Source organism: Aplidium turbinatum, chromosome 16 (assembly GCF_918807975.1).
Source record: "Aplidium turbinatum chromosome 16, kaAplTurb1.1, whole genome shotgun sequence".
NCBI classification, from domain to species: Eukaryota; Metazoa; Chordata; class Ascidiacea; order Aplousobranchia; family Polyclinidae; genus Aplidium; species Aplidium turbinatum.
In genome coordinates this window covers 21,106,679-21,178,767 of record NC_137487.1, presented here as the reverse complement: position 1 = coordinate 21,178,767, position 72,089 = coordinate 21,106,679, and the positions used below count along the sequence as shown (strand labels likewise).

The following is a 72,089-nucleotide window of genomic DNA, read 5'->3' as shown; positions in this document are numbered from 1 at the left end:
TTCCACTTTTACAAAGCTAGATTACAGTGTTGTACGTTGACGGCGTCAACTTTTTGTTGACGCTGAGGCTAGTGCCGTCATTTTTCTTTTTAATTGACGGAAGTGATAGTGCCGTCAACTATATTTTGCCAATTTTAAGCGTCAAGCGCTATGCGTCATTTTTTGTTATCTCCTTTCACAATGAGAGTTTCACAATGTATTTTGGTCAGCGCGACTCAACAAAATTACCGTCTTTCGCGTTGGTAGGAATGGCTATCTGAAATACAAGCGGGAGAAGTTCGCCAAATGGTGATCACTCATATCGTGAGCAGTAGCCTATCGAGAACGAGGGATCAGAAAGAGAAAGCGAAAAATCAATGAATGTTATCGCGGAGGTTGAAGATACTTTATTTCAAGAGCTCTATGCCCCTGAAAAGAGCGAGTTTGTTACAGTGGATCTCGTTAAAAGATTTATTATGCTAAGCCATCAACTGGAAACTTTTTCAGGCTAATGACGACAATCAGAAGCAGAATTTCATACGAACGACGACGACAACGACAGCACGCTTGGAACAGTGATGCATTTCCGAGTGAACCTTTTCAAGGCTTGTTTTTGAAATACAACACACCAATACCATTCCAGCGCTGCTGTGGAACTCATGTTTTCACTTGGAAAGGACATTATGCGTCCCAAACGCAGCAGATTGTCAGAGAAACGTTTTGAAATGCTTGTGTTTCTATACAAAGAAATAACTAATAGGCTAAGCAGCTAATTACAATACAATCTCAAAACATAATACCAGCTCTTTATTCATAGCTATTATTAGCCTAAAATTGGTTGAAATACTTCCGTTTTGTGAGACCCTGGTTAAAATAGCGCTAGAAGTTAGCGCTGACGCTGACAATTTCTTTGAGAGCTGACGCAGTAGGCTACTTTACGCCGTAAAGTTTTTAGGCAATTCGCGCTGACGCTGTCAATTTATTTCATTGACGCATACAACACTGCTAGATTACCACATTTGTCCTCAGATTACCACATTTTTTACTGTAATTTTCTTTCCGATTTTAACCGTATTTAGACTTACTATTTACATTAACAAAGTGGCTATTTTTACCCACTTCGGCCACTTGTTGCCATAGTTGTAATCAGGTGTTGCCAGAGTTAGGATTAAAGTTAGAAAGGGTTAGACTTAGGAATAAGGTTAGGGTTTTGATCTTTACCCAGAACTAAAAAAAAATTCCAAAATGCAAGTTTTTGTTTTCAGCAGCTTTAAACTTTTTTTGATTTAGGACAGAATTCCTTATCTGGCAACGCTATTATTTGGTTATATTTACACTATATAGGGTAAAATAAGGTCTAAAACAACTACAGTTCATTAACAGTAGCCTACCGTACCGGTTATTAATAGTTATTAAAACGTCCCAAATAAGTAAGCAAAGTACGGTACTGTAGCCTACTTGACACTGCAGCAGTGTTGCCAGATTATTTGAAAAAAAAGAGCCCAAAAATGCGCCAAAGCGATTTAAAAGTAGCCCAATTTGCCGTCGCGACGTCGACGATCAAGCGACAAAGGCGCAAGCTTTCTAGGGGGGTTTTGGGGCATGCCCCCAAGAGTCATAGACAAAGCAACATCTTTGTCCATCATGCTGATTGTGTAGATACAAAATGCATACACTGTTACAACATACAAGAAGTAGAATGTTCAATATTGAATCAAGCATTGTTCAATAGAAAAAAAACTTGGACGGGACAATGCCATACAGACTTCCTACAAATTCCTATTTTCAAATTCAAGATACAAATAGTTCCATAGTAGATGCTAACGCATAGCATAAGCCCGCCAACTCAGATGAACTACTAAGAACCAAGACCCGACAAAATTCTATCATCAACTGCTGAAGCTTCATTTTCATAAATAGAGCTGTCATACTTCAGCACTGATGACCGGGGATCAAACAGCATTTTTCCAATTGTTGCAGCAGAGTTCTGATCCTCAAAATCGCTGACAAAAGTTGAAGCCCGATACGATTTCGCAGTTTGGTTTTGATTGCAGAAACTCTCGAAAAGGCTCGCTCAACCAATGCATTCCTGATTGGTATACATTGTTAGTGCCAATTGAGCAACTTCTCTAAATTTATACTCCCCTGCACTGCAGCATTTCTAAACTCGTACACCTTGGTACAAAAAGTAGCCTACAACAATCTATCACTGTTTTTTCATCATACAAGGAAGACCTGTTTACATTCAATAAATTTCTCCACTGACATTCAATTTTTCCAACTTTAATTTATAGCTTAAACACCAATAAAAGCTTCGAAAATTATGGCACTAAACCAAGATCATAACTATAATTTCCGATATTCGATACAAGTGCAATTTCGCTTTCGCCACTCGCCAGTCAGCCCTTCCGTTTTCCCGGATGAAAATGAATACAGCATTAATGTAACAACAGTTAAAGCTGCTCATGGTCAGCGGTAAAATCAATCCTCATGCCGAATCATAAAAATAATGTCATTTTTTTCGTAATAAACCGAAACTTTACCAACATTTTCAAAGGCTTGTCGGATTCTACCAATTATTCAATTCTGCCAACTCAAAACTCACTGCCAAACAACTTAAAATTCTGCCAAATTTAAGCGCCGTATCGCGCCAAATAAGAGACTGAAAGTAGCCCAAAAAAGCGCAAGTCGCAAACCAACATTTTTTGGCGCCAAGCCCAACTAAAAGTAGCCCAATTGCAGATAAATCGCCCAATCTGACAACACTGCACTGCAGCTAGAACCTGAAAGGCATCTTGACTATGATCACATGGTCACCCTACGTTCAAAGTGAAAAGTCAGGACGCATTCCAAAATCAAACCGAAAACAGCGGAACATGCTAGTCGCATGCTGTTATAAGTAGCTTTTTGCATATCTGTTCGATTTCGGAAGACAACAGTTTAAATGCTCTTATTCACTGATAGTAGCCTATTTTATGTCAAATTTTCAAAATTTATAATTTCCACATTTTGGAAACATTTCCACACAAAATTTCCATATTATCACAAATTTTTCATTACCACATTTTTACCACAAGCATGATGAAAATTCCACAATTGTGGTAATTACCACCAAAGTGGAAGTGCTGCTTTCAACCATGGACGCAAATTACCAAAGCTTTGTGGCCTATTATGACTCATTGCTGGTTTGTAACTTAACAGGTGCAAGTTATGAATGAAACGGAAGCAACCTTCAGACTCTATCAAGATAACGAGGAAGATGATGCGGATCGCTCTCCTTGCGCCATTATGGGTGATAACATTCTTGTGCACCACTCAGTGGATGAAAATATTGTTGCACTCTCCCGTAACATGGGGGTAGAGAGCTTTCCATCAGCCACCACAGTTTGTAGGTTTTCCCTCGTTCCGACAGAACCACCTGACTTGATAACCTTCACTGGGACAAGTCACTCCGGCTGCCATCCCGACTGCTCATGGGTGAACAACAATTGCGGGTTCAAATGCCAGCAAAGACACCGCCTTTCCTCCACATCGACAATCTTCAATTGTTCTTATCGGCCTCTCAGTTGTTGTCATGAAAATGACAATCAAGCGGACGGGGTCTTTCATTGTCGTCATCACCCCCGCATCGCGGCTGGCAACTTCGGAGCCTCTAACGAGCACCTCGTCGAACTTCCGCCTCCGAACGCGCCCCGGAAGCAATGCATCGATTTCTTGAGACCATGTGAGTTTAACGAGGGCACATCCAACGAACGATCTGACACGGAGACAGCGAGTTCGCGCGACAGCGATGACGCTCTGCTTCCGTCAGAATGGAACAACTTGACTGCATCTGGTGACGTCAGTGACTACGTCACAGAGATCGGAGCGACCAGAATTCCTTTCATGACGTTAGTTTAGCGAGCGCAATAAACCGAAGTGACATCACGACCAAACAAACAGAGCCAAGCAATCTAACTATGCTTGAATGCTCCACGTGGTTATAATGCACTTTTTTCACATCGTAATAAATAAATATCTTAAATTATTCTCGTTGTGAGTCTCTCTGAAGTCCTCATGAGTCTGACGTTAAAGCAGCTACAGGGTGCAAGATGGTGTGCTTCTAACCACCGGGCAATGCTAACAGAATATGAAGCCGTGCACTGCAAGGGCGCCACGCGTGGTGCAATAGCTAGTTATGAAAGAACGTTTGTTTGAAAGAAACCGACTCGGCACTTCTGGCGCCACCACAACAAGTCTTTGCCATTCACAAGTTTATTTCCCAAAACCGTAACAAGCCACCGGATGACGATTGACCAATACGAGTTGTACCAATGCGAAAAAACTCCCCTAAAATGTATGACAAAAACAAAGTGTATCTCGGCAGTCGAGACACATATTGTATTTATTAGAATTGAACTACATAAATTAATTATAAGTCTCCAGCAAGCAATAACAATTGAAGCAAGGGTCTACTCACGCAACAAAGTCTTCGAGTGCAATTGCCGAAGTAATCGCACAACTATGTTATGTTGACACGGGATTAATAACTACTGTAGTTGATTACAATGTCATACGAATCGCCGAATATGCAATAAATAAAAGTGAAAAGTTGGTTTCAGTAATAACATTACGCGCTCCAGCGATGTGCACGCGGTCTCAGTAACACACCACGCAGCAAAATCCGTCATTTTTACATTGATTCAACGTCTACAGGCGTTGAATCAATGTAAAAGTGACGGGTTTATGCTGTCTGAAACATTTGAAAAACGTTCAGATACAAGGCAGAGGTAATAATTAAGTCACGGTCAAGTAGACAACAATCGGAATGCAACGAAGCAGCTGCAACTAGATGACGTGGTTTCCCGACAAGCCGCGCTGTGGGAAGGCGAAAACTCCAAGTACATGGGCGTCCTACTATTACATCATAGACTGGGCGGATGAGGTGACGGTAAATCGTAGTCACTCAGGCGGTTAAATTTCAACTAAAAATAGCACAATGCAAAGAGGAATTCAAATCCACTAAAATGTGAACAACAAAGGCAGTGTGGCATATCTGAGTGGACGTCATAAAAGCGGATAAATTTCAGTTGCTGTAGAGTTTGAAAGTAGAAATGTACTGTTATGAAAAATTATAAATACGTTTGATGTGTCATAAAAATGTTTGTGACAGCAAACGAAGTGCTTCGTTGTGACGCAACCCCACGATAGCAGACAATACGTACACAAATAAAAAACAAGCATTGACCAACAATTCTTTTTACTTGTCGAGCTTTCTGAATGCGATTGATATTCCAAGACTGACACATTTCTTCTGGATCAGAATTGTACACTGAAAGGTCCCACTCTCTGTATTAGGTGGTAAGTTGGCACCGTCCTGGTTGGCAGAACACAAAAAGATTGTCGACTATCTGTGGTTCGGGCCACAGAAACATGTGATTGGGCCAATGGGCCTTATACACCATTTCGCTATTGCAGACAAATCCTTGGACAACCATTATTATTTATATAAAGTAGAATCGCTCAGCGACTGAAAACACGGCACCCCTTTGTGCCAGCTGCTTTTGAGGTGATGCAAATTATTCCAAAAACGCAAAAAATTATATGTAAGACACTTGGAATTCAGCAATGGTGTGGGTGGCACGCTCCCCTGGTATGGACGTGCCCAAGCCGACTTTGGTTAACCAACAAGCTCAACAGAATTCGAACAGGAGATGTCCAGTTGGCCACTTCCATTTTAATATGCACCAGTGGGGTTTGGCTCTCATCGGCTTGCGAATGCGGGCGCGGAGGAATAAACTGCTGACCATTTCGTTTTTGAATGCCTCATTTACAAGGCACCCAATGGAATGCATGGTATAGCAATACTGGACGAAACTACAATAACCTGGCTCTCGATCACCTGCCTTAAAATCTGAACAATCCTGTCCCACACAAAAGAATAACTAAGTGAAAGTACAGTAGATTGGTTCCTGTGTCCCGTCAGAGAATGATCCTAGTGGCCCAACTTAAAGAAACCTCACTCTTTCACTTTGGCGTCATCATCAAATCTCCCAAAATATCTTAAAATTTCAGCTAAAAATATAAAAGTCATTCCCAGCCCAAGAGCGACGTGGTATACGCTGTTATGGTTGAATGAATCTGGCAATGGGCAGCCAAGCGTGGCAAAAGCATTAGGCGAGCTACACTTGGAGGTGAGAGTGACTTGAAGGGACCCCCCTGCCAGTATGGACCATCCCCCAATGCACCGGAGGCTCCAAATTGTGAGAGTAGATATTTGACATAGATGGTCACAGAAATTCTTCAGCCTGCTTGTACTGGACTCGACATCCACAGAGCAGTCTGCTGTGATCTCAACAGCTAAGTTTAGTTTTTCTTCCTCACTCTCACCAATCATCTGGTTATTGCTCAAGCGATTCCTGCATAAAGACCTTTCGTCTTTTGAGCTTGTTGTTGTCAAAGTTTTTGCTGAAGAAGACACCTCTTCGTAAACCATTACAGACGTTTTTAACTTATTCATTTTCACATCTCTTTGAAAGTACTTTTTCATCTCTGCAACTGCAAAAAATGTTGAAAAAAATGTATATAAGAGCACAGACGAGTACAATGTGATCATTGCGAAGCCAGAAGTCCAAAGTTTTTTTATGTCCAAGTGTTCAAAATTAGAAAACGCTAAGTGGTGTTTCTCCAAATGAGACTCAACACTTATGCGAATTTTGCTTTCCTCTATGGACTCGATCGTATTTAGTGTCTCTAAGATGTCATTGTCGGATTGAATATTTACCTTATAAAGATAAAGATTCAACAAATGATTTCCAATTGCTGAGAATACAAAAATAACAGCAATCATTTGGAACAAGCGCATGAATATGACTTTGCAGTGTGACGAAGCTTTGTGACTATTGCTTGCTTGCGGAGTTAGATCCTGTGATGGCGTGATAACCAATCTTGACTCAGGACCAACTGACTTTATGCTTTGACTTCTCACCTTGTTGACTTCAGTTGCAAATAAATACGATATTGAGAGCATCAAACATGATGCCATCAAGGAGCCAGAGAAGTTTGCTGCTTCCCATACAACGTACCATGGCTGAAGGGTTTCCAATGAAGTAACTGTCTTGGAGACCAAATCTCTCATCTCTGTAAGACTATAAGTTGTCTGTGGGAACTGAACGGAATCATAAACATCATCCAACACTTCCACGTAGTGGTGCGCATACCCACCAAGAATATTCATCACTGCTCCAGACACAAAAAATATAACTACAACAGTGTTTAGAGAGGTTAGCGCATCTCGATGCTGTTTGATGACATCTTCTTCACTCTGCTCCTGAAACAAAACATATGTTATTTTATACAGCCTCTATAGCACAGATATGTAATAGAGCTAGTTCAAGACTTTGTGCATCTTGAAGTTCAGCAAGATCATGTGACGCTGGTTCGACTCTTGAGAAGTGCGCTTGAGAAATGCAGTTCAAGGACAGCTCTCCATTCAGCGTCACCTAGTGGGTGTAAGAAGTCAGAGAAAACAAGAATTTCTTTTGGCAGTAGGTCTGCTTCGAAAAGTTTTACAAATATGTAAACTGCCAAGGTTAAGATGAAGATTTCCATACAAATAACACAAAATCTTAAGCATCGGTTTAACAGTAGCATAACATAACAATTAACAATTGAGTGAGGCTGTTCACCAGGCATTTAGATAAATAACATCATAACATGATACAGCTTATAAAAAGCAGATTGTCACCTTGCATCTTGTGGTACTTCATCTTAGTTTGCACCAGAAGAACGTATTTCATGTTAAATCATAACATACCATTAAAACAAGAAAATCACATTTCTGGGCATTGTAGCAATTTAGAATATACTCTGGTTTTTGTGCCAAATACTTTCCTTCCAAGCGATACCTTAGATTTTGATCTTCTTTGCATCTTGTCTCTAATAGCCAAAACAACAAATATCCCAGCATAGATGAAGAAGAGAATCCCATTGATATAATCAGTTACATACGTTGAGTATGCGTTGTCAAGACCACGATGATATAGAAGTCGTCGCAATATCATGATCTTCTATATTCAAACCTCTAACAAACCTAGTTCAACTTTTTTCCTACAAAGTTTCACAAACAAACAAATTAAAATTGCTAAGACTTTTCTTATGTAACAAAATAATGGCATCTCATATTTCAATACAGATGAACTATTATTGATAAGCGGGGAAAACTTGACTTAGACAACCGCATGGTTGCAGGCCTCGAAACTCGTTTTTGTTGACGGCGGACAAACGTGTCCGGTCTGAGCAGCTATCTCGGCGAACAAATTAAGTTTCACGGCGAACACACCAGTTTTAGCGTCGATAGTCATGCTTAATCACTTTATCTTGATACTTCTTCGTCATTTGAGAACTATAGCTATGGTTTAGAAGGCTTTTTAATAATTCAGCGAAGTCACTCTCAAAGGCTTTCATCAGACCAGCGGTGTGCACTTAAAGTCAAAGCGTCGTGTAGCTGCTTACGCCGCATAACTGATTAACTTCCACCAAACGAGGTCGTGTGGCTTCTTGCGTCATAATGCTCTGGGCACGAGTCGAAAAAGTTCTACATTAATGCTATATACTTATTTTCTGCTGTGCAAAGTTTCACTAGGCTTTTTTCTTTAGGTATATTTTTGCGTGTAATGTGAGCGAAAGTGAATTTTTCCTTGGCCTTTTCTTTGTTACTGTAATACAATACCAAAACTTAACAAATTTAGCTGCATCTTGCTGTACTAGCCTACTCGTATAATCTAATTTTGTAACCAATCTTGCCTGATCAATATTACTCGGAGATCAAAGCCAGACATTGTGATGTAAGACTTGAACTAAGTTGCGCGTGATCAGTGTAGAAATACCATACTACCATCGTTTTTTTTTAAAAGAAATCACCTTTGTTACACCGATTCAATGTCATCAGTCGTTGAAGCAACGTAAAAATTGAAAGTTTTTTGATTGAATGGAAGATAAAGGATACAGTATTTACATTGTCTAGATGCGCGGGAAATCATATTCTCGCAACAATTGTTTGTGCTATGCAGAGATGGGCAAGATCACCAGTATTGGTGATCTTGAAGATCAAGATCACCAAAAATAGGTGATCTTGAAGATCAAGATCACCAAACTATGTGATCTTGAAGATCAAGATCGTGATCTTGAAGATCAAGATCACTTTCAAGATCACTTTTTATGTACTTGAAAAAAAATGAAGTTTTTGATCAATGCTGTTGCAAAAAATAATTACTATAAGCAACCTGGGTAAAGGTATATAGTTGGTATTGCTAACTTTAACTTTCAACTACTCGATCGCTGGCCTAAGAATTGTAATAAGTTAGTGACTGTTTCTATTAGGCCTCAGGCCCGGATTTAGGGGGGCAGAAGGTGCAGGTGCCCCGGGCTCCCCGACTTTTGAAGGGCCCCCCTACTTGGAAAAAATGTAATTTTGTGCTATTTTTTTTCCTTTCAGCTTTTAAAGTTTTCTGCAAAATGCTGTGCAGTGCTGGAGTAATGCTACTGTAGACGTAGAGGTGGTTTTTCGAAACCACAGGCGCGAAAAATTGTTTTGCACGGGGGCTCCCCGATCTAAAAGTGCCCCGGGCCCCCCATCAGCTAAATCCGGCCATGTTAGGTCTATCAATTGTTGACGTAGCTTGCGTAGAATCGCAACGTCACACCCAAGGCCGAGGTTAATTACAGTAGTACTAAAAAAGTCGCAAAATTTGCTATTAGTTTTATACTTTATATTTATAATAAATAAATAAACATAAACTTTGAACTGCATCATTTTTTACCAAATTTTTGTCTGGTTCATGTGGGAGTTTTGATTCGTGTTACTAAGTAGTTTTAACTTTCACTGTATTATGTCAAAGTTTATTGCACCATTTCTCCATCTGGCAACCTTTATACTGTTGTCTGCTATCAAAAAAGTTCAGAGGTTTGCGGTCAGACAAACTCCTCCATACTCAGACCGTAAACAAGTCTTGGTCTAGTTGATTTGCTGCAATAAACCACTTTACATGACCAAAGTCGGCTAGAGTCCAGATTTTTTAACACCGCCATTCTAGACTTTTGAAACATCTAAAACTGGGTCAAAGAAAGCAAACATTTCTTTAAAATAAACACATGGAAATTGTGAACAAAGTTAAATCATTTTTATTATACGTCAACATGAAGTACACGGAAGTTGGCTTCTTTATTATGACCAACACAGAATTTTTTTTCAATTTTGAAATGGCAATACTGACCAGATCAGATGGAGACTTTAAATCGTCTTTTGTTGGACACATATCATATCAACAGTGGTTTAATGTTAGTAGTTGCCACTAATTACTTTGTACAGTGCGAGTTCTAAAAAAATGCCTCTATCTTGTAAGTAAACTTCAATTTTAAAGTGATCTTGATCTTATTGTTCTTCAAGATCAAGATCACACAAAAAAAAGTGATCTTAGATCAAGATCAAGATCACCAAAAAAAAAGTGATCTTCAAGATCAAGATCAAGATCACGATCTTGATCTTCAAGATCACTTGTGATCTTCAAGATCAAGATCACGCCCATCTCTGGTGCTATGCAATGACGATTTGTATCGCTAGTTTTGGTGCTATTTCTCGGTGAACAAATATGGGTGCAACCTAATTCGTACCATGAAAAGATAGAGAGAAAAAAGCCGAAGTCGCTGATCGCAGTTTCCGCAAACATTTTAAAAGGGTTAGGGTATCGGTTAGGTATCGGTATCCGCAAACAAACAAAAAAAGATTGAGAGAAAAAATAGAACATCGCTGATCGCAGTTTCCGCAAACATATTAAAAGGGTTAGGGTGTTTCTGCAAATAAACAAACTGAAAAGATCGAGAGAAAAAAATAGAACATTGCTGATCGCAGTTTCCGTTTTTCTGCAGTTTCCGCAAACATTTTAAAATTTTTGGTTATGATCCTGAGAGTTTTCCGAAGTCGCTAATCGCAGTTTCCGCAAACATTTTAAAAGGGTTAGGGTTGATCGGAGTTTCCGCAAACATTTTAAAATTTCTGGTAATGGTCCTAAGAGTTTTTGTTTGTGGAAAATGTTAAAATGTTCGCGGAAACTGCGATCAGCAACTTCGGCTTTTTTTAATTTTTTCTCTTGATCTTTTCAAGGTACAAACTGACGGTACCAATTGTTCATGGTACAAATTAGGTTGCATCCGGCAAATATGACCGATCTAGATGGTACTTCCTGCGGACATCACCTGATGTGACGGCGGACATGTCCACTAGGGTGTACCAAAAAAACCTTACTTTCACCAATCTTGCTGTTGGCTGGCAAAAAGTTGTGTTTGGGGTCAAAACTAATGCTAATATAAAAAATTTTAAATTTCATTGTTGTTTGACGCCTATTTTCTTTGCGTTTCCATGGAAACAACCCAAATTTTAAAAAAATGGCGTAACTTGAAAACCACTATAGTTAGAAAGCTCTAATAAACACCAAACGTTCCAAAACACCAATATTCCTATGAGTGTTTAATACATTTTATGGGTCTAGATAATGTAGTTTTTTAGATATTTCCTAAAATAGCGTTTTTGTAAAAAATCTAGTTAATTTACTCTAAAAATTATTTTATATAAATTTTTGCTATGGCTGGCTAAAGTGGCAATGTAACAATCACACAATAGTCTGGCAATGTAAACAAAAAATTAAAGTACTTGACTAAAACCTTAAATTACCAGTATATTTACAGTATATACATATATATATATAATCAGTTAACATGCAGTAAGCAATACTATTTTACTTCCTTTGACAATGCTCAAGACAAAAGGTGTACCAGTGGTCCGGTACCTGTGTAGCCGCAATACGATATGCAATGTTTTACGCATCATATCAATGGAAATCCATGTTGCTTGATTTGTAGTTTTTACAAGTACAGTTTCTTTCCTTTTTTAGTAACTCTTTCTAATGATGGAGCAACTGTGGCTTGTTTTTCTCTCAATCCTCTGATAATCTTTAAAATGTTTTGTTTTGCTGTAGAATTTTGGGTGAGTTTGTCATAAAATTCAGTAAGAAGACCCAATGCTCGTTCAGATGCATTGACAACTGGGATTGCTTTGATTATATTTTTTACCTTTAAGTATCAGTAGATTTTTGTGCCAAAACTTGGGATTAGCTGTGAAAAAACTTTTATCTAATTTGAGCAAATTGAACTACAGTAAGTCCATGAGTCTTTTCCTATAAAGTTGTTTATGTTTATATATTGTTTTTTCTTTGTGATGGTCAGAACTAAAAACAAACTAAACGGCAACAAAAATGCGTAGCCTAACGATTGAGTCACTTCAGGTTCGAATTTAGTTTAAAAAAAGAAACACCTCTACCTCTTGGTGGTATCGAACTCGTATCCTTGTGAGTACGAGCCAGACAAAGATCGCACGCGCCACAGATTCACTTGGCAAAAGCAGTTGAATTTAGAAGTTATATAAGCACTTTTTTTCATTTGTTCTTTCGAGAAAGAAGAAAAAGTACGCACCAGCGCAGTAAAAGCGACGTAAAGGTTAAAAAAAAGGCATGGAACGGCTGTATTTACGGCGCCGTAAATGTAGGGTCACTTCCTAAAAAAATCTCTCTACTTATCTTTGAAACCACTCAATTTGTGTAAGCACAAGTTTTTTTTAACAAAATTTCAAATCTCCAGGCAGTGCATCCCATGGATCTGTAAGTGGGCTTCTCTCTAGCACCAGCTTGCTAGGCGTGCAGTTGTTCTCATACATTATTTATATTGCCTACCGCTACCGGTACCTCATTATTTTTGCAAACCTTCGAATCTTGTTTTCTGAAGTTGTTCTTCGCTTCTGCTATGTTTGGTATATATTGTTTTTTTTCGTTGTGATGGTCAGAAATAAACACATTACTGAACTCAAACTGAGGCTGAGACCCTGGCCCTTGGGAAATACTTTGCGATCAGGTTGGGGTTGGTGGCAGGGTTGCCAACCTTTGAAAATATTTCCCGCCCAAACTGATCACTGAACCCGCCCAAAACCAGCCCAAACGCTTTTTTGACGTCATAATGCAATTAAACTTCCAAAATATTTTTGATAGACTCAATTCAATCATATATACTAATGTCTAACATATCTAGATCTTATAATTTACGCTGAAATTAGCATGTACCTGTAAAGTATCAGGTTTGGTGGCCGTGCTTAACTATATTTATTGATGCATATACCGCAATATTAGATCCTTTCATGCACGTCTTAAACCATTAAGGTTTTGCCACCTTTTCCTTTTGTTAGTTTTGTTACTGTATTTCTTTTTCACAATATCATTTCTTGTGCATTCTGACAAAGAAAAATAAATTGAATTGAATTGAAAAAAAAAAGGAAACAATCAATGTGTAAGAATTAAGATAATTACAGTGCAAACAAAATAACAATTAACCAATATGTAAATTTACTAAACACAGGTCAGCACAGCAGGCACAGTATGTCCAATTTTGACCAATTACACATTACCTACACGTTTATGATCATACATATTCACGTCAGACTTATCTAACAATTTCAGAGATGGCCTTACTTTGCCCACTTTCCCATGGTAAACAATGCTTTGCTATGAACACAACAGCGTTTAGTAAAGCTTTGTAGGCCTACTGAACTTTTATGTGAACTTTCTTAATGAAAGTAGAAAATAATAAAACATTAATTTATGCATCTCACACGCACAAAATAAACTTGCCTTCTTTATGAGACCAATTTAATGGCTGACATGACAGCACTAGAGCAGCAACTTACAGCATTCTATACAACCTACCTCAACCTAACTGCAGTACATTTGAACTTCGACTACATTCTCTCCTTTTAATTAGTTTTAGCAATCTCACGTTGTTTTGAGACACATTACTCAAACCAGCTCAAAAAACCGCAATCCGCTACCTTCAAAAAAATCCCGCAACTCAGGACGAAAACCAGCCCAATTGGGCGTGAAAAACGCAAGGTTGGCAACCCTGGTTGGTGGTGACTGTTTCTGCTTGATTGGTTCTATGTTTGAAATGAATCACCGTGTTGCCAGACTCCGCTAAATGAATTCCACCGCAATATCGAGCAAATTTCACAAACGCAACTATTCTACAGCAACACCCATTTTACGTTTCTTCCAAGCTGAACGTGAACTCCACACAAAAAAACTTTAAATGTTTTTAAACAGTTTTTTTTCCGTCGTCATAGGATCTTCAACTTTCTTTAAGGAAGGTCTTTTTACCCGTTCTAGCTTCAAGGAAGTTCAGTTCAGTTGTTTTTATTTCTGACCATCACAGCGAAAAAATATACACGTCAAAATAGCAAAGATCTAGAAAAAGGTAGAATCGACAAAACGCGAACGTTATATCGTGCTTGAGACCGAAGCAAGTAATTCCGATACCGAAGTCACCCGCATGCCATCTAGACCATTTTCATAATTATCATCTTCACTACATTTTTCATCATTCATGATCATCAGTGTAATATCATGCTCAAATAATAAGTTAATTAATCTAAATTCCTGTACCCATCAGTTATCAATTCCTATTCAATATCACACCACTGTCGTTGCTGCGAACACTCCATTTTACTTAAAACGATGTACTGTACATAGTATTTTGTATATGTAATATGTTTAATATGTAAATAATATGTTTAATATGTAATAATATGCCGTATGTTCATTGTTTATTCTTGAATGCTCGTGTTGTTGATTTTTCTTTTTTATATTGGTTGTAAGGTTCAGTCGTCCCCGCATGGTTTCATCAACTGGCACACCTCCAGTTGCTTTAGGTATGTGGAGCCAACTGGTTCTTCCAACTAATTCATCTACTTTAAACTGTTAGGTTTGGTGGCCGTGCTTAATTTACTTTCGTGTACATAACCTTTAAATTTGCATCGCATGCACGTTTTAAACTTTGTAGTTTTGCCATCTTTTCCTTTTGTTGGTTTTGTTCCCGTTCATTATTTGTAACTTTATCATTGCTGTTGTTTTCCGACAAAAAAAAAAAAATAAATTGAATTAAATTGAAATTGAATAAAATTGAATTAAGTTAAAAGAAAATTGCCACGGTCGCACCACCTTAAAAAAATTTAAAACTAGTAATAATATTGTGGTCAAATAAAAGGCTAATAATAATAAAAAGGAAAATTAAAAACATAAAAACATATCACAAAAAAACAAACATATTTCCTGGCTATAGCTTTATCAGTCTGTAGCGCTAGAGAGCTCTGTCGTCTCTGACGTCACACGTACACGTCACTAGAATTGTCCAGAAGGCTCCGCCTTGAGCGCATAACTGCACGTCTCGGGAATTCAATTCAGTAATCGGGAATTCAACTTCAGTAGTCAACTTCACTATGCCGAATTCCTACCTTGGTTCATCGTTATGTAGATTTGCAGTCGTGTTGCGTTGTGTGACCGTATGTAAAACTCGCAATCCCACACTAGTACCTTCTTAAAGAAGTTTAGCTCATGATTTCAAATCAATCAGTCGTTTGCTATGTGAAAATCAGTCGTTTGCTATGTGAAAATCAGTCGTTTGCTATGTGAAGCTCAGTCTTTTGTTATGTGAAAATTAGTCTCTTGTAGAGTTTTACAATATGTAAAATCAGTTTGTTGAGTTTTTGTTCAATGTGAAAAGTCGGTTCTTTCAGTTGAATGCAATATCTAAAATCAGAACTTAAAACCAGTATCAAGAAATCAGTCTTGGTAATTCTAAAGCAATATATCAGTTTTGTTGTTGCTACTGTTTCTATATTTTTTGGCACTGCCAGGATGGCGTTTGGATCAAGTTATTGTTAATAATGTAGCAGCGACAACATTTCGTATCCAGTTGTTGGTGATGGAGCTTTGATGATTCTGGTGTTTTCCTTTACTTTCTGTGTTGCTGTATCGAAGATTAAAAACTATAAACAATTACGTTGTGAGCAAGCATTGATCTTCTGAGTTGAGTTAGTAAACGATACAGCAGCGTAATCGACCTCGTGTCCTATCATTCCTTGTCGACTTTGCCCAGGAATGTTGCCATCCCACTGATGGCTGTGTATGGGTGGATATGCTGAAAGCAGCGTCCGCTACAAGTCAATATAGCTTTTAGCAGGTATTTTCAAAATTAGCATAAATAGATAGCCTATATACTTGCTATGAAGATCGGCCAAGTTGCGTTATCAAGAGTGCTGATGGAACACATCTTGATGCGTTTAACTCATAGAAAAGAAAAGCAAGGCAGGCAAATTTCCGATTTCATTGTTTTGTTTTTACGATCTTGAAGTCCGTCCCGATAGCTTAGGGGAACGTTCAAATATTACGTAACGCTTTTTTTCCGAATTTTTGACCCCCCCCTCCCCCATGTAACGCCAACGTAACGCTTTTTTCAATCCCCCCCTCCCCCATGTAACGCTTTTTCAGTACGAATTCAGCACAAAAAACTACCATTCCGTACTCGAAAGCGTTACGTAACGTTTTGCTTGAACCCCCTCCCCCCAATGTGACGCTAACGTAACGCTTTGCATAACCCTCCCCCTTCCCCTCGAAGGCGTTACGTAATATTTGAACGTTCCCTAGTTGGTTAGCGCATGACTTCTGGAACGAAGAAGCTTCATGATTAAGCGGCGCTGGTTCGACTCTCCGCTCTCAGGGTGTGCGCGTAAGAAACGCACGTTATGGACTGCTTTCCATTCAGTGGCATCTAATGGATGGAATAATGCGCTGGCAACAACACTTCAACAATCGAAAACTTCACTCTGTCAACCTCGGTGACAGAGCCTGCGTCAGTGATTCAAAGCCTCTGCAATTAAGTACCGTAGGCTACGGTATGCGAAACTACCAGGATTAAGCTCTGCAAGAAGCTTTTCCAGTCCGAGAATAAACATTCAATCAATCTTCTCATTTTTACCAAGTTTTAGAAAAGTTGGTATCCACCATTTTTAACCCTGATCTCATTCGACAGATATAAGATTCAACCCGGTCCTGATCTTAAAGTTTTGAAAATTCATAAAATCCGAACCGGGTGGGCCTATAGCTTACAAAGCCAAATATCACATAGGCCTAACGTAGGTATTCTAGAACCTAAATCATACTGTAGACCAGCTGACAAATCTGGCATGGCTACTGTCCTTAGGAACAAAAACCTGGCTGAATGCTGAATGAGATGTCTCTTGCAATGTCAATTGTGACTGACAATTCTGTTTTTTTCCTTATTTTAAATCCACAATAGTCTCCGCTTCTTTTGCATTAGGTTGTGACAAAAATAAACTGAATTAAACATGTGGTCTGCGTACTGTCCCTAGGTCTGCGGCATAAACTTTTGAATCCGAAAGTGATCCTAGTTCTGTTTTTCCTCGAAATTCGAGATCTGATCCTGATCCGGACATTTTTCGATAAACCATTAGGCTACACATGACCAGGATTGGGACTATCGATTACGAATCGATATTCGATAGCGTTATTCTTTACTTTGTCACTATCGAATCCGTGTTTTCTTTTCTTTTTCAAATAAGTATCGATTAACTGCTATTCTTTACTTTTTTGTGTGTTGAATCCGATATTCGATATTCGGTACTTTTCTGTAAAGTTTACAAATAAACAACGTAAAATATTAACCGAATTCCACAATTTTATTAGGCAGAGTTTGAAATTCTATTGAAAGGAAAAGCAAATTTTTTTTTGCGGGGAAACCCTGGTTGATCGCTGGTTGGTCGATTTAAACTGTGTTTGTGACTCTTCTCAGAAGGATTATTATTGCATGACTGCATCTAAAATTATGTTTTGTTACTCCTAGTCCTTTGAGTGGGAAGTATTATTTACTTCTTTGAATTTTTTTCAATTTGTTACTGCCTTGAGCATTCAGAAAAAGTGGTGGAATAATTGTTTTTTTTTTCACAATATTGATTACTACATTCTTTATTCTTTACTTTATTTTCTAGTATCGAAATCGGTTAATTCTTTACTTTTTTTGGCACTGTCGAATATCGGAATATTCTTTACTTTTTCACTATCGACTCCCATCCCTGCACATGACCATAGAATTAACAAGAAAGCACAAAAAGCATGAACAGTGAGGAAAAAGTGTGGGTTCTTCATAAAATTGCAAAATGTTTTGTGGTGCAGCTAGTAGGCCTACAGTCACATACAGAAAACAGTTAGCAAATTTTATGTAGAGTATAGCCTATGTTTAAAGAATACTTGCTTAGAAACACAGTTGAAAGGTTACCAGTAAGCTGATTTTCTTTTAACAAAGCTTTTGCAGTATGCTAGGAGTAAAGCAAGTAGGCTACAGGGATATCTAAAGAAGGGGATACGAAGGCTTTTATTACGTCTGACGATAGAAGGGCTTTTGTTTATCGTAAATAATCTGTGTTTATCGTAAAATGACAATTGGCACCGATAGTAGTTTAATAAATCTAGTTATGATAACCTGCATTGCGCTATTAGCATCAGGCCCAGTGGCGTAGCCAGGAAAAAAATTTGGGGGGGGCCAAATATTTGATGAATTGAAGAGAACGACAAAGTGTTTGATTTAAGACATCGCCACCTGATGTGCAGTGGTCTATCCTGGTGGCTTGAGCAAGGGGAAGATATAAAACTGGTGGGAGTTAGAGCGTGCCGAAGGCACACGTATTTTAGGGGGGTTCGGGGGCATGCTCCCCCGGAAAAATTTTGCAAAATTACACTTAAATAATGGATTATAGCGCTTTCTGGAAACACTTTTAGGGTAATATCTGTATGAAATTTATTAGCAGAAAAACAGCTATTAACTTATTAAAGGTAGCTCTTACACACGAACGGGCAAAATCTGCGGCTAAAATTAGAGAACACCAAAAACTCAGCTACACAAAAACCCAACAGAGTAAGCCATTCTGAAATTGCTTTCACAAATTAGTTAAAAGAAACGTAAATCGAGTAAATTTTGCGCAATTTACGATTTGCAAACTTTATTGGTGTCTTTCTGTGTGTCTAAAACAAGTCCTTGGGGTGTTAATAGCCAGATGTCTTGGAAAACGTTATAAATTTCTACAAACTTTATTATATTTTCAACAAAGGGCTCAACTTCGGAATCCAAACTTTGAAAATTTGGGGGGGGCCATGGCCCCTTTTGCCCCCCCCTGGCTACGCCTATGATCAGGCCTGGATATTTACAGCATGGTCATGGTTGCTTGTTGATTCAACTACCCGTATACCGGTACTTGCTTTACATCTAGCCTCCCGCAAAGGTTTTGTTAAAAAAAAAACAGCTTACTGGTAACTTTTCAACTGTCTTTGTGAACAAGTATTCTTTAAATATGCTCTACTTAACATTTGCTAACTGTCTCCTGTAGCTCACTGCACCAGCTGCACTACAAAACTTTCCAAGATTTTAAAAACAACAACATGATTAAAGCACTACAAACTACCGCCCTGGTAGTGTCATGAGAATAAGGCAATTGCAGCGAGCTTTCATATCCCTTTCTCTAGATATCCCTGTACGGATACTTGAGATAACAAGTAGCTACGAGCATACAGTGAATATACAGGTCTAATGCTCATAACGCAATGCAGCTTATCATAGCAAGGTTTATTAAATCACTATCGGTACCAACTGTCATTTTACGATGAACAGAGATTATTTACGATAAACAAAAGCCCTTCTATTGCCAGACGTAATAAAAGCCTTTGTATCCCCTTGTTTAGATATCCTTGGCTTCCAGTCACTAACATCCATTTTATGCTTCTTTTAAGGTGAACGTAGCCTATTCTTCAGCGCTCAGTGAAACACAAACAACTTAGGCTACGGTACATTTAGCCTAGGTCTTTGTCCTTGAGCACTCAACGACTGCCTCTGTACGGCTGTAGTAGGATATAACTTATGAGTGTTTACTTGCTTAATAATAGTGTAGGCTTAACACCTAAGCTTTATTGCGCTGCGCGGTATGCCGATATTCTGATGACCTCTTCCTGATTAACTACTGCCGCGCTGCTTAACAGCTTAGGTAACATAGGCCTACTGATCATTTACCTACTATCATTCTCAGGGGCTATTGAAATGCCATATGCTGATGTTAATCTAGCACAGTCCTTGATAGCTGGGCAGTAGCCTACAATAATTGCAACGCCTTGGTGGAATAATGTCACTTCATAAGCAGGATGAAGCATTATATGATATATTGGCTTTAGCAGAACGATGCCGGCACAGCCTGCTGTAGGCTTTACAACCTCCACATTAACTTTCAATTGACTTTAATTCCGCTTTCTACACTCTGAATAGACATTTAGCGCATTAATTTAATAACATTTAATTAATTATTATTAATTATAGAAGGATACTGTAGAGTAGTAACAAGGATAAAACCTCGCCCTTGACGCGCATACAACGACAAATTATTGTCGACTATGTAGGTTATCAGCTGAACTGTTTACTGTAAAGTTTCAGTAGACTATCATGGTTGACAGGCAAATGCTCTGATCATATTGATCAATTTAACCCTTTTACAAAACAGCAGACTAATAGCTTGTTGAGGATATTGCAAACAGGACGTTTGTAAAACGTAATGAAATAATAGCGACAGTAGGCTACGGTGGAAAACAATAAGCCGAAAGCAACTTTTGGGTGCATGCCATGGTGCAGCCCAGGGCTTCCAAAACTTTTTTTGCTCGCGACCCTTTTTAATCTTCTAAAATTTTCCGCTACCCTTCACGGTCAAAATGATAAGCAGTGCGAAATATAGCCTACATTTGTGATATTTATGGAATGAAATGCTGGGATGTGAATGCTGGACAATAAGTAAAGATATGAAGAAAAGACTAGAGGCTGCTGAGATGTGGTTTCTCAGAAGGATGTTGAGGATATCTTGGTCTGAAAAGAAGAGTAATGACGAAGTTATGAAATTGGCAAATGCAGAAAGGAGATTAATAACAACAGTTAGAAGGCGTCAAATGCAATTTGTAGGTCATATTCACAGACATGGAGATTTGGAAAAATTAGCTCTATTGGGGATGATACAGGGAAAAAGAAGCAGAGGTCGACAAAGATTAACTTATTTAAACAGCTTGAATCAATGGGCCACAAACACAACAGTTAAAACGAACGATTTTATACGAATGGCAAAAGACAGAGAAGTTTGGAAGACCATGATCGCCAACGTCTGTATCAGATCAGGCACATAATCATCATCATGGAATGAAACGGTTTGGCCTAATTCAAACAAACTAGCTGGTAGGCTACTCGAAGCTTACTATTTTACACGTAGCCTACTGGATGTGGTTACGCGCCCGGCTCAAGATCACGCGGCGCAAGTTCGACTCTCGGGTTGTGCGCTTGAGCAACGCACGTCAAGAACTGCTCTCCATTCAGCGGCATCTAATGGATGGAATGATTCCTCGACAACAACACTCAAAAATCGGAAACTTCACTCTGCCAAGCTCGGTAGCCAGCCCTGCGTCAAGAGCCTCTAAAAGTAGGCTACCGTATGCGAAACTACCAGGAATAACCAATTAACCAATCAAGGCTTGTCAGTCCGAGAATAAAGATTCAAAACCAAACCGAACAAAACAAAAAGCAAACACATTTTATTCATTGTGATGTGTGCGACTGCTTTCTGTGACAAAGCAATCCAGCCATGGCTCAATGTTTGTTACTGCTGGTCTCAACTCTCAAGGCGGTTTCAATGTTGCTTATGGAAGGGTGTTTTGTTTTGATTACGTCCACATTGAAAATGCTGACTATTCGATACAAACTGAAGGAGTTTGATTATGTTAGGCCTACTGATGAATCTGATCTGATAATGATGGATATTCCGCTCTAACGTCAAGCCATAAACTATAAAGCCTATTTTTCCCGATGAATGGTCGATAATCAGTGGCTTAATAAAAATTTATTTCCCATCATTGTTAACCAAAAACTCTTCAGTAAATAAGAACTTTTCAAATGAATCATTTACAATCTTTTTCAGATGTTTAATGTTTTCACTAAACATTCATTAGGTGCTTTCGCACTCTCTCATTGGATGCATACTTTGTACTCTATTGCTTTATGTAGGCCTACGTTTCGCATCCAAACAAAAATAAAATGATCATCCATCCGTTTGTAAAGTTTAAGAATAGGCCCGGATTCCTCTAGTCCAGGGGTGGCCAACCAGTCAGAGACTAGGAGCCTCATTTCTTACTGTGTTAACCGCAAAGAGCTACATCATACACATTGGCAGTAGCGTAGCCAGGAGTTTAGAAGGGGGGGGGGGGGGGGGTTTGACGGCCAGCGGGCGAAGCCCGACGGCGTCTTTGCCAAAGGCGACACCCAGCGGCGAAGGGTCTGGGGAGCATCCCCAGAAATTTTTGAAAAATTACTTTGAATTTGGTGCATTTTGAGAGCATTTTCAACAAAAATGTGGGTATAAATATTCCTGTAAAATGGTGCTGTATGGTAGCATAGCAAAAGGATAAGATTATGTTTTCTTGGGCATTTTTCGGTAATAAAGCTAAGTCTCTATGTTTTCTTGTTGCTAATTCCTAAAAAACACAAATGCAATATAAACGAAAGAGCCGCATGCGGCTCGCGAGCCGCGGGTTGGCCAGGCCTGCTCTAGTCTTATAACTGAATAGGCCTACATTGTAGATCAAAGGCTTCAAACACGCAGCCCTCGACAAAGTTTTGGAGCGACCAGCAATGCATTTTTGAACTTTCAAATAACTAGTAGGCATCCTTCCATCTTTTCAGATGATGGTAGCACTCTGGGTACGGCAGCTTCTCATATGGCTCTGAAGTCCAATCCTGGCGTGGCAGTCTCGTTCACAGTTTGGACATATGAAATCAGAGGAGTTCTGATGCTGCTGTCCCTCTTTTTTTCTTTGTCTTCTTTCCTCTAGTTGCTTCCTCCGCCTCGACTGACCCTTTGCTAGACCCGCACTGACTTCGTAGCGCCATCTGTTGCGATTTGCTGCGATCAGTTCCCAGCTGGCAGGGTCTATGTCAGTCTGCTTCAGGTCTCGTTTGCAAACGTCTCTGTAACGCAGTGCGGGTCGTCCTACTGGGCGTTTCCCTGTGGCAAGTTCACTGTACAGAATGTCCTTTGGAATGCGCCCATCCTTCATTCTGGATACATGCCCCAACCAGCGTAGACGTCGCTGGCAGAGGAGAAGGTGTATGCTCAGGGAGCAAGAACGTTCCAGAACAGTGGTGTTGGGTATTCTGTCCTTCCAGGAAATACCAAGAATGCGCCTCAAGCAACGAAGGTGAAAGCTTTCAAGGCAGTTTTCTTGTCTGGCGTAAGTGGTCCAGGACTCACTACTGTACAGCAGAGTACTAAGAACACACGCACGGTACACTTTGAGTTTTGTGTTAAGTGTCAAAAGATTATTGTCCCACACTCTCCTCCCGAGTTGAGTCATCACTCCTGCAGCCCTGGCTATCCGTTTGTCGATTTCCTTATCTAAGGACAGGTTGCTGGTGACCGTTGAACCAAGGTAGGTGAAGTGGTCTGTCACTTCGAGCACTTCTGGTCCTATGGGGATGACAGGTGGCTTGGGGACATCTTGGCCCATGACTACTGTTTTCTTGATGCTGATGGTCAGTGCGAATTCCTTACAGGCATGTGCAAACTGGTTGAGCAACTGCTGCAGCTCGTGCTCGGAGTGTGCTGACAGTGCTGCGTCGTCGGCAAACAGCAGTTCTCTGATCAGCACTGTGCGAACCTTCGTCTTGGCTCTCAGTCGGGCCAGGTTGAACAGTTTCCCATCACTGCGGGTGTGTAGGTGGACACCTTGTGTGGAGTGACCGAATGCAAACTTCAGCAACAGAGAGAAGAAAATCCCAAACAAAGTCGGCGCAAGGACACATCCTTGTTTCACACCTGACCGAATTGCGAAGGGTTCGGTCTGGTGTGAACTTTCAAACTTTCAGTGAACTTTGCACGAACTTTCAAATAACTAACAACTACAGTAACTGTTCAAGTGCCACATATTACTTTTATAGGCTTGAGAAGGTAAAATTCAGTCTAAAATTGCTCAAAAAATCTTGAAAAGCCCATTAAACCTTACACGACTTTTAATCGTAGCCTACTGTCGCACTATATAATTGCACATAAGAAACGCATATTACAGCTTCGGTAAAGAGTTTGTCTTGTTGAACCATAAGCATACGAAGCCGAGCAACGTTATCAAGTTTAACATATTCAAGTTTATTACATTATAAAAACACAAAACTACGCAACAAATTAAATATCCAACGTTTTCGACATCACAAGATGTCGACCACTGTATTTTATTCAGATGTAGTTAAGTTATATATATTTTCTTCCTGAAAAGGACATCTTGTGATGTCGAAAACGTTCGATATTTAATTTGTTGCGTAGTTTTGTGTTTCTGTATGTAATAAACTTGAATATGTTAAACTTGATCACGTTGCTCGGCTTCGTATGCCTATGGTTCAACGTATATTATTACATCACAATTACATTGCCAATGCATTTGTGCCATCATCGCAATTTAGTAACCTTCGTTTTTGCGGCTCAGTTTTTCAAGGATTTAGTTTTTGCCAGTGCTGTTATTAAGTCGGTTGCAAGATTTTTCCTTTCGACTTCTGGGACTCTAGGAATACTGTTGTGAGTGATAGCTTAGCCAAATGATTTTGAGGTTTAGACATAGAAAAAAGCCATTGATTTGTTTTCTTAGTGATTGCTTTTGATTATTATAGTCGTAATACCAGCACCTCAATAAACGGGAAAAGGTGGCAAAACCTAAAAAGGTTTGAGACATGCTTGAATATGAGTTTACGTGTACGGGTGGACATAGGCTACTGTTAGGGGCATGGGCTCTATCCAAGGGGGTGAGGGGGGTGATCAATGCAAAATCACCCCCCCCCCCCCACTCATTTGACTTTTAAAAGATTTTGTGATATTTTATTGATCAAATTAAAAAAAAATATTACCGGTGTTATCACTTTTTTGAATTTTTTCAATGTGAATTTTTGATTTGGCAATCCTGAACTACGAGCCAGGTCCCAGACAACAAAATCCGTCAATTAGACATTGATTTAACGTCTGCAGATATTAAATCAATGTAAAAATGTCGGATTTTGCTGCTTGGAGGATTAACCCCTGCCTGCTCATGCATTCGATGACTACATTCATTGCTTGGAAAGAGCTCATGTCTTCACTGTACGAAACATCTGTGCTGATTGAGTACCGATCAGAATGAAGTTGATGCTGCAATGGGGGGTTTGGGGGGCGTAGCCCCCCAGAAGTTGATATGACTTTTATCCCACTGTCCAAATAGCAACCCCCAAATTCTAAAAGTGGATAGAGCCCCTGGTTAGGGGCGAATCCAGCAAGTAGTTTTAAGGGGGAGGGGCGATTTCATCAAAACCCAATGATATGTAGCCTCTGTGTAAATAAATTTGATTTTGCAAAAACACCGAGAATAAAGTTACTTTTGTGTGTTTTAAGGGGTGAGGACAATCACTCCATAGGTCTTCCCCACTGGACCCGCTACTGGCAACTGGAGGTCTGTAGCTAGCACAGCCACAAAACGTGCAAGCAGATAACAAGCAGATAACAAGCAGAACATTCACTATGTAAAGTTCGCTCAGGGGATTTCGCTGCGTCAATGGTCCAAGCCTCCACGACTCACACAAACTTGTATGTTCAGAAAGTCTTTCAGTTCCAGATCAAAGATTTCCATAATCGATCGAAACAAGGTCGATCGGTCATAAAGCCAACGCATCACATTCAGACAAGTCCAACGTCACGACACGTTTATGACTAAACAATGCAACGTGCAAAATATTGTTGACTTTTCACTGAGAAGCCTAAATTGACTGATAACTTGGAGTGGAATTAAGACAATGCCCTGTCGCAATGTTTCGCTAAAACATAAACAAAACCATTGTTCATTGTTAGGACAAAGGCAAATCTGACATCTTGCTTTGCTCTGACGTAATTCGACTTGAAAGGCAAATCAGTGAAGCGACGCGGTAGCCTTATGCCGTCATAACCAGTTGACTGAATTGCCAGCGAATAGCTTGAGCTTCAATTTGATAAACAACAAGTTAAGCAGGAATGGAATGTTAGTGCAGGGGGAGATATGACGCGAACGATTAAATTGCAGTGAATTCGAAACGTAAATGCTATTTTTTGATTTGGCTGAAAACTCTTTAGCCTGACTTCGTTTCACTAAAAACAATCGTGTTTTAAAGTGTCAAAACGATCACGCAATATAAACATATTGCTATCAATCTTGTGTTTATTATTCTTGTTGGATGAGGTAGTGTGAAGAAATTGTGAAGAATGTTTCTATGGTAAAGAAAAGAACGCTTTGTTTTACGGTTAGCCAGTGAAGATTTTCTTCTTTAATTTAAAGTATCAGCAGCAAGAATAGAACCAAGCCCAAATAGATTGTTTTCGAATTTCATTCTTCAACGTAGTTGAAAAAAGGTTTCAGAGCAAAATATATTCTTGTTTTTTAGGTATGTTTTATCCATCTAGATTAGAAGCACTCTCTACATTTCCCTGGTTAGTTTTCACTCTTCCCCAAAAAATACAGAATGCATTATCTCAAACAGCAAAATCAGTCACTTTTGCATTGATTCAATGTCTGTATTGGACATCACACCTTCTCAATAATTTATAATTTGTGTCGCATGCCGTTGATATATATGATGTGATCCAAAAACAAAAATTTGTTTAAACAACTCAGACCGGCCAGGTTCCAAAATCAATATATTTCCGCAAATTTGACAACTATTGCTTTGTGGAACGTTTCAATTACCAAGCTGAAAAAACTGTTATTTTTCACATTGATTCAACGTCTGCATACATTGATTCATCGTATAAAGAAAACCAATTTTACTAGCTTGGTCCATAAATTGAATTCTTTATTGAATTTTCCAAAATTTTCGATAAATTTTTTTCAATGCAAATCAGAGTGAATCGATTTCCAGTCAAGAAAGTTGTTGTCATCTCAAGCGTGACAAAAAAATTTAAACCACGCTCGAACCAACAACAGACTGTGATGTCACGGTGAGAGCCCTGTTTAGACATTCGTAAGAGCGTCAGTTCGACACCGCTCAAGCGCATGTGGCTGTGTCTTTAGAAAGTGTAAGCCTTGATACAACAAAAATAGTCAACAAATATTACACTTTTACTTTAAAAGTTAGCTAGAAGTCGTCAATTGATTAGTTTTGGTTGCGCACATGACAAACTGAGTGCAGGAAATTACCGAAGCAATTGACGACTTGTTAGATTATGTCACAATATTATAGCGGAAGGCTATAGAAGTGAGAAAAGGTGGAAGTTATGAATTGAAGCGGTGCTTTTGGGAATAATAACTTTTATAATATGAGAATACAAATACAATTGGGAATACAAGCGTCCCAATGGGTGAGCCTGCAATATTTACTGGAGATAAGGCTCAAGGCAGGAAATTAGAAAACATTCAAAGAAAGTAATTCAAACTGTAAATCAAACTGAGTTGCTGGGGGGACTGTAAGTGGCTTCAACTGAAAATTAAACTTTAGTGACATTTTTCAACAACTTACTGCTTGTAAAGTAATAGGCGGGGTAAGAGGGGTTATTAAATTTGTAATGTAAATTTTTAAAAATTCAAAGAAAATGAAGGGGTGTACCAGCAAACATCTATAGGATTGGCCCATGATACAAGAGAAGGATCCCCAGAGGATACAAACTGATTTGAATGAATCAACAAGTGAATAAAAAAATAACAGTTAACCTCTCAAGTACATGTAGCTCCACACAGAGTGAAATTTACATGCCTTTTGACTCTTTTTTATTTCTTTTTTTAAAGAAATAAAAAAGAGTCAAAAGGCATGTAAATTTCACTCTGTGTGGAGCTACATGTACTTGAGAGGTTAACTGTTATTTTTTTATTCACTTGTTGATTCATTCATATCAGTTTGTATCCTCTGGGGATCCTTCTCTTGTATCATGGGCCAATCCTATAGATGTTTGCTGGTACACCCCTTCATTTTCTTTGAATTTTTATACTTATATGTGCCGCTAGAATCTAATTTCTTGTATTTTAGATCCATCTCAGATGATTGTTTTGTCCTAGCTCAGTTGCAAATTCTTGTCTTTTTTTCTAGTTTTTATTTTTAACAAATTCCTGCCATTTCTTAGCACAAATTCTCTTAAAAAAATCACACCTTTTAATAGGCTGTAAAACTACGTTTCGCTGAGGTCCAAATTTAAAACTTAAATCCAGTCTCATTGTCTCACAACAATCACTCAAGTTTCAAATCATCACCTCAACCAACGCATCAAGACAACTTTCTACTTTCACTTTACTACGCTGAAGAGATCTGAAGATCGAAACACTGGCCTTTGTCCGTAGTTACTTTTCGTAATGTCTTTTTAGACATTCTTTTTGAGTCAATAATACTTTTAAAGAAATAAAAAAGAGTCAAAAGGCATGTAAATTTCACTCTGTGTGGAGCTACATGTACTTGAGAGGTTAACTGTTATTTTTTTATTCACTTGTAAATTTTTAAAGTTTAGCTTTTCCAAAACCTTTCTTAACCACAGAACTGATTCCAAGGTTATCAGATCTGATTCCAAGGTTATCAGATCTGAGTAAAAGTTACAAAAATTTTTATTTTTAAGTTTCCAGCCTAATTGTTACTGATGACAAATTCGCGCAAAATACTGTCAAACTAGGAATAAAATTGGGAGAAATGGAACGAAAAAAAACGCAAATGCTAAAATTTTTCGGCGACTGCAAAACAAAACCAGTCCAATTTTGCGTGAAAACCCGGAACTGGCAACTCTTTATATTTGAATCCAATGTACTGTAGAGTCCTAGGCTTGCCAGATTGGCCCTTTTGGGGCCAAATTTGTGAAATTTGGCTCTTTTTAGAGGTAGTTGGCCCCAAAAAAAATTGTTTGGCCCCTTGGCCCTTTTTTTTTCAATATTTGGCTCTTTTTGGAAGCAATTGGCACATACTATCAAACTAGCTATTTAAATAAATGTCTTTCGGAAATTGAGACTGAGAAATGTTATTACGATTTTTTAGACAGTGTTTAGCTGACAATGTTTATGCCAATGCCAAAGATTCGAGTGGAAACACTGTAGAAGATGAAGATTTGAAATTGTTCTTGTAGAATGTGTTGTTGTAACGTTATTATGTTTATTAGCAACGTTATTAACATTAATGAACAATTTGGCTCTTTTTTACCCAGTTTGGCCCTTTTTTCAACATTGTTTGGCTCTTTTTCTCAAAAGCTGTCTGACAATCCTGTAGAGTCCCAAGAAATTTGTCACAATCAGCTACAACAATTTTATTGTCAACAAACATAACTAACCGGACTGAACTGCTTCTCGTGTCTAACCAACTACCATAGCTCGAAGGCATAGTGACGTCACAGAGATGTTTATTATTGTTTGCTTTGATTCCTTTCCGTCGCTTTTGATTCAAATTAAAGTCAAAGTTTCAGTCCATGATAAAAACATCAGTTTTTATTATAGAAAATTTATTGTTACGTAAGCGATCGATGTCGTATGAATAATTCAAGGAAATAACGATTTTTGAGTTTTTGCTACTGTAGTTTTATCGTAAACATGGGATGCTGCTTTTACGCTAAAGTAGTAGATACACAACTGTAAGAAGCAATGAGCGACAAAGCTCCGGAGGCGACAAGCGAAAATGTTTCTGTGTCGATTCCAATGCTGCCAGCAGTCCCTCCAATGGAAGGAACAAGAACGTACCCAGAAGATACGAAGCTTGGTGAGAAATGCAGCATTGAGTAGAATTTATAGTGTAGACTTTGGCGAAGTGAAAATTGAAACGTTGTATTTCCCTGAGTGTCCTTTGGATGCCCCCTGGGTGACTTGGGAACACAATGATCACCCATCAAGCCCAGGTGTGCTCATGAGTAGTGAACCCTTGCTTGGTTGTGGTGATTATATAAAATGTTTTTCGCACCAAGTGAGAAGTAACTACACTGAGAAGTTAGTTACAAATAACTGAGTTAACCAAATTTATCATTGAAGTTATTGGAGGGAGAAAAGTCTCGTATAAATCTCAATTTACAATTTTTTTTCACATCCACAAGAACATAGGCTACTTTTTGAGCAGGCAACACAACAATGAGCTCCTTGCGCCAAACATCACTAGTCTGTAACTTAATGACTTTATATTGCAGAATTCATTTATTGCTGAATGAAGGAAAAGCAGCTTTTGTGGTAAACCGGCTGTGAAAAACCTTAATAAAAGTTAAACTTATTTAATAAAAATGTAAGCATTGCTGAAACTACAGAACTGGGAACGCCACAAAAGTGAATCACATCAATTGAAAGGTCTTGCTTAGAGCACAACAATCCAATGTAACCGACCATGTTGCTAATATACTGAATAAAAGCAAAGAGAAATAACAGAAATTTTAAGCAATTCAAAGAATACATTCCAATGTAGGTTCGGGAGAAAGTTCGATTTTGTACCACAGGGCAGTGGCACGTTCTAATTTTAATGGTTTTCAAATAAGCAACAACTAAGCATCTGTTAGCGCCATGTTCGATGAGCACACATGGCTTTGTCACGTCATAGCCATCGCCGGCATTTCTGTCTGTTATTCAATAGTTTTCACGTATGATATTTCGTATGCTCTCAGGAAGTCAAAACTTCTTGCTTTCTGGCAAACTTCTCACGACGTAGATGAAGCATGACGTCATCGTAAACTCGATTTCACTACTTCTTTATTTTCAGGCTTCAAATTGTTTGAGCCTCTCATCATCCGGGCGTCGGCCGTGGCAGCCGCCCCACTCCGAGCGTCCGTGGAGCCGGATGTGGAGCGCGGTGGGAGTATGACGTCATACACAGTACGAGCGACAGACTAAGTGTTTGAATTGAAAATATATTTAACGATCTCTTTATTTTAACATAAACCATGAATGAGATAATTTTGTAACAAACATGTCACACATTGAAATGCCGCCAGAATCGGTCACTGTCGATTGTAAAACTCGTTTGTTGATGGCATCCTGCGCAGCCGTAAAGCAAAAGCAAAAATGTTCGGATGCCAAAGTTTTAAGTGACCTCATCCACAAAAGCGTTTGAAGAACAATTCAATAGATTTGTCCTCGGGAGCAAAACAATTAACTTCTCACATACAATAAGAGAGGTGAAGTATGACCAAAGTTACGGTGGTTGGAGAATATGTTTTACATACAACATCAAAGACCTTGTTGAGCGATTCACGATGCAAAGCAAGAAGTTTTATTCGTTTTAAAAATTTTTAAAGCTCAACTTCAGCAGTTTAAGCTTTATGCATTGAGCCATAACTTCAGTTTCCACGTGTTTGTTTCTTTCTTTTGTATTCAACTTGACGAGATATTTCAGCGACTTCGATCCAGTGTTGCCATTGTGATGCTTCCTTCTGTTTCAGCCCGTCTACCGCAAAGTTTCCACGACGTGCAAGATCGCGCTAATCCTCGCGAGCATCTTCTTCGTTGTCACGCTCCTCGCTATCGGGATCTACTTCTTCGCGCGTGAGTGAAGTGTTTGTTTTGTGATTATCAACTGATCACTCAGTTGTGACGTAGAGAAGCTGTCACAATCGGAGGCGACTTTGTATTCACTTGTACGCGCGATCCTAGTTTGTAAAACTTGCCGCTGTTGTCTGGCGTCGTTGAAACGATGTAAAAATGGAAACCTTTGCCAGCTGGGTCGTTGTTCAAACAAGATTCTTTGCAAATGCTCTTACGAGGTTGACGTAGCAATCCACGAATCTTTGTTCATCAACCTTGGAATCCTGGAATGAATTGAGAATTTTTATCTCTTGAACACATTGAATGAAACCACCCAATGTAATGCCTCCACTTGCTCTCTCGCAAAGCTGAAATAGAATCTTTTTTATGACAGCGTCTTGCATGGTTTTGTGGCGCAGTATTATTGTTTTCGTTCGTGTCATGATAAGTAAAGAAGTGTTGCTATATTTTGTTTGTTTGTGGATCTCACTACAGCTTTTACCTTCTTCTTCCAGGCACCTACACTCCACAGGATCTGTCTGTTCCCTACATTGGTAAGTAAAAATGTGCCGATGTAATTATGTTTGATGGCTGATTAGGATATTGGCAGATTAAACAAAATTTTTCGTAAACTGAGTTTAAAATAAAACAATGACGAAGAAATTTAAACCAAATCGAAAGCAATGGTGCGAAGCTACGGACTTAAAAGTTTATAACTTTCTGTATTCTAATGTTTTCCAAACGTTAGCAAGCCCAATGCTCCACTTACCATCCTAAACAGCAATGTTGAATAAACAAGGATTGATTTTTGAAAGCATTCAATCCGCATTTCAATGAAAACATTTAAAGCACTCTAATCGTTTGAACATATTGTCAAGATATTTGTTCCTGGAAATGGTACCTCAGTCTTCAAAGGTTCTTTGCCTGGGGTAGATATCTTGCCAGTGTATTAAAAGTTCAACCAAAATCCTTCTTGGGGTTTGACAAAGCTTTTTGTGACCTAATTTGACTATTATTCCTATGTATCTTTATCAGGGTTGGAATTCGTAGGCCAAATGCAATGACTATTTCACTATTCGATAGTGCCCAAAAAAGCAATGACTTTCCGCTATCGATACTTAAAAAAAGCAATGAACATTGTATTTTATTGTATTTGCGTATTTAACGACCAGTTTCTGCTAATGCCAGTTTCTGCTAATGCCATCGCTTCCCAGCTAGTGCAGAACGGGGTGTACAAGACAAAGGACCGCAAGGCATCCCGCCTTGTTGCCAAGGAAGTGTCTGCCCTATGGCGAGTGGAAACACCACCAGAAGAAACAATCTCTGGAGACTTCACTCCAGAGGAATTCGCCACCGCCCTCCGCCTAGTGAAACCACACAAGTCTCCAGGGCCGGATAAGATCTGCCCTGAGCTTGTGCTCCATGCTGGCCATGCCCTAAAGTCCTGGTTACGTAGATTCCTCTCTTCCTGCCTGCACCACCTCACAATCCCAAAAATCTGGAGAAGAGCTTTAGTAGTTGCGATCCCTAAGCCTCACAAGCCACCAGAGGACCCAAGGAGTTATCGTCCGATATCCCTCCTCTGTGTTCCTTTCAAGATCCTCGAAAGACTGATCTATGCCCGCGTCAACCCAATCATCGACCCGCTCCTTCCAAAAGAGCAAGCTGGGTTTCGGCGCGGAAAATCCACTGTAGATCAGGTCACACTGTTGACCCAAGACATCGAGGACTGCTTTGAGGCAAAAAAGAAGGCCGGCGCTGTCTTTCTAGATCTCACAGCTGCCTACGATACCGTATGGCATCGCGGCCTTACTTACAAGCTGCTTCGCCTGCTTCCTGACCGACATATGGTCCATATGATTATGGAATTTGTCAGGAATCGAAGCTTCACCCTCACCACCGGCAACCCACGGCGAAGCAGACTGAGACGCCTGAAAAACGGCTTCCCACAGGGATCGGTCCTGGCTCCACTTCTTTTCAACATCTACACCCACGACCTGCCAACCACGGTCTCCGCAAAATACGCTTATGCGGACGATCTGGCAATTCTCCACTCCACAAAGTCGTTGGAAAATCTAGAAGACACCTTGAGCCAGGACATGCAAACCATCTCAGCTTATCTCCAGAACTGGCGACTGAAACTCAGCGAAACCAAAACTGTGGCGGCAGCTTTCCACCTACACAATCGGGAAGCTGATCGTGAGCTACATGTCCACAACAACGGAAAACCTCTCTCCTTCTGCCCCGAGCCAAGGTACCTTGGGGTGACACTAGACAGATCGCTCACATACCGCCACCATTTGGTGTCACTGCGCAAGAAACTGACATCCCGCGCTGCATTACTGAAGCGCCTGGCAGGCTCTAGCTGGGGGGCGAGGGCTGACACTTTGCGAATAGCAGCCTTAGCCCTTGTCTACTCTTCAGCAGAGTACTGTGCACCTGTCTGGTGCCGCAGTGCTCACTGCCACAACATCGACACTGCCATAAACAGCGCCCTGCGCACAGTGACCGGATGCCTGCGTCCCACACCATTGGACAATCTCCCCATTCTCGCTGGCATCCAACCTGCTGAGCTTCGTCGCGAAGAAGCCACTCTGTCCCTCGGTCGACGGGCACTGGAGCCTAATCATCTTCTCCACCACAAGATCTCTGCCTTCCCAAACGGGCACCCCCGCCGACTGAAATCAAGACACTCATTCGTGCCAGCCGCTCGGCTTCTGATCAACGAAGCTGATGAACAAGACATCTCTGCGGCTACTTGGGCGGACCATAAATGGAATTTTGAATGGAGGTCAAGCACCACCAGACTCCATTCATTCATCCCCGACGCCGACACACGCCCCATCGGCCTGACACTACAGAGACAGGCATGGGTGCGCCTCAACCGTCTCCGTACGGGCGTCGGCCTTTTCCGCTCAACCATGCACCAATGGGGAATGGCTTCTTCCTCCTCCTGTGAATGTGGTGCCGAGGAACAGACCGCAGACCACATCATCAATGACTGTACCATCTTCAAGCCACCTAACGGAGTGGAAGGTCTGCGCGTCATGGATGATGAAACTAAAGACTGGCTGCTCTCTAGCAGCCTTCCAGTGTAGTCCGGGAACATCGTGAATCTGGGGTGGTAAAAGGATAGACCCTCGGCCCCAGAAGCTCAGACGACGACGACGACGACCAGTGATGCCAGGTTGTTTTTTGAAAACAAGCAAGTGAATCTTAAAAACAAGCCCAAAACAGGCAAATCAACACAAAAACAAGCTCAATAACTTGCAACAAATACCAATTAGCATGGAGCACGCAGTTTAGCAGTTCAAAATTTTCAATACAACCTTTGCAGTCTTTTGCAGTCCGGGTCCAAGAATGACATTTGTTTACGCTATTCCAAGCAATTATTATCTTGAAAAGTAGGGATACAATGTTGACTACAATAAAAACCTCGCAATCTCAGTGTCAAAAACAAGTTTAAAAAGTTTGACTGGCCAAAAAACAAGCCCAAAAACAAGCAACCCGCAAACTCAAAAAAAAATACGCAAACTCGAAAAAAACAAGTTCAAACTTGCGGGAAAACCGCAAGGTTGGCAGTACTGTTAACGACTCTCACTGGCAAGGTTTTTCTGAACTGTGTTGTCGCAAAATTTTCCTTAATCCTTAAAAGTTTGAAAACCGGAAGGGGACTAGGTCGGATAGTAATCCTAGAACTAAATCTCGTAAATTCGTTTTGACGACGAAGTAGCCTAAGTGAACAGAAAAAAATGATTCAGCAGTTCTCCTAAATATCGATTAGTGAAAAACGAATAATGATTTTGTTGCTTGCATAAAAAAGCAGTGAATAACGCGCATTCGATATATATGTTTAAAAGGAATGGCTATAGCATTCGATATTCAGAAAGCAACGAATAACGCTATCGAACAGTGACAACTAGTCGTTACTTCCAACCCTGATCTTTATTATACCAAACTAATGCCGAAGGCCCAAAAAGGGATATCTCTACCTGCCAAAATATGGGTATTGGTTCATCTCTTTTCAAACAGTAGCGCTGTCTGTCAGTGACGTTTCTTTCTATGACGTCAGCGTCGAACCATCGATCGCCGCTTGACTTTGATCCCGTATTTGCTCATTATTTAGAGTTGCTCTGATGCCGTGATTCAAGGAGTCGACTTTCCATCATCCAGAAATTCAACCGTTTGCTTGTTATGTTATTTATATGTATTTTAGATTTCTACGAAGACTTTAGTACAAGTTATGAGTACGTTTACCACCCAACATAGCAGACCTCACTCCCCTACGCTCATCGATAGTTCACATTGTCCTGTTCATCGAAAGTTCCTTAGAACATTTCATCCTCAACCAGTATGGCCTACGGCCTTACACCTTAAGTGATATTAGAAGGAAACATTCATAAAATACAAGCTTTGATCAGTTTTCTTAAAGGTTCATCAGCACTGGTGCTCATTCAGGGAATCAGTGTGAAAATAATAGAAAGAATCAAACTGTTCTTTAGAATTGTTTTGTTTGAATTTTATTTTTCCTGCCTCTTTTAAATGCACAAAGTTCAAAGTGTTTTTATGTCTCCTCTAAAATTCATATTTTGTTTCACCGCGTGGCAATCTATTTTAAATTCCATTTTTATTGATTTATATAAAATTTAAAAATTATTTTTCATCTTCCTTGGTCGTGTATATTTGCTTTTGTTTTGGTAGCCTATACCTATTATAATGTACATTGTACTGGCAATTTTTTGCACTGTCTATTTTTGTTTGTTTATCTTACCACTATATATTATCACTACCGACAATATATTTTGTTTAATGCATTTGCATGCTATTGAGCAATCTATGTGTTAATAGGCAGCCTTTGTGATCGCATATAACTTTAGAGAAATAAAACAGAATAACCTTAGCGGGTTTAACATACTTTTTTTACACACAAAAAATATAACATAATTAAAATAAACTCAAACGTTTTCGACACGTAAGTTACGTGTGTCCTCATCAGGAATTAAAACTGCAATATACATAAAATGAAAAATCGTGAGATAAATTTGACTTTGCACTATAACTGTATTGACACTCTGGACTGAAAAGCACAAACTGAACAAATGATATGAGCAATGAGCATATATAACTTTATTTTAAACAAGTTGGACTAGTTGTCTGCTACATGCTTGAGTTGCAGCAAATCTTTTAGTGTTGATTGGGTGCATTTGATGCATATATATTTGTAAAACAGTTCATTGCTGTAACGTGATGTTTCTGTTTGTAAATAGCAACTTCTACGCAGCAGCGTTGACAGGAGGTCCTGGAGGTACGTTTGGACCAGGGATGATTTTGAGGACCCGTAACTTGTTTAAGGGGCCGGGGAACATTGAACCCACAGTGTATTCTTTAGATACAGTGTTTTTAATTGAAATGTCATGCTTTGTAGCATGACAATCTCATCGGCCCCGATCCCTCAACGGCCCTGTTGCCACGTATAAGCTTTTTCTTGACTATCGAGGTATTTCACTCTTCATAAAAATGCCCTTGTTTCATCTTTTCACTGCGGAGAACATTTGGTTTTGTGATAATTCCATATTTTATTCATATCAATTTTCTTGGTTCATCGGTTGGCCATGCCGCATATTATGAGCCTGCTCATACGCTTTGCATCCTGACAATAAAATTGTATGAAGAGGCGCGTGGAAAATTATGACCTGCATTGCGTTTTGATTTGGATTTATTAATTTCGTTTCAGTAAACATAGTTAGATCAACAATAACAATGTGTCATTGTCACTGATTTATTAACTGTGGCGTATAGTACACATTTCAAATGGAAAGAAGCACGGCCTACGCTAAAAGTAGCTAGACAAACATAGTGCAAATGCAGACAAAATATTTTAATAAAGTAAACAATATCACACCAAATCAGAAGAATCAGTTTATTTAAATACAGAGCATTCGCCACACAAATGTGGCTTCATCAGTATAATCTGCAACAATATTAAAGAATGAAGTAAGCTTACTATTAAGATGATTACAAAATTTAATGAAAGTGTTAAAAAAGTAAGTAATATCGTGTAAAAGAAAAGCAGACAATACAGTTTGAATTTTAGAGTAAAACATATGTAGCTCATCAGTTTTCCTTTCAGTGATCTTTCCACATCCAAATTAGGTTTAATATAATAGTTAGATGCAGGGCTTTCACTTGTGAGGAAATTATCAAGATTGAGGAAGTCGTTGGCGCATCAGAAATTTTGCAAGAGAATTATGTGCCAACAAAATTCTTGCTCCACAGCTGCACACGTAAATGATCAAACTTTCGCACCCACTGCTATGGCACACCGGGGTGCAGTGACACACACTTTGGAAAACTCTATTTTAGATGATAGAGAAGTGTAGGGAAAAATGGGACAAATATATTTTCAAAAAGTTGTAAAAGTCATTTTGCCTCACTTGTGTGATCACAGAACGCGTTATTCATGGTTTCGAATGATTGTTCTATCACAGTGTTGCTGGTTCGTAAGATGGCAATAATATGTTTGAAAATAAACCACCAAAAATATACGACTTTTAAAAAGTGAAGGTCTACTTTTTGCGAAGTAAAGTAGAACACAAGAAAGAGACTCGGGACACACCATATGAGCATTAAGACTCAATGGAGAAGTGGGACAATGCAAAACATTGTTTATAGTTTAAAACAGAAACCTCATTGCAACAAGAACTAATATTTTTCACTGTAATGGTCGCAAATAAAAATTAAACTGAGGTTAGAACCTTGTTGGAATTAAAATTTAAAAAGCAGAAATGTATTCTTGCAATTTGATATGCAATAGCTGCGATTGTTTGTCGTTGTTTTCGGTTGTCCTTTGTCAAATCAGTAATCGAGTGCAGGGGCGTTGACAGGGGGGTCTAGGTGGTACTTTTGGACCCGGGCCCGGAATATTTAAGGGGCCCGGATTTTAAAAATTCCCCGCGACTTCAAACATAATCAAGATCTTAATATAATCAGATCTGAAGGAATTGCCATCAGAGGTTAAAACTGCTATTTCAGCCGCCAGATGGTAAAGTACCGGGCCCCCTTCTGGGTACTGGGCCCACCATCTCAGGGGGCCTACTAGTAATAGACTTTTGCGTGTCAGTGACAACATGTTTTTTAGCTGCTAAACTTTACTGTGTGTACTTCCATTGAGAAGATAATTTAGGTCTGGTACCAATGAGATGCTGGGCCTGGGCCCTTATATCAAAATATCTCTAAAATCACCACAAATCACGTCGTTATTTTGTGATAGAATTTCAGGGGGCCCACAGGTAATAGACTTTGCGTTTCAGTAACAATCTGTTTTTTAGTTGTTAAAGTTTACTGCGTCTGCGTGTAGCCTACTTGTTCATTGACAAGATAATTTAGGCCCGGTACCGGTACCAATGAGATGCTGGGCCCTTATACCAAAACATCTCTAAAAACCACATTATCTTGAAAAGTTAAAATGTGACAACATTAGTAAAATTACCTGTATTTGAAATAAAACAGGTTGGTTGCAATTGAATACTTGAAATCAAGACAGGCCCAATTCCTACAAAGGTGTGTTTAAGATAAATGTGTTTTAATTATTTCGGTTGTTTATTTTTTCGTATTTTGTGGTAAAACTTTGGAATTGACAACTGTTGAACTGAAACCGCTTTATACACTGGTAGTGGTAGGGTCACCATACTCTGTGTGCTACTGTTATAGGTTAAACCACGAAGTAGACAGCTCATTTTAAAATGATTGTCATAAATGGGCAAATTATATAAGACATTTGCATAACTTAATTGCAATGCCTTGTCTAAATTTTGCAAAAGCATAGATTGAAACCTTTCTTTAGCATAAGGTGAAAGCGTTCATGTTTTGTACGTAGGTTAGCTTCTCGTTAGCATAAACTTTAAGAGTCAGGTACGATTGATTTTGAAGTCTGCCAATAAGTAAATAAGACACATGAAATACTTTTTGTAATACTGGACTAGCTTAAAGTTTGGTTGGTCTATTGATATCCCATTTAACAATAAAATATTTTTTCTGCATCTACCGGTATAACTTGCAAGGTAAAACTATTTTTTGAAGTGTCAGAAGCTGCATTAAGGCTGTTGCACTTTTAGCTTAACATTTTGGTTTTACAGAGTGTTTTGTTTTCTTAAGCTTTACTTCAAAGTGAATGTTACTGGTTTACAAAGTCTGGTAATCTAGTTCTAGAATGGTGTAACCTTGCTATGTACCAAGATTTCATTCAGCATTTCATAAAGAAGATGTCTTGTTTGAACTAGCGACATTCTTGCTTTGAACATTTCAGATAAACAAAACTCTCAAAGAGGAATTCTTTGAAATGGCTGAACATGAAGGTTTGTCAGAACCAGGCCCGGATTTAGGGGGGGGCAGAGGGGGCAGTTGCCCCGGGCCCCCCGACTTTTGAAGGGCCCCCCTATGTGGAAAAAAATGTGATTTTGTGTTATTTTATTCCTTTTGACCTTTAAAGTTTCTGCAAAATGCTGTGCAGTAGGCCTACTGGACTGATGCTACTGTAGACGTAGAGATGGTTTTTACGCGCCGTAGGCGCGAAAAATTTTTTTGCACGGGGGCCCCCCGATCTAAAAGTGCCCCGGGCCCCCCGTCAGCTAAATCCGGCCCTGGTCAGAACCTAGCAAACTTTGCTTTGCCATTATTGCAATTGGAATACATTCGTTTACTATGATTACCAATGGTGCAGACGTGCTGCAAAAGTTTTGCAGATGTTCCAAACAAGGGAATGTTTTTCTCCAAGCTCTTTGCATAGTTTTTTTTTTTCAAAAGTTATGTTGAGCCAAATGTTAAACCTTGAATGTACCAGAAACCATGAAGCATTTAATGCCGTCTTTACCCATGTCTTTAATTGCTGTGGTAAGAACCAGATAAAGTGATCAGCAGGCCACAAGCTTAAGAACGACCACCAAAAGTAAGACAAACAATTCAAAAACTGACCTCAAAGTCAAAGGTCAGCAAGTAATAAGCGAACATTGAGTAATGTAATAGGTATATATTATAATCAATTAACCTGCCTTTAACTGTAGGCCATAAAAATGTTTGTCTTATTTGTAGCCTATTCCATTTGTGCAGTCATATTTTGTTTATTGCTAAAAAATTGTGAACAGTAAACAAAATAGCTTTTCTCATAGATTAATTAGCATTTCATTTTTAGCATTTACAATCCCGCAATTATAAATATCCCTGACTTTACAGAGGTAGCTATCAGCAAGTGTAACCAGTATAATAAGTATTTTACGACAGTTGCCAGTATTTTGTTTGTGATTACAAATCGTTGCTGCTTATGTTTCATTTCTTTCATTCCAAGCAAAGATGAAGCTATAACTTGATAGACCTGTGTTTACTATTAGTTATATTTCTGCTGTGTTCTGTACACTGCTGGGTTGATGATTGTTTATGAAGTTATAAAAGTTTAACTAGGTAGTAGTTAGCCGGTATTGTGCAGTAAGCATTATAACATTTCATTAAGCACCAGTAACCTATGAAGGCTTTCTGAGTACAGCAAAGTTGTCAGTGAGTGATGAAGCTGTTAGACCTTACCTAGAAACCTATTAACTAGTGTTACACTGTAAATATTGCTCCGTTTTGTTAAAGATCATAGTAACTTTCTTATGTATGCTGTGATTCCTGTGAAGTAGTTGCAACATGTGATGAAGTTATTAAACTTCATCTACATAAGTCAGCACTCATGCACCATTTCAATAACAACTGTTTTTAGCATGACCAATGGTGTTTGCTTATGAAAAAATAATTATATACATGTAGAAAAGTTAATTCAACAGTTAGATTACAGCAACTGCTGCTCATAATAATTGTGCTTCTTAAATTCAGCAACCACAATGTTCCAAAAATAAAGCAATTAATAAAAAAAATGTTTTAGTGAAATATAGCATGATTAACAACAGGTTTCTAATAATAGTGTATCTTGTGTGAGTAGTTAATATACCATGTACGGCTTGTACGCCATTCTGTGCTGTTATAAATTAACACTGTTCTGTTGTGAATTGAAAGTATATCACTAGATTGGTAACTATTGTTTTTATCGTACTTAAGTTCCTGATTATGCACATTTGAGTACACTTGAGTTTTCATGTTAGCATTTTGATTGGGTACTTGTTAGCTTTTTGAAAGTATTGTATAGGTGAGTGGTTTAATCAATCAATCAATCACTGGTTTATTTTTTTCACAAAATATCACATCAAATGCACTGGTACATTACATAAAAGTGAGATAGGAAAGAAGCGAAAGACCTTATGAGGTCACCAAGTCAGCCTCCACCTCGGCGATCCTACAAGGCAAAACATAATTACCACTTGGTGAAAGTGTTAAAATGTTGTTTGTTAAAGCATTTGTGAATTCACTTTTTTTTTGCACTTCTAAACTGTTTTGCTATGTTATGGCTATAGCCTACATTTAAAAATAATAGGTTAGTGAAATTTCAAATGCCAATTGTAATTTTTGGAAAAAATTGCTTCCAAATGTAACTAACCAATTTAAAATTCTCATAATTTTGTCAATTCTTGTCCGATATAAAAAATTGTATGAACTCAATGTGATAAGCATGTCAAATTTTGATACCAGCTTCTACTGTGTGATATAAGATCTGGGTTGAATGACCCATACGCTTCATGACCGTTGCCAGTATGTTCAGAAATCGTTAACACTTTTGGCTTTCATTGCAAGCAAAGGTGTAGCCATGACTTGATAGACCTGTGTTTGCTCTTATTTATATTTGTATTGTTTTCTCAACTGGTGAGAAAGTCTAGTGAAGTGAACCACCTTTCCATATCAGTGCAGTTAACATACACACTATATTATCATAAGTCTGCTTGCCAATAAGGGGCTCAAAATTATTTTGGCCCCGGGGGGCCCACAAAGGGTTTAACACAGCACTGCACTTCAGCTTTCTGGTGGTCAAATAGCCACTTCAGCCACCAAACAGTAAAATAAGAATTTAGTTTAGAGAGAGAGAGAGAGAGAGAGAGAGAGATATTGTTTATTTGCCTTTCTAATACGACTCGATATAAAGAAACACAATTACATACAAATCAAAATATGGCAATAGAAAGGTCTGGCAGCACCGAACAACCTTGCGGTTAACCAGTCAAGGTGCTGCCTGTCATCAGTCATCTTACATTGCAGCATCAGACATTATAACTGTATCAATAAAACATAATGATGGATGGAACAGTAGCTTCGAAATCGAATTGAATATATATGGTTTTGTAGAATATTGAATCAAGACCAGCTGGGAAAACATGAGCATATAATGAATCATATCGTTTAAGAACACAAATACGAGGTTACATTACATTAGTCTAGTATAGTGATTTCCCTAACCATGAATATTACCCGAAACATGAATTTCAAAATAAACAGGTTAATATTTGTTTAAACTCAAACTGAAATGGCACAGGTAAGAAGATTGCTATCCCTGTTTCTGCACTAAAAATTGCATTGCACTGCACTAAAAACTGCACAAAACCGCTTTTCAGATTGCAGCAATCAGCAAATGTTTGATCGAGGCCCAAACACCTTTCCCGAATCAAATTGAAAACTTTCTGACTGTCTGCACTACCTTTGCTGTAAATTCTCTTCTGGTGAGCCTAGAATACTCTAGCGCCATGTGACAAATAAAAGTTCAAAAAAGCAACCGCTAGATAGAGATAGTAAGTTTTGTGGTTCAAGAAATTTTAAGATTGCGCAAGATGTGTTAAATGACCATGCTTAAACGACATCAATAAAAGTTTGTACACTACCTTTATTTTCATAACATAGTCGATGAAGGCCGAAGGGGGCCCGAAAATAAATTGGTACCGGGCCCGAGAAATCCTGTCAACGGCCCTGATCGAGTGGCAACCTGACTTTGCAAACAAAGAAACTGCAAGATGAAGCGACGCTAGTTCGACCATCGGGGTGTAGGGCAGACTGGGGTAAAGTGTGCAATGGAATAAGATGAACAACCCTTTTTTTTGATAAACAAGTCGGCGAATTTTTTTTTCTTTGTTTTGAATATATCACCTATAATGCCACTTACTGTATTTGTATTTTCTATATCCAGTGGGAATCGCATTTTGCAATGGCAGGCAATTATATTGTTCATGTCGAAAATTCTAACTTTTTGTTTGTTGCTGAACACTGAATAATTTCATTGTTACACTATGACTAAAAAAGCATTTTTGGAATAATGGGCAGCTTTTTTAGAATAATGTCATTTTTTCATCATCATCCTCATAATGTTCCGTCTCACACGCAATTTTTTTACCATCTAATTAAATAGACAAAGACCTTTTTTTGAGATGCGTTCTATATAGCCAAAGGACAGAAATTTTTGAATTCTGTTTCAAATGAAAAATTTAAAAGTAGGGGGAAATGTTTGGTACATTTCTGGCAACACTGATTTTATCGTCTGCTTTTGCTGTCCCTTAAAATAATGAAATTTGAAGGTTGTTGTGAAAGATAATTTGAATTTTGGAAATATTCTGTCTCTAAAAAGCTTGAAAAGATTGTGAACCTCTTACTGAATTGATGTAGATATTTTTTATAGAGATCACGCTTATCCCAAACCAGAGATTGGTAAAAATTGTTGGGGCAGGAAGTTGAGTTTGGGAAATTTGCAAGGTCTTTACGAAGAGATTCCTTTGTTAGCATCTGGCAACACTGCGAGTAAGGCAGTGGCAGACAAAACTAGACAGTAGACAACTAGACATCCTTCCATTTTGAAAATTTAGATATACGGCAAGTCAGCAATGGGTCAAGTAGCTGTGCAATCAGAATTACCTATAGGCTATGCAGAATATTGAACCATTTTGTATAAAAAACATTCACAAATATCATTTTCTTGTGGACAATAGGATATTTGTCTTACTGTATTAATTGTAGGCTACAGTTAAAAGCCCAAAATATATCAGCAGTTTGGTGCAGGTTAACTTAAGTACGGTAAGTAAGTCTACTGATAATAATGGTACAAACAGTTATCCACAGGCAGTGTAACTTTCCAATGGAATAACGTCTATGTTGTTAGTTTATGTAGGCTAACTTTTTTCTACTCATTGAGCAGACAAGGACTGTGCATAATTAATGTACAATAACACTTGTCCATGTCAAATGAGCAGTTTTACTTTTCAACTAAAATGGATTTATATTTTTCATTTGACATTGTTTAGGATCAGTTTTTGTTTTGGTGTTGTGTGGAAATTTGTTTAATGGAACTTATTGGTAGTATCTGGTAAAACAAGTAAATAGTTGAATCAGGCAGATATGGCTATGCCATCTGGTTATAATGCAAATTATATTTCTAATCCACCACCACCACCTCCAAATTTTTATGGACCACAGGTTTTTACGAATCCAGCGTATCCGAACCAGTATCCAATTATGCCTCCAACTAATGGACAAGGTTTTCCATATGGGCAAACATATCCAACTGTCACACAACCTATGACTGTAATTCCTGGACAAGTGAGTTCTACACACTTTGATGTTGAAAAGCGACGTAAGATAAATCCTAAGGATGCTTTTTGCAAAGATTGCATGCAGCAAAATCAGACAAACCAAATACCAAACATGTGTAACTGTCACAATCAATGTGCGAGGTCTCGCGTCGGGCTGCTTTGTATCTGGACCGAGCGCGCTGTTTTAATTATGGAATTCTTGAGCGGTATGTTATTATCAGTCAATGACCAGTAGTAACCTTTAATTGTGAAGTCGTTGTTATGTAACGTAATTCTAGATCATTCTGTATCTGGAACATTCTGTTGTTTTCACAATTGCCAATATCGTTTGTCATGATGTCACAAGGTTGTTTACCAATGGATCTCTGATTGCGAAATCGTTATTATGCAATGTATTTTCTAGAATCATTTTCCCTACGTGACAATCTAGAGACTTCTGTTGTTTACATTTAAATGCTGCTTGATAGAACAATGGTTCTTTATGATGTAACCTTACGTAACCTTCTCGAAGTTACTGGACTGAACAACCTTCTATAAAAGGAGATGTGGGACCTATCGGACACGGGGACCAATCGGACAGCGGCATATTTCTGATACCACGTGACCGTCACGCTCTCTTTTTCTTCTATGGATCCGAGATTTCATTCTTTATCAGACCACATGTTTTTGTAAACATTAAGCAAGAGGTGTAAATTTGTAAAGAGAAAAGTGATTTTCATGCTTCAAAGTAAAAATAGTGAACCAGATACTTTTAGAGTTTTGAGACATTTTTTAAATATTCTTGTAACTTTATTTATGCTGTTTGGTTATGTTTGTTTAGTGGTCACAGAAGGAATAGAGTTTAGATAAAAACGCCTTTCTCACTTCAGAAAATTTTGTAAGTTTGGTCAAAATGGAGGTCAGGGGACCTTTCGGACAGGATAAAAAGACACTGTCCGAAAGGTCCCCACTGTTCCAAACGTTCCAATAAAAATAGATGCAAGAATGCAATAATTATAGATACTCCAGAAAAAGAAATCATTCTTTCACGTCGCAACAAGCTGCCGACGAAACACCCAAAAAGAGCTGTTTCTTCCAGCAGCGAAAGTGACAGGCTATATTTGTACACTTATCATCGGACACCGTAAGTGACGATGATTCTATTTTAAGTTGAATAAGTGAAATCTCAGGTCACGTCAGGTGGTCCAACTTCTATGGAACACAAGGTGGAAGTTGGAGATTTTGCTGTCATTAAAGATTTTTCATCAGAGGGAAAACATAAAAATTTTATCGGAAAAATCTGTGCCGGGCCTGATGAAGATGGTGGCTTCGAGGTAAATTTTGTGAAGCGATCACAGAAGATCAAAGACGCCTTTCACTTTCCTGACGAAGTAGATGCAGCATCAGTTACGTTGAATAACATTGTTTAAGTGGTTCCCAAACCATCCCAGTTGCCACTACGAAACGACTACGGTACGTGAAGTTTTTAGGTTTGGGACTGATCTGGCTTTGTATGGGTTGTAAATAAAATCGTGTTCTGAAGACGATTTTTATATAGCCAATCTTCACAGTATTTGTAACATCGGTAATTGTTAAAGCTGTAAAAATATTATTTCATGATATTTTACTTCATTTTTTTATGTCCGGAAGGTCCCCACCCTGTGTCCGAAAGATCCCCACCGGTGGGGACCCTTCGGACATTTGAGTCTTCTTTTTCATATGTAAATAAAATTACTGTTATTATTGGGAACCGCTGTCTATGGGTCAGTATGAGTTCGTTATAAATGTAAGTAAACAAAAACACGTAAGAACATTCAACACCGCTTTGAAAATTAGAAATAATAGGAGTTAGGTCAATTTTGTCCGATAGGTCCCACATCTCCCCTAGTGGTGTAATTTGCGTAATGATTATTCTTTTGAGAGTTGATGATGAGTTGATTATTATTATGAGTTGGTGATGAGAGATCATTGTTGTAGTAGTAGCAGCTGTTAATAGACGCAAAGATTATTGTTGATCGAGAGTTGAAGTATTGAATACGAGTAAAGCAACGTTGATGCTAATATAATTTCTGATTGAAATTAGGATCGTATGAGAAGCTGTGAGTGGATCACGTTAGACTCGATCAAAAGCCGCAAGCGTTGGAATCTATTGCTGTTTACTGTTACTTTGATTAATTGCTGGAAGTGGTGAACCATTCGTTGGAGTCCTTCAAGCGTTTTCATATATATCATTTCACTAGTAGAACTATCCGTGAATTTAATTGACTGCTTTTCGGTTTAACCCATTAAACTACGTCATTGAACCTTTCCAAGTCTTTTTCCTGGTAAGAGATCAAAAGAAATCGTGACAGTAACACATGCGGTAAATATTACTAAACCGCATGTGCTACACATAAAACACAAACTTTTATACATTCATATAAAGTTTAAGTTATTTTGGCAGCCGATTGTAGCATCGAATAGACAGCGATAGACACGTGTTTCGCCCATGAGGCTGGGCTCATCAGTATCGCACCGTATTCTTGCCACTTGAGTAATCGACCGCCGCTTTACCAGTCAGTTTAACTCTTATCTTTGTGGAAAGAAAGAGCCAACAAAACCAGCAGGTGCCAGGGGTAGGTCAATGTGAAGAAAGGCGTTCTTCCCGGCTATCAGCACAAGGCTGATTACTCACTAGCACAGCGAGCTGCAGTGACGCTTCGCTAACCAGAACGGTGTAGCTTCCACGCCAGCCATTGAGACCTCCAATTAAACGTTTAAGTTATTTTGGCTGGTAAAGCGGCGGTCTGGTAAAGCTGACTGGTAAAGCGGCGGTCGATTACTCAAGTGGCAAGAATACGGTGCGATACTGATGAGCCCAGCCTCATGGGCGAAACACGTGTCTATCGCTGTCTATTCGATGCTACAATCGGCTGCCAAAATAACTTAAACGTTTAATTGGAGGTCTCAATGGCTGGCGTGGAAGCTACACCGTTCTGGTTAGCGAAGCGTCACTGCAGCTCGCTGTGCTAGTGAGTAATCAGCCTTGTGCTGATAGCCGGGAAGAACGCGTTTCTTCACATTCATATAAAGTGTTGGTTTTTTTACATATATTTTCCTGATTCTTGAATTTATTTATATTTGTTATTTATATATGTATAATTTTGTGGCTGTCAAAAGTGTAACTGAAATAAGCAATCTGAAGGAGCAAAACACTGCATGGCACATTGCGTACATATAAATGAAATCACACTTTATGTCATGCAACTGATCTACTCATCAATCAACCAAATCTAGATATCCTGATAGACTTTAATTTCTCATTTTCAAAAATAACTAATTAGGCTGTAGTACAATTTGGGTAGAGAAGTTGTTTTTTTATCCATAAACAAACAATACTTGCAACACCACAACATTAACATTATCATATATTTAACAAAGAAAAAATGCTCGAAAGGCTTTTTCTTTCAAAGACTTGAAAAGGACTATCGGTACATTAAGAAACTTTTTGGAAATTCAGATTTATTTTCAGAACCAACAACCGCCAAGTAAAATCATGAGAATGTTGACTATTGTTGTCATCATATTCGTCATTGCTGGTACAATGTGCAGCATTGCATATGGAATATACATTGCTGTCTACAGTAAGTAAAAACTTTTTATATATTGTTTGTAAACATATAATATGTAGCTACAATTCACTGGCGCCGACTTAGGGGGTTACGGGGTGGCCACGCCACCCCATAACCGCTGTGGCGGGGAGGTTACATTACAGTACTTACTGCAAATAAATGTAATTTGAACAGACGTTTGTACCACACGCTGGGTAATGTAGCTCCCAGCCGTAAATGCTTTTCTTGACCAGTATGAGGTCATACTAGATTGGCTTGACACGGTATCGAAAGAAAATGACATGGATGCTGTAACTCGAAACAATGCCACTAGCCATGTTTTATCCATGGAGAATTGTGACGTTTACTTTTCCTTGCGTGTCCTGCAAAAGCTTTTGCTTATTTTAAGCCCTGTACATATCGCTGTTCAGAAACGTAGGATCAATGTCGGAAAGGTACGTGAATTACTGGAAGCCGTATCATCAACAGTTTCTTGGAATGCAGCAACAGAAAGTGAGGTATCTGCGTTGTTCGACGCATGTAAAAAATCAGCTGTTGATATGGGTTTGCAGTTGCCATCTTTGCAGCGTGGTCGTGGTAGACGCACTGCAAGATCTGTCGATGACCAGCAACAGCAACCGTTTTTTTCTACCGTAGATGCTTACTACCAAAGCATTTATTTAGACGTATTTAAACAGTGTTCTTCTTCACTTTTGTCACGTTATTCACAGCAGGACATGAAAACGATCAATGACATGGAAACAGTTCTGCTTGCCAAGGATCAAGCATCGGAAGAGAACAGAGCTGCTTTTGAAAATGTCGCTGCCACATATAAAGATGACATAAACCCAACGCTTCTGTGTCTGGAATTGAAACAGCCGGAAAGTTTTCAACAGCAAAAACAGATTTTTGTTTCAACTATGTCGCAACTGCTTGATCTATTTGCAAGCAATGAAACAATTTCAATAATGCTTCCAAACGTGGTCTGCATTGTGAAAATATACTTATCGTTGCCTTCCACCACCCGCAAGGCGGAGCGATCGTTTAGTGCACTCAGGCGCATAAAAACCTACTTGTGATCTACCATGACGCAACAGCGATTGAACCACGTCCTAATTTTAAATGTTTATCAAGCTGAAGCTTCACCCTTACAACTTGACCAGTTGATTAACAGTTGGATTGACAGAGCTGCTGTTCGCAAAAATACTTTTGCCAAATATTAAGTGTCAGAGCAGCAACGTAACAATAAAATTCACGACATGCCTCCTGTGCTTTGTTTTAAAATTGCTTTGTAAATTATCGAGCTACAAATCAGGTGTGAAAAGACAATTGCATCTACGAAACACGCTTAGTAAAAATCAAACAAAAACATGCAGTTTGAAAGTTTTTAGGTTGCCATATTGTGTTATCCGCCACCCCGTGCAAAAATAAAAGTCGGCGCCTATGAGCTACATATTATGTTACATAGGCCTAAACCTTTTAGCTATGATAGCTACATATTTTTATGAAGATATTTGTGAAGATGCAAATAATGCATAAACAAATTGTAGTGCATTGCAAATGAAGACTAATTTATGGCTTGGAAGTAACATTGTAATAGAAAAGGTGAATTGGTTGGTTTTGAATCTTTATCCTCGTGACAAAACCTTGATAGGTTATTCCTGGTAGTTTCGCAGTGTAGAGACTTTTGACTCACGGCTGGTTACCGAGATTGGCAGAGTAAAGTTTCTTATTGTTGAAGTATTGTTGCCGGGAATTGTTCCTCCCATTAGATGCCACTGAATGAAGAGCAATCGGAATGCGTTGCTCAAGTGCACACCCCAAGAACTGACGCTGCTTGATCTTTAGTCGAACGTTCAACCACTGAGCAAACAGAACGGACGATTATTATCAGTGGTAACACCTCGACTGGAGATCGTTGGAAAGCGGACAACAGCTTTTATTAATACTATTACAATTTTATTGCAGATAAAACTTTGTCAATAGTTACCACACAGAAACGACAAAATAAGCAAACCAGACAGTATGATCAATTATCATTTATTAATAATCAAAAGAAAGAGCCTGCTGATAATGTTCAAAGTAGTTTGATTTGTAAAAACATTCAAAGTTCATCAAAGACATTACCAGACTGTTGCCGAAGTTAATACAGCCCTCGAGCCCTGAATAAAGGATGTTTTTTCATGTTCTTTCTTTTATAGGGCATGAAAGGTTATCCTAGACAGCCACTTTATCTGGTCTAGATCTTTACCAGATCGGGTACGGACCTGACCAGATTTGGTAAAAATCTGGACCAGATAAAGTGACTGTCTAGGTCATAGGAGAATAGCAATACGTTATGAGTTCTTATAACTTCTGAATTTATGACAGATAAATACCCCAATACACAAAATATTTTTTGTGGTAGGTTATGTGATGTCTATTTCATTGACAATTATTGCACTAAAACATTTCATTGAAAAACTTTAAATTGTTTTTTTATGGTGTTCTGACCTAAGAATTTGACTTTAAAACGTTTAATTTTTAAACGTTTAACCTAAGAATTTTGACTTTAGAACTTTAAATCAAGGATTGCAATAATAAAACTATTCTTCGTTGTTGTATGGAAATGTTTTGATAACTTTTACTTTCTAACCTTTTATTGATTGTTTTCAGCAACAAACACAATCATCAATTCAGGTAAGTCGCTTTGACGAAAGTATCAGATAATATTCTGACCATGTCTTTATTGTTCTCACTTCTCTTCCATGCATTGAGAATAACAACGTTATCACAGATTTTGTGTTCAAGTTTGATTTTTTTTTAAATTTGGATGTCTGCAGCAGAGCGGTATCAACCTTTCATATATGACAACAACTATAGTAATTAATGCGAGTTATTTATGATCTCGTACACTGGCGTACGCAGGATTTTCTCAAGGGGGGCATTGAGAGTAGCGTAGCCAAGAATTTTGAAAAGGGGTTTTTGACGACCGGCGGGCGAAGCCCGTCGGCGTTTTCGCTTAAGATGACACCCAGCGGCGGGGGGTCTGGGGGGCCTCCCCCAGAAATTTTTGAAAAATTACTTTGAATTTGGTGCATTCTGAGAGCATTTTCAACAAAAATGTGGGTATGAATATTCCTGTAAAATGGTGCTGTCAGGTGACATAGCAAAAGGATAAGATCATGTTTTCTTCGGCATTTTTCGGAAATAAAGCTAAGTCTCTATGTTTTCTTGTTGTTAATTCCTGGCTGAGATGTTTGAATCTTCAGTATTGGCAAAACTCGCTCTTTTAATGCAGTTTTGTTTAAAATTAGGCAAGTTTTTTTTAGACTGAAAGCATCATTCCAAAGCATAAAGAGACTGAAAGCATCATTCTCAATATCGTGACGTCATACGCGTGCCAAAGTGGGGTTGTAACCCCCCCCCCCCCCCCTTAGCTACGCCACTGGCCATTGATATCCCAGACGTCTTCATAATATCCCAGTATGGTTTTAGTTTAGACTTTATCCATTTCTCTCTCCTTAATCACTATAATAGGCTTACAGAACACTATGCTACATTGGCATACCTGGGGTGGGGTAGGTGGATTGGGGCATGTATTTCGTATTGGCTTAGTCTATAAAACAACCTTGTTACAGTGCTTGCTTTGACAGAGCAATGTAAAACATATTAAATGCATTAATCTACGTCGTTAACTACTAAACCATTTTTAAGGGGGGGGGGGGGCATGGCCCAATGGCCCCCCCCTGCGTACGTCAGTGATCTCGTATTATAAACGGAGAATAACTGTATGTCTCAATGAAGTAGCAAATTGGAAGTACAGTATTAATATTAGAGAAAGATTTTACGTTGACCTTTGATGTCAGTTGCGTATGATGTCAGTTGCTTGGAGTCACGTATGGTAGAATTACAGAATTACTATGAAATGTTAGATAGACCTGTGAGCACATCTAAGGCATCAATGCAATGACTTGAAAAGAGCGGTTTTGTCAAGTAGGCTAAGAGATGTTGAGAGCTGAGAGATATTGAAAGGAGATAGTACTGTAACTTTCACTCTGTGTTTTCACTGAAATCATTAGAGAGAAAAAAAAAGTTAATGATATCACAGTTAAAAGTTGGAGTATTATTACTAAGCAGAAGCAGCTCATATAACATGTAGTTCTAGCTTTTCCATACAATGATAATTCTCTTTGTTGTAGGGAATTTGTTCGGGAACACTTCCGGCTCATCCTGACTTGCAGAAGATAGTTTGTTAGTGGATTATTCCTTCAACTTGTGTCGATGATTTCGTTCCAGCACAATACCAAAGCGGTTTTGTTGCATGTTATGTGTTTCCTGATGTCATGGAGGGTGCCTCAGCCTAGTCGGTAAATCAGCTCTTTTTACGTTGGTTCTACGTAAGCAGACATCACCATGATGAAAAGAACTGATTTGCTGGCTGGAAAACGGATCTAAGTTGCGCTAACTGTTAGGAGTTGTTCTTGTGTTGCCAATTACCATTTTTGTCATTGCCTTTAATTTTGTTTCCCCTCGAAAATGTTACTTAAGTGCGAAGCCTGCTTTGTGAAAGAAGCATGTATTTTATAAAACCATAAGATGGGCTGTTTGTGTGTGTGTTTTGCCAGTGTTAAGTAGATATTTGTGAGACAAAGACAGGTCGAAACCCAATCGAAAGCTACATGTTTAACTAGGTTACGTTTTTAAGAACATTTTCTTGTTTATGTTGTTGCCACAGCATACACTCAAAAATTAAGGCCAACAAAAAATCTGTTTCCTCCTCAGGTGAAAGGAATAGCTTCACAATGCAACGGTCGGTAACTCGCTTTTATTCATTTTTCTTTGTCAGAATACAAAAGAAATGATATTGTGAAAAAGAAATACAGTAACAAAACCAACATATTCAATCTGTATCTCCCCTTAGGGAACGTTCAAATATTATGTAACGCTTTTTTTCCGAATTTTTGATCCCCCCTCCCCCATGTAACGCCAAAGTAACGTTTTTTTCAACCCCCCCCCCCCTCCCCCATGTAACGCTTTTTCACTAGGCTACAAATTCAGCACAAAAAACTACCATTCCGTACTCGAAAGCGTTACGTAACGTTTTGCTTGAACTCCCTCCCCCCCGATGTGACGCTAACGTAACGATTTGCATAACCCCCCCCCTCCCCCTCGATGGGGTTACGTAATATTTGAACGTTCCCTTAGGTTACTTGCTTATACACACAGGGGCGCCGGAACGATTTTTGACTGGGGGGGGCAAGATTACGAAAAAAGGGCACTTTTGTTTACTAAAAGGCCAATTTTTTTTCAAGTTTTAAGATAAGACATAGCGATAATGCTAATCTATCAGCTCACTATGTATTGAGTAATGATAGCCTACAAGTGTCCGGTATACAAAGAAAGGCATCATGCTATTTTATAATGATGTAACCTACTGTCAAGCCTTAAAGCAGCCTGCGGCCATGGCCGCTAAGTAGTGCTTGAATGAACCGCAGGTGCTACCTCCTCAATCGGCCAAGTTTGGCCGCCGGTCTCTCCTAGCCAATTATTTAATTTCGCAATACAATGATCGTGGATTAACTGTCGAAAACATGCAGTATCAAAGAGTGACGCAAAGTTAGATCAGCGCGTCATAATCGCCGCTGTTGCATTGTGACGGAATATTTGTTATTGATGGAATATCCATCTGCGATCACCAGCGCTGTAAGTCTTGTTTGTAATCCCCGACGTTTATTTTAACAAAGTCTTAATCCGAATTGCTAATTTACATCGGCTGGCAATATTGTCGTTTTTATGTCGATTCGATGTTGTCGGACATTGAATCGTTGTTGAAAAGGAGAACAAAGTTAGTTGACATCAATGGGAAAACATTTTTTCATCATATTTTGCAAAAATTATGCTTCTTTTAGTAATGTAGGCTACATCATTGAAATAGCTAAAACCTCAATTGCTAAGGCAACAGGATCAGATGTCAGTAGATTTAACAGAAAAAATATTTCGCACTTGCTAGTGCATCGTCAGTTCTGATAAAGGGCAGTTAAAGCCTACAAGTAATGTTTTAATCATTGAAATACTTATTTTATTACCTTGCCGTCATCGTCGACACATGTCGAACGTTGTTTTTCGTTGCTAAAAAGAATTCTAGGGGAGTAGCGAACTTTTATAAAATCAGCCACATTGGAGACACTCGTATGAGTGTCGTTTGAATAGTACTAGATTACAATCCCGATAAAGCAGTTATTGCGTGGTGCAGCGATTCTATTGTAGGACGTCGCCCAGGCCCAGACTTCAACAACGCTAAGTGATCATTTTAGCATTGTTGCAAGTTTAATTTTATTTACTTGTGCTATCGTTATTTTTATTTTGTATTTTGGCCTCCAAGCACGCAGATTTGGCCGCCGAGAAGGAGCTCCCGTTAGGCCACGATGGCTGTCAAAAAAAAACGAGTTTTAAGGCCTGTACTGTGTTGCAAAACTTTGTGCCGTAAATATTATTTTGAGGCAAAAATGAAAGATTATAATTAGGCTAAAAGCGAATAGCAGAAATTGTTATATTGCAAAATGTGCAGTAGCTTACATGACTTTAAAAGGGCACCATTGCCCCCCCTGCCCCTCCATCTGCAAAAAATTTGAGGGCAGGGGGAGCATTCGCCCCCCCTGCCCCCCCGCTTCCGGCGCCCCTGTAATACACAAGTGGCTCTGGTTGGTCATTCGTATTATTGACCGTATTAGGTAGGCTACTCCAATGAAAAAACTGAAGACATTTTGGAGTTATAAATTTGAACTAACAAGTTTCCGCTTCTACATCCACAAATTAAATTTGGTTTCCATAGCGGCAGAGTAGGGACAGTGGAATACCGGGACGACTCACTTTACTGATTTTTCTTGAGATATGGACAGCTGGAGGGTTACTAAGAAGTTCAAAAATTAGAAGAACTGCACAACGTTTTCTTTGCTTTTAGGTAAATTCATTCTCATCAAATTAATTGCTATATTTGGTTAAAATTTTGGGTGCTAGAAAATCTGCAAAACCTTACTGCAGCAGTTTGAGGCTACCTACCGTTTTCGGTGTTGCGTGAACTGAACTCTACTGCATTATCATGACGTGAGTACTATCAAATAAACATGATATCACATAGTTCCTACATTTATTTTGGGGACACTCGTGGGCAGGTCATATGAACTGCACCTAAGTATGCGACATATGGCAATAGACCTCAAGCTGTTGTTGCATCAAATTTTGTCATAACACTATGACCCTCCAGTTGTCCACCTTACTTTTGAGTGAGCAATCCCCTACTTCTACCATCCCTACGGCAGAGGAACAAACTGGTGATGGATTCTTGAGTGTCCCAATGATACTGTCCCATCTATAGCACGAAGCTGGGTGTATGGTTGGCTATTCCAACACTAGAATATAGCGCTCTGACCTCGCTTTTCATCCCCTGTACTTAAGATTGAATAATCTGTCTCATACCAAGGAAGGAACTAAAAAATCAGTCAACTTCTTCATTTGTAAATCACTGACCACCAGTGTTGCCATGCTGTAACTTGCGGGTGGTCGCTTTACCTTCAATCTCAAGACCGACTCCTAAACATTCAAATTCTTTATTGAGCTCCTGGACCAAAAACACAAAATCAAACAGCCTTACTACAAAGGTAGGCTATACGGTCTCCATAAAATACGTCTGCAGTCAGGGAAAAGGTTGCAAATGTGGAAATGATTGGGGCTATTTTTTGCAATTTTATGAGGACATTTTTATGGACAGCTCTTTATCATGAAACCACAAAAATGCAAGCGCTTTCTGCTGTAGGCTACTCAGTGCTCATATCTTGATGTTATCGTATTTTTTCACCAAAAAGAAACTGTAGCCTAACGTTTTGATATAATTTCATAAAAGTCAATATCGAGCTATCACAGACCTTGCTAACGTTAATAATATCTATTACACCGACCCTGGTATGGCTGGTGCTATAGGCTAAAGGCTGCCACCCAGCGGCTGCATGGATGGCAGCAATTTAACAAGTTGACCGCAAATCACGAAAGGCGCGCTGGCGATTTTGAATACTAAAGATTCCATTTGTGCTTCTCATTTCTTGTTGGGACAAGCCCACTGAGGCCTCGTGTAGTGTTGCAACCGATGAACGCCGAACTGGTCAATCCCACCTAGTCGTCGCGTCGTTAAGCTGACGAGTGACGCGACGCCGAATTGTTTCCCATTGTCAGAGATTGGGTTACAATTTTTTGATTACTATTGGGACTTTTTAAAAAATCAAAATACCTGTGTTTCCGTCGTTTTGATGGAATGCAACGTTTAACTTTTGAATGTTGATCTGTAGCTAGTTTTACAAATATTAAATGTTTTCATCAAGAGAGCATCTCGAGATCGATAGGCTAAAATGTTGCAGATTTTACGTTCGCTTCTGTTGTTTAAATGTAAGTTTTGATGTGAGAACAAGATAATAATTCTGCTCCAGATTATCGTTGTTGTTTTGCTATCTTCAGTGAATGAAGGTGTTGGGAGAAGCGCTTATATTTGTTTTGGTTAAGTTGGATAACTTGAAGTGTTGATATTCATCATACTATCACAACAAATGAAATGAAAACAACAACGTACCGTAGTAAGAAGAGAAGAACAAGGCAGAAAGAAACGGGTTTCTTGCTCAGCAAATAGCCTACTGCTCTTGGAGTTCGATGGTTCGATGCACCAATAGCACATTATCCAACGATTAAGTAAAATGAACGACTAAGCAGCTTTAAAAGCAGTCTATTTTATTTCGTTTTGGACCGACTGTAATCCTCTGATTAGAATCACTCATTACTAATCCAGGGATGAAAATTGTTCAAACTATATTATCGATTAAGCTAATCAGACGATTAACTTGATTGGCCGCTTAAAAGGTCCGCTGGTAGTGCATCCGACCTTTAATTTGATTCAGATATAGAGTAGCCTACATAGAAGATAGCCTACATAGGCTATTTATATTAGTCCGTAGCAAGATAGCCAGCACAGTCGTAACTAGGTCTAGCGCATGTGATCGTAGCTACAAGCTCAAGGTAACGTCCGGTGAGAAATAAGCTTTACAAGACTTCAAACGGCGCCATTTGCCTGATCAGAACTCTGGATAGGCCGATTATTAATTTGTACAGATTGAAAACAAAGGTTACCTAAGTTTGGCAATGAAACAAAAGACTTGCATCAAGCGACAGTCGACTGGTTATTAGTGTATTACAATTGTCCTCGTGGCGACATGACACGATATGAACGTGTGTATGGGATTTGTTTTGCGTCACTTACATGACGTCATGTATCGAAAACGTCATAAACTTATAGGCTAATGTTGAACAGACGCTTTAGGCATCTTAGGACTGGATGTTGTCAGCTCATACCATCAGCAACGTTGAACTTGGTAAATTTAAACGTTTGTGTTATTCTTGCTTGGCGCAATCAAATAAACAAAAAAATCAGAAATGACTAACATGATGCGAACTGTCCGCCCGATAGTTCAGCACTTTAGTGCTCGACTCTGTGAACGAAGAAACGACGAAGATCAATTAGCGCCAGGGCCTGATTAAGCGCTGGACACAGGAGATGCTCTTCAGTGGAGCTGAAATCACCAATCAGTTCTCGCTTCCTCTCCTAAAATGGCTTTAAAGAATAGCTTGAGCTGCAGAGAAAAATCCATGTGAACTGCGTAAAGAATGTGTACAAAGGTTTAGAGCCTTTACACCTGGCAAACATAGGCTATGCCTCTTGGTACGAGGGTGTACATAATGCAACTGCTTCAACATACGGTCACTTAATTCCAAACAATAAACGCTATGAAAGGTACTGCAGTACAAAAAGTGCCTAATGTCAAACCAAAAAGCAAAGCAAATTACATCTACTACAGTTAGGTTACTACATTCTAAAACGTCTTCAGCTTGTTTCATCCTTACTGGAAATCATCAGAGGATCCTTATTTAAATAGAATTGTACTTTTTATTTGAATAAGGACCCAGACTGTCACTTTTCCTGGTCCAGATCTTTACCAGATTTTTTATAGTAATGGATGGTATGGTTTGACAACATGCTCTACATTGATTCAACGTTTGCAGACGTAAAAAAAAACGATCGATTTTCTGTCTGGATATGTGACATTGTGCCAACGCAAAAGATTTTTAACGGATCTTAGCAGATCCTCACCTGATAATCTGAGCCAGATAAATTGGCTGTCTGGGACCTTCTGATAATCCGCAATAAGGGTGAAACAAGCTGGAAGTTTTAGAACGTAGTTATCATGATAGATGTGGCCTAACTTACTTTCAGGTTGTAGCTTGATTGACTTGGTTTTATGATTGATTGACCGAAGCAAGCAACAGTTCAGAATGTCGTCATTGGTAAGCTTCTTTTTTATTGTTTTGCTTTAAAGATAATTTTATTTTATCTTTGGGTGAAACTTCTAAAACAAGAATGCAATGCTTAATTGCTTAAAGCCCACAGGCATAAAACCGTCATGCCAGAGTCACATGTTGCTACTCTGTGATGCTGCTATGACAACAGGCCAAGAGCATTTTTTCGTCAGCTTCCAGATTTTTATGCTTCCATAACAAAAAAACAGAAAAATTATTCAACGCTGTATTAACTCTGGGAACGTGGAGTTAGCGGTGAATTTCGAAGATAGCTCTCCATTTAGTGGCACCTAGTGGGTGGAATATTTAACAGACAACAATCTAACAAAATTAAATCACTGTCAAAAATTAACCTTTGCTCCTATTGGTAGTAGGCCACCTATAGATTATATGCTATAAAGAATTGACTCTATTTCTAATTTTTCAAACAATACCTGAATGATTGAAATCAAACGTAGGCTATTCCAAGTTTCCAAATTTAAATTTAAAAAAAATTATCTTTCGAGTTGGCAGCCATGGATTCTGCATTGAAGTCTTCTGCTGCAGCAAGATTCTTCACTAAACATAGATTATTATTACGTCATAGATTATTATTATGCTTATTTGGAGTGCCCTGATGGTCAGCTTTCAAAAAACATGAGAATTGTTTTGACGATTGGAGTTGTTCTCGCTTTTTGTGCCGCTGCTGGAGGAATCGCTTACGCCATCTACCGGGCAGCTACGGGTAATGTTATTGTTAATGAAGGGGACTGCTAGTATGGGGTATGATAAACACTGGAATATTACCACAATATTGACAAGGAATAAAGCAACAGAAGAAAAAAATTGCAAAAGTATAAAAATAATCTTGACTTTGTTAAAAGACAAAACCGACTTGGAAGAACAGGACAATTTCTTTACAGAAACCTTTCCAGAAATGTCAGTTACTGCTTTTATAAACTTTCTGAAGTTGTGATTGAAACATTTTGAATCTTTTCCTTCTATGTTCAAGGCAAGTGATGTTCACTTTGATATTACAAAAGCCACACAATGTTTACCAAGGCATCCTGTTAACGTAGAGCAAACCGGATCTGGCTAACAATCCGCCTGAGTTTGAAAAATGCTGAAAAATATTTCATATTATTTTATTGTTTTTCAGGTCAGTCGTCAATTGAAGATGCAGGTAAAAAAGCATAAACATAAAGTTTGTGACATCTGATTTTTGTTTCAATAAAAACCAAAAAGTTTTGTCATGAACTGAACACTTCAACAATGACAATGTGATTGATTGTGAGAACTTTTATTCTAGGAAAACTAGGAAACTCTCTTAAAAAACTTAACCCTGGTAGTTTCGTATATTGTATTTGTAAGTAGAAACTTTGAAGTCCTGAAGTAAAGCCGGATCCGGTCATTTAAAATGGCATAGTGAAGTTTTTGCTTGTTAGGAAGTTCTTCCACTTACTAAGGACCGCTGGAAGAAGAGCTGTCATTGAAAGGGTTTAAACTGGCGTCACTTGATCTTCTCGATTTTTCATTCAAATAGTTGAGAAATTTTCCAACTGGTTTATCGAGGCAGATATTTGGGGAATGCTTGTGATGGGGGGCAACTGTTATATTTGGGGGGACCAGATGTGCTGCTGGTTAGCCCTCGGTGACGTCACCTTAATTTGATGAAGTGAACAAGTAAACATTTCTTAGACTTTATTGCAGTAATCCCTTACATTTCAGCGACGCAAAGCGTGGTGGACACTATGGATGACGCATCCAATAATAACAACCCCTGACAACCCCTGTGCTTGAACAACGCAAGAGATCCTTTACATGATTTTGTTTGAAGCAACATATTTTTATCATCTAAGAGTTAGTTTATTACGTTATATTATTTGCATTTATTTTACCAATTTATTGTATTATTGCTATGCCAAGCTTTATGTGAATGCCTTGTCTGAAGAATTTAATTGAGGTTTAACAGGCCGATGCAAACAGCAAGCAGCTCCAGACAGCAAAATTCGTCATTTTTATGCGCAGAAGCCAACCCCACTTGAGTTTTTGTTAACACGAAGCGTCACAATGAGGGCACAGAACAGCGCGATGGGTGATGTCACGTGTTGTGTTTGACAGGAAAGTGGTTTTATTGTTGACATCCGTTTTTATTCAAGTAACGCGCGACCAAAAAGGAAATTCTTTGTTGTGAAATACTGCAGATTTTTGACAAAACATTTGTTTAATGTAATTCGATATAAAACTATCGTAAGAAACAACCTTATCTTTTATTGCTTATCAAAGACTTTAATTTGATCAAAAACAAGAATTATGTAATTTAATAGATCAGAGATTGGATTTGTAATTATCCAGAAAGACACCCAAACTTTTCAGTATTCACTTGGTAATTTATCATGAACAGATTATTACATGCCTGAAAAAGTAGTGCAGACTTATTTGAAATTCATTCTGTTCCATTTATACAATCACTGGTGCAATCCCTCTGATGGCAGACAACGAAAAGTATGAGCGTTATAGTTTGGTGTCTTAGTTTTCATTTCATTGTTCTATCAATATCAATACGTTGTAATGTGTTGGGTTGGAGGTTGTCCTTACGCTGTTGTTGCGACACAATCGCTCATTATTGCCCTGCAATATTTATTATTCGCAAACATGAATACAAAGTGGACTATACAAGTTGGTCTGTCTGCACTGTCTAAGTACCAAAGGATCGGTCAACAGTCCAATACTTTATTAGAAATCGATTTCATGAGAGGCCGTAGCCCCCACATCTTCAGTCTCGTATGAACTATGGACTATACAAGTGGACTTTACAAGTTATATAGTTAACTATACAATGTGTATCAGTGGACTATACAAGTTACAAATATCCCCTTCTTATAATCTGCCAACATCTGTTACAAAGTGCAGTAATTTTTTTTGCTGGTTACATGTTAAGCATGATGAAATATATTTAAGATAAAGTTTAATAAGCAGAAGTAAGTGTTGACTTTCGTACCGGTATCTCTGAGCTAGTCAGCTCTCTGCATCCGCACGATAGGGACGACTTGAATAAGGAGGTATCTGCAACAAATTTGCAATTTTTACATCATTTCAACGACTAGCAATGTTTCAATGGTTGAAATAATGTGAAAATAACAATTTTGCTGTTTGGGACAATTCTCACTCGACTTTAATGATTTACACCAGTGGTTCTCAACCGAGGTGCCGCGGCACCCAAGGGTACCATTTACGTTTCGTAAAAGGTGCCGCAAGTTATTAGAGTAGCGTTATCAAATATGAGCCCAGACATTGAAAGGATTTGCGCTAAAACTCAAAGAAAATTTCGCACTGGCTTTGTTTGAAATGAACTTCATTAAATTGTTCATGATACTGAGCTGTAGTTAGTTTTGTTTTTGCGAAAACTCTTCAAAATTATTTTTATTTAATGCAGAAACTTTTTTGGTTTGACCGTGGGCGCCGCAAATCTTTTGGTTGTTTGCAGGGTGCCGTAAGCCAAAAAAGGTTGAGAAGCGCTAATTTAGTATCACCAAGGCCTTTAAAAAGATGATTTTGGCCCTATGGCAATAAAAGGCATGGGCTCCAAACAAAATACTTCTGAAGAAAAACAATAGGACTTCAGACAATAAGGCTCCCATCCCAACCCCATGAATAATCCTGGGCCAGTCTAAGACTACCCCGTGGACCCCCTTGTCAAAGCTACTGAGCACCACCGCTTCATAAAAACCAGCTAAACCAGAGTCAAGCGAATGGTTTATTTCACTTGCAAATTTAACCATATTGTGAAATAGGAGTTCAATTGTTTTTATTTTTGACCGTCACAGCAAAAACAATATGGCACACGTCAACACAGCAAAGGTCGAGAAAAAGGTAGAAGCTACAAAACGCGAACGTTAAAACGTGCTTAAGAGAACACAATACCACAGATTAGCTTAAACAAAAGTCTTCTGAATTGTCATAACTTTGCAAGTTCCCTGTCAAAAAATATTAAAAGTAAGAACACCATACACACTATTCATGTCATCTCAGTTTGGACCGGCTGCATAGCCGAGTGGTGAGAACCCTGGAACGGCAATCGAAAGGGCGCCGGTTAGACACCGCTCAAGAGCATGCGGCTGTGTCTTTGGCAGGACACTTTAAGGCATGCCTGAAGGTGGACACGAAGATTGGCTTCCTTGCCTTCCCGTCCACTTAATCTAAATCTTCAACCACCAGGTGTTACGACAAAAGTTTGGATCATGGTAACCTACCTCTCCAACGAGTTCAAGTAAACTTAACAACAAAATGTACCAATTCGTCCGCCCCTTTAGCTCAGTAGTTACGCGCTCGATTCAAGATCAAGCGGCGCTGATTCGGTTCTCGGGGTGTGCGCTTGAACAACGCATTTCATGACTGCTTTTCATTAACATCACCTAGTGGATGGAATAATTCCAGGCAACAAGACTTCAACAATCGGAAATCTTCACTCTGTCAATCTCGGTGACTGGCCCTGCGTCAGTTGTTCAAAGCCTTTACAAGTATACGAAACTGCCAGGAGTAACCTCTCAAAGAAGGTTTCTCTGTCCGAGGATGAAGATGAAATCAATCAATTCTGTTGGATCTTGTTTCATATTTTTGAACACCATGCAACCATTTGTTCGCTCACACTGCTTGGGGAATTCAAAAGGAAGGATGACAAAACTTTCAACTTTTAAAGCTTCCGCTTAAAGTTTTGTTTGCCTCAAGCGTCCCGGATGTTTGGTTTCCTACATAAACTGTAGCTGACTTGCAGGAACTGTGTTTGTGCAAAATCAACAAAAATATAAAGCAAAAAAGTTTTACTATGGATACATTGAATAGCAATCGTTGCTCCTTGATTAGAAAAACAAGAATTAAAATAAAAATATTTCTTTTTTAAATTTCACAAGAAACAACTTCTACATTCTACATTGAAAAAGAAATATATGTCATGTATGTCACAATTCAAACCAATCATAGCAATCAGCATTGTTCCCAGATTGTTAGAAGACAGATGTGAGTGATGTCACAATAACAATATGCAAAACTTGTATGACGCTAAATCTCGCTTTGTGACATGGTCACCGTTTGTTGCTGCGTCAAAAGGGCGAGTAGTGCTGGGACTTAGACACTTCACAAACGAAACGAATCAGAATTGTTATGCACGAGAATTTCACGTAATCGGTGGGTGTGGAATTCACAATAAACTTCACAGGCTCTTTTTAAATATGATAAAATTTCTTGTTTCTTGTTATTTTTCCACGCGGCAATCTGCACATAAATTAAAAGTATCATCAGACGCTAGAAATTGAAAACGGCTTTTTACGGTACGGCATCAAAGTAGCAAACATGAAAACTTTCAACCTGCCCCCATATAATGTCGTTGTATGGATTGTTTGGCATTATGGATTCACAATCACCTCTGTCATTTGGCCTATGTACTCACAGTCATTTCTGTTAGTCTTCTGATACGGTCGTCGAGCATATCATCGTCCCTGCGGCTCCTTCAGCCTCCCCTTCCCCTTCTTCTTCCTCTTCCTCGTTCCCTGCAAATATGACATTTCAAAGGAAATATCGTTCCAAAGAAAATTTAAAACAGCAAAACATAAAATTAATTTCATAGTTCTACACGGCCATATTTACAAGCAACAAGCGTTCGATGCTTTGATTGGCTGATATCGAGCTTCTTTCTATTAATTATGAACTTATTGATTTGTTGATCTAATCGGTTGCAGTTTGTTTTTTTTTCAACTGAAGGTCTAGATTCAAATGATATTTGATACCGAGGCATCCTTGTGCATAATCTTTACACTCTCACACAAGAAACTCAAACACAAGACACTCTAACACAAGACACTCTAACACAAGACACTCTCACCCAAGACACTCTCACACAAGACACTCAAACACAAGACACTCCAACACAAGACACTCAAACACAAGACACTCTCACACAAGACACTCTCACACAAAAAACTCAAACACAAGACACTCAAACACAAGACACTCAAACACAAGACACTCAAACACAAGACACTCAAACACAAGACACTCAAACACAAGACACTCAAACACAAGACACTCAAACACAAGACACTCAAACACAAGACACTCAAACACAAGACACTCAAACACAAGACACTCAAACACAAGACACTCAAACACAAGACACTCAAACACAAGATACTCAAACACAAGACACTCTCACACAAGACACTCTCACACAAGACACTCTTACACAAGACACTCAAACACAAGACACTCTAACACAAGACACTCTCACACAAGACACTCAAACACAAGACACTCTCACACAAGACACTCTCAGTCTCTCACACAAGACACTCAAGCACAAGACACTCTCACACAAGAAACTCAAACACAAGACACTCTCACACAAGACACTCAATCACAATACTTCTTGGAGAAAACACTGAGTTCATGTTGTTTTACAATGTTGCCTTTCCGTTTTTAAAGAAGTCTAAAAACAAAACTAAACTTTTTTGCTTTCTTACCGACAACTCCGGTTTCTTCAAGAGCGCATTGAATCGCGCAATAGAAGGCACACAGGGAATGACCATCCATTTCACATTCTGTCGTGCACTGCGCCAAGCCTGTAGAACAGTTTCTGCATAAAAGATATTGATTATTATTATTCACAAGGTTTGGTTTGACATTAAACTTATTGTTGTTATCAGCTATTTGGTCATGTTCCAGAAACTTCCTGCTTCGTGACGTTTGATTTTATCACCATTGTGACCACATAGAAAAAAAAGAAAGGAAATTCGATTTAAAGTATAAAATGGATGAACAATCGTCGTCAGCACCAGCTTGTGTCAAAACATCGATATTGTCTTCAAGTTGGATGATGATATCAGATATGGTTTTGGAGCCCCGCTCTGTGATGGAATGATGATGGCGTATGAGCGATCTTTCCAGGCTAGATTGGAGGGCAGGAAATCTTCAGCCACTCAACAGTCTCGTCATCCAGGACCCTCAGACCATGCGTACCGTGTGGAGGCCGGTGGAATAGGCAGTGGTGGATGACATGGTTTGCGGTCTGTTCAGTGGCACCACACTCGCATTCTGATGAAGGAGCCAGGCCTCACTTGTGCATGTCCGAACGGAAGCGGCCGACGCCAGTTCGCAGGCGGTTAAGCCTGACCCACGCAAGCCTTGCGAGGGACATCCCTGGTGGACGGGGATCGGCGTCGGGTATGAAGTCACGGAGCGTGGAGGTGTGATTTTGCCACTCCGTGTTCTACATGTGGTTCGTCCAGTGTGCAGCACTTAAACCAAGTTCTTCTGCGTTCTTAAGTATTTGTTGTGCGGCAGGCACAAAGGGGCGTCTTGATTTCAGCCGCTGCTTTATAGGTGGTGGTCTCTTGAATGGAATAGACGTGGACAAAGGTCACATTGTGAGTGGAAAGCGTTGGTTCGGTTAGTTTTCCTTGCTTGACCTTTCGTTTCTCCTGAAACTTTTTTTTTTTTTTCAAGATTGATCTGTCACTGGTAAGTTGTTCCGACTTTCAAGATCAATTTTATTCTGGCTTAAGGATACTTCTAGTTGATCTTTGTATCGAGGTTTTGTATTCCAGGAGACTTTCTCTGTCTCCATTTCCCCATAAAGCATTATTTGAGGAAGCTTCGTTGGGCCCATCCTCAAGACATGTCCTGTCCAGCGGAGGTGTTGCATTATAGTGGTTTCTAGGCTGTCCAACCTCGCGCGATCGATGATTACATCGTTGGTGAGACAATCCTCCTAATGAGTGCCTAGCATTTGCCTTAGTTTACGCTGCTGGAAGCTTTCATAGCGTTTGATGTCACGGCGGTATAATGTCCAGGTTTTACAAGCATAGACAAATAGGAATAAACGACTGCCCGGAAGACCATAGTTTTTAACATAAGTCCATTCATTTTTGTCCGCTTTTGATGGATAAAGTATAAACAACGATGAATAAGCTTGATGATACAACTTTGGTAGAGAGGTAATTTCTTTAACCATAGACAAATAAAACCTAACTACCAGATTGCATTTAACATAATGACATGAAAATAAACTAAAAATTACAAACGTACTTGGGTTTGGGTTTTGGGTTTGATATTTGGGTTTGGCCGTTTGGCAAACACCAACCAATACTAACCTCCTTCTGAATATCAACGCTATATGCTCTTCTAACTGCAAGCCTGGATTGATTAAGCGCCTGCTTAAGCGAGCACGAGACATTTGCTCCGATTCTGATCGTTTTAATAATGAAGCCAATCGATTACGTTCTTATTTTTAATGCTAACAACTCCCTCGTGATTTTTTAATAAAATGCTGAGAGGGTTTTTGGATTCACGTTCTACCGACTCGCAAACGGAGGAAGGTGAACGCGAGTTTAAAAACTTTCTCACTGTCCTTTTATTGGTAAAGAATCCAAACGTTTTGTCAAGAATATGTCTAATTTTATCAAATTAAAGTTCAACAGTCATAATTACTCCAGTGTATAAAACATTTAAAATACTGTAAGTTATTATTTTCAGCTATAAATCTGAAAACTCCTTCCGACGTGGACTGTAGCCTACATACATTGGTATGTCCACGCGACATTTGGCCACAAGATTGAGGGAGCATTTGGATTTAAGTACTCTCAACATAACAAGTGCCATCAAAGATCATATACTCGATTGCCAAACTTGTTCAAACAATAAACCACCCCTGGAGTCTTTTAGAGTTGTTTGTAAATGTTTCACCTAATTTGACATTAATATCCATGAGGCTTTGCTCATAAAATCTTGCAATCCTCGCCTCAATACGCAGCTGTTTGCCGCAGGCGCCTCCTATCTGCTAAATGTCTTCACGTAATTTTGCTTCATTGATTTGTGTTTTTTTTCCTATAGGCAATTAACCGTCGTGTGATTTCGCCTCTCCTCTGCCCTGCAGTTGCATTTTTATGCACTTTTTTAATTTTTGTGTATGTAGATCAGTTCTCTAATTTCAATTTATGAAGAACATCAAACAGTTGGTTACTTGAAAATGGCTAACATGAGTATGGCGGAAAGCGTTTGTAATTTTTAGTTTATGTTTATGTTATTATGTTAAATGCCATCTGGCTATTAGGTTTTATTTGTCTATGAATAAGCTTGAGCAGTCTATACTTTCTTTGATTTTGACATAATATGCCTTTCAAATACAAATACAATATCGTCCGCCCCGTTAGCTCAGTGGTTATGCGCCCGGCTCAAGATCACACGGCGCAAGTTCGATTCTCGGGGTGTGCACTTGAGCAATGCATTTCAGAACTGCTCTCCATTCAGCGGCATTCTCCCAGCAACAACACTTCAACAATCGGAGACTTCACTCTGCCAATCTCGGTAACCGGCCCTGCGTCAAGAGCATCTACAAGTATGCGAAACTACCAGGAATAACCAATCAAGGCTTTGTCAGTCCGAGGATAAAGATTCAAAACCAAACCAAATATCACACGTTATGAACATAGGTGGGCAGTAGCCCGTTACTTTTGTAGCGCCGCTACTGGTGCGCTACTTTTTTGGTAGCAATAGCGATGTCAAACTTTTGTTGAGAAGCGGCTGCAACAGCAACGTCACTTTTCACAAGGTGGTGGAGAGGCGAGACATTGTTTCAATCGAACTTTCGCTACTTTCCAATTGAAATTGGAAAAAAAGAATCATTTTTAGAGATTTTCAAAAAGTAGCGGGTGCGCAGTGCCCACCTCTGGTTATGGAACATGTACAAAGACCATAGATATCATAAACAGTAAAAAAAAACAAGATGTAGATGCATTCAATCTAACAGAGAAAAAAATCGCAAAGCGATGACCAAGCCGTTCAAATCAAACAAGAACACCAGACCCAAGCATATATGTTCACCACACAACCTTCCTGCCTGTTTTGGTGAGGTAAAAACTGAGTCATGGGTAACCTTATTTTAGGCTACTTACCGGTAATCTCAAACAATTAGTTATGGAAATTTTTAGCTTCAAGCTGAGAAAAATTTTGAAAGCTTAATTCTGATAGCTTTGCATACTTGCAGAGGATTTGAACTACCTACGCAAACCTGATCACCGAGTTTAACCGCTTATTGTGTTGAAGAGATATTGTTCTTAAAATATGCTTCACACCCTTTTGTACAGCACACTTGCGCATTCTTTTTTCACCCCCTGTAAAAGCCGTGCACAGCCTGTTTTGAAAAAAAAATGGGTCTTATCATATCGTATCCAGCTCGAGGGGAGATAAGCCTCGGAAATTGATTTCAATAAATTGCAAAGTTTTTTTCACAAAGTCGTTAACCGAGACAAGGACAGACCTACATGCCCGAGACCGTGTGAAGTCGACTTATTAGCATTATAAAAAAAGCAAAGAACAAGTTGTTTTCAACCATAGTTAATGCTATTTATTATAGAAGTAGGCCTATGGACGTATATCATAAGTTAGGAGCAAAATGGTTGGAGCATCTGGTTGATTTAATATAAAAAAAGAGCCCAAACTGTAGTTTCTAAACTCATGTTGTACGTTTTGAAAATTATACTGTCTTCATTTTCAGTGCTATAAATGTTCAACGGAAAATGAAGACAATGTAGTTTTCGAAACGTTTGCTGAACATGAGTTTAGTTTCTACATTTTGGGCACTTCATTTTTTGGTTATATTGTATCAACAATTTTCTGTATTAAAAACATGTAAAGTTACAAACTATACGAAAACTGTCATCTATGTGATTGAAGAACGTTTCAAACTGAAACAATAGTAATCTCAACAAATTTATACTTTGCAAAGTTTTATTTTCACTCAAAATGGCAGAAAATGGAAAAGGCTGTAGCCTACACTACAGGCCATAGAATGAAGATTGGGCCTTATGTAAATACTTTGTGCTTTTATTAAGTCACGTGGTATAAATATAACTCTTTTTAACTGATTCTTAATCAGTTTGTGCAGATTATTTTGGCAATGTAATCGGTTACAATTATGTTTTATTTAAATTAATCAACTATAATTACGTAAACTAGAAATTCGATTACAATTACATTAAGATGTATGGTTTTGTTGAAGTAAATTCGATATGTGCTACGTACCCAAAAGAACGTAATAGCTCGGAGCATAAACAAACCTTACAATGTTTTGGAAATCGCTAAGGAAATTAGTAAAGTCATTAACAAGTTTCTTTTCTGTCGCATGCATAACCAAGTGGCGAAATCTCTGATACGAGTCAGAAGACGCCGGTTCAGTACCGCTCAAAAGCAATAGCCCTACATCTTTGGTAAGACACTTAATGCTGTTCTAGAAGGTGGCCAAGAAGATTGGCTGCCAAGGAGCAACTCTGGATACAAAAAACCTTCAAACTAAACTATTACTTACACTTCAAATTGTGCCAATCCGGTCGTGACCAACATGAAGAGATATATTCCACATAAAATCACTTTTGTCTGCATTATTTGGTTTGTTTTGTGGCGTTTTCTTTTTCTTCTTTCGCGTGAGTTGAATAATGGTTTGCTTATGCTGGAACTTATAAACAAAGATATTAAGAGAAGAAAAAGGTTTTGGTTGCACGTTCGTCTATTCTGCTTTCCTGTCATTTGTTTATTTATTGTGATACATTTCTTCGCCATACGATTGTCTTCACTGTGACATCAAACACTTGTAGGCCTATGCACAACACAAAATGTTTTTCTTTTCTAAGGCTAAGGCGAATGGGCGATCACAGCCCAAGTTATTACATAAATGATTTGCGCTGGACAGATTTTTCTGCATCAACTTGTCCCTTCAAATACATCTTGAACAATTCAGTTCAGTTAATGCATATCCTGTGTGCTGAAACTGTCTGCTTCGTATCACGCTGAGAGCGACCATCTTCGATCGGTGCAGCGTTGCACACAACACACACATTTCTATTGTTGTTCTATTTTTTCTGCCGAATTTTTTTTTCTAACGAATTGACCTAGTGTCGTAAGTGTCGACGTGTCAACGTTGATGGAAGGGTCTATGCAAGGGAATATTCTTGAGCTACAAATAATGTTAGGGCCATATAACCTCCCTAAGGGCCCAGAAAATTAACGACACCGCCTTATTTTTCTTGTATTGCAATTCTTTACGATTGTTATGTTTTGTGGATTTGGGAATGTCATTGATGCGCGACCAAACGTAGCCTTTTAGCAGGAATCTTTGTAAGATTCTGATCCGTCCAAGAAACTTATTTGCTTCAACCCTGAGCGGAGAGTACTTTCAAAGAGCCTATTTTGTGATGTAGGGTTGAGCTCATTGGATACATATTACACAACTACCGGTTTAGACTAATTTACGACCATGAGCACATGGATCTTTGTTTCAGGATCTAAAGCAACATCAGAAACTGGTTTAGCGGCAGAAGCATAATGTTCGAAAGAACTACAGAGTCGGGTAGCCTACGCAAATGTGCGCTAGATACGTAGGCGATAGTACACTATAGCCTACGTATGGGTGACCCAAAAAAGTGCCACCCATGAAAATGTCAATAAAATAAATAATGATTAACCAAATGCTTTTATATTTCAGATTTATGTAGAAGAATCATTGCATGTAAAAATAAAAATAAAGTATTTTAGAAATGCCTTGGACACTTGAAGAAAATACTTTTTGTGTAGAATCGTATTTCGAGACGAAATCGATGGTGGCAGTGCAAGCCCGATTCAAAAAAAAGTTTCGATGTCGTGATTGTCCGGACAAAAAACTCATGTACACCTGGATCCACAAGTTCCGAGCCCACGGAACAATCTTAAACTTAAATGCCAAGAGTAACAGAGCTACCCATTCTGGTCGGCCTAAGAGTTCTCGATCCCAGATCAATATTGATGCTGTCAGGGATTCGGTTGGTCACAGTCCAAGCAAGTCAATACGGCGCCGCAGCCAAGCACTCGCAATTCCTCGGGAGTCAATTAGAAGGATCTTAGTGCAGGATCTGCAATTGTATCCCTATAGAATACAGATTAAGCATAAACTTACTCAAAGGGATAAGGAGATGCGTGTAGTGATGTGTCGATGGTTCTGTGACAAGATCGACGAGGACCCACACTATCTAGACGATGTTTGGTTCTCTGATGAGGCTCACTTTCTATTCTCTAGATATGTGAACTCAAAAAACAACATCTTCTAGGGAACAACACTTCCAGAAGACTGTCTGCAAAGGCCACTTCATTCCATCAAGTGCACAGCTTGGGTTGCAATCTCCAAGCATGGAATAATTGGGCTATTTTGGTTTGAAGATGAGAACCAACATTCATTCACAATCAAT

At 38.9% G+C, this 72,089-nt stretch overlaps 4 protein-coding genes and 2 long non-coding RNA genes across 8 annotated transcripts in view; 4 read left to right on the top strand and 2 right to left on the bottom strand.

Moving 5' to 3' along the window:
- The window catches only part of LOC145785060 (uncharacterized), a 7,337-nt gene extending 3,419 nt beyond the window's left edge, over positions 1-3,918 (top strand). For both annotated transcript variants that reach the window (XM_082596764.1, XM_082596765.1), the window contains exon 5: positions 3,181-3,918. In XM_082596764.1, coding sequence (XP_082452890.1) covers positions 3,181-3,879 — 699 coding nt within the window. In that variant the 3' untranslated portion in view covers positions 3,880-3,918. The remainder of the gene's footprint in view (positions 1-3,180) is intronic.
- Positions 3,919-4,224: 306 nt separating this feature from the next.
- On the bottom strand, positions 4,225-8,054 carry LOC145785573 (uncharacterized). The gene is made up of 2 exons (XM_082597234.1): positions 7,866-8,054; positions 4,225-7,288 (listed from the first exon to the last, which is right to left on the bottom strand). Exons 1-2 carry the CDS (start codon positions 8,019-8,021, stop codon positions 5,978-5,980), a joined length of 1,467 nt encoding a protein of 488 aa, XP_082453360.1. The 5' UTR covers positions 8,022-8,054; the 3' UTR covers positions 4,225-5,977.
- A 21,469-nt stretch (positions 8,055-29,523) lies between these two features.
- On the top strand, positions 29,524-37,165 carry LOC145785634 (uncharacterized). Of its 2 annotated transcripts, none has more exons than XM_082597312.1 (5): positions 29,524-29,676; positions 30,655-30,767; positions 31,334-31,436; positions 31,931-31,969; positions 35,632-37,165. In XM_082597312.1, exons 1-5 carry the CDS (start codon positions 29,562-29,564, stop codon positions 35,682-35,684), a joined length of 423 nt encoding a protein of 140 aa, XP_082453438.1. In that variant the 5' UTR covers positions 29,524-29,561; the 3' UTR covers positions 35,685-37,165. The 2 variants fall into 2 exon arrangements, with proteins under 2 accessions (XP_082453438.1, XP_082453439.1); XM_082597313.1 differs by having other exon boundaries at positions 35,542-37,165.
- A 7,453-nt stretch (positions 37,166-44,618) lies between these two features.
- LOC145785799 (uncharacterized) lies at positions 44,619-53,055 on the top strand. The gene is made up of 4 exons (XM_082597510.1): positions 44,619-44,909; positions 48,393-48,504; positions 51,127-51,150; positions 52,653-53,055. Exons 1-4 carry the CDS (start codon positions 44,709-44,711, stop codon positions 52,685-52,687), a joined length of 372 nt encoding a protein of 123 aa, XP_082453636.1. The 5' UTR covers positions 44,619-44,708; the 3' UTR covers positions 52,688-53,055.
- Positions 53,056-58,820: 5,765 nt separating this feature from the next.
- Positions 58,821-61,469, top strand: LOC145785832 (uncharacterized). The gene is made up of 4 exons (XR_014291219.1): positions 58,821-58,833; positions 59,455-59,569; positions 59,984-60,007; positions 60,553-61,469. It is a non-coding gene; the product is annotated as an uncharacterized LOC145785832 (long non-coding RNA).
- A 1,094-nt stretch (positions 61,470-62,563) lies between these two features.
- LOC145785536 (uncharacterized) lies at positions 62,564-70,328 on the bottom strand. Its single transcript, XR_014291186.1, has 4 exons — positions 70,181-70,328; positions 65,340-65,452; positions 64,271-64,370; positions 62,564-64,095 (listed from the first exon to the last, which is right to left on the bottom strand). It is a non-coding gene; the product is annotated as an uncharacterized LOC145785536 (long non-coding RNA).
- Positions 70,329-72,089: the final 1,761 nt, after the last annotated feature.

Coding starts and splice junctions, on each gene's coding strand:
- LOC145785634 (XM_082597312.1), top strand. CDS start 29,562: ATGAGCGACAAAGCTCCGGAGGCGACAAGCGAAAATGTTTCTGTGTCG. Junction 30,768..31,333: donor GGAGTATGACGTCATACACA/GTACGAGCGACA, acceptor CTTCTGTTTCAG/CCCGTCTACCGCAAAGTTTC. Junction 31,970..35,631: donor TCTGTCTGTTCCCTACATTG/GTAAGTAAAAAT, acceptor TATGTATTTTAG/ATTTCTACGAAGACTTTAGT.
- LOC145785799 (XM_082597510.1), top strand. CDS start 44,709: ATGGCTATGCCATCTGGTTATAATGCAAATTATATTTCTAATCCACCA. Junction 48,505..51,126: donor AATATACATTGCTGTCTACA/GTAAGTAAAAAC, acceptor GATTGTTTTCAG/CAACAAACACAATCATCAAT. Junction 51,151..52,652: donor AAACACAATCATCAATTCAG/GTAAGTCGCTTT, acceptor TCTTTGTTGTAG/GGAATTTGTTCGGGAACACT.
- LOC145785573 (XM_082597234.1), bottom strand. CDS start 8,021: ATGATATTGCGACGACTTCTATATCATCGTGGTCTTGACAACGCATAC. Junction 7,289..7,865: donor AAAGAAGATCAAAATCTAAG/GTATCGCTTGGA, acceptor GTTTTGTTTCAG/GAGCAGAGTGAAGAAGATGT.